Genomic DNA, 50,526 nt, shown 5'->3' with positions numbered 1-50,526 from the left:
TCCCACCTCCCCCCCCACTCCCCCACCTCCCCCACTCCCCCCACCTCCCCCCACCCCCCCCCACCACACACAGAGAACGGCAAATGCAACAAGAAGACGGGAGACACTCAACAGACCTTAGAGACATCACGTGACGCAAACCAGTCGGCCACCAACACAGCGAGGACACTCACAACTGGTGACCAGGTACTTGACAAGATCGCCAAACCTCCCGTGTCGTCATCGTCTGGGCCGAACGTGCCAACGCAGAATCCACAACACAAACGCGTCGACAGGTAGCCCCCGCTGAGCGTGAATTACCATCTTACCGTCTTCTCAACAGGGCCGGTTTCTTCACTAGGGCGATTGGGCGACGCACCACCAATGTCATTCAACCACAGAGTCACGCTAGCCGTCACTGTCAGCCTCTGGATATAGTCCAATCAGCGTCATGTCACGTTCTGTGGAGTACCGCCTCTTTTTGGGCGATTTCACTCCGGCTGAGAATCGCCCGAGTGGTCCGTAGACTTACATTCAAAGATGTGTTTTTTTCGAACGGCGGGCGGCTGCAAAGCATTCTCTATGCTTCCGGGAGGGCTCGCCCTAACGTGCTTACGTCATCATACGTAAGCACGTTTCAGTCAGCAGTATTATTTGTCGCCACCTAGTGGAATGTTTAATAAAATAAAATGAGTGGATTGTATTAATAGAAACAACAACAAGATGTATTGTAAGAGTCACTTTATTTGTCATTAATATTAAATAAGTGAAGTTGTCTTTACATGCTTAAGCTGTTAATGTATCCATTGCATGGGTGGACCTTATCCTTATCAATCATCCACACATTTGCCCCCCCCTGAGAGATTTTGCAGGAGCCACCACTGCTTCTCAATGGGCGACTGAATGTTGCGACATCGATGGCGATATTGTTGGGTGAAGGTACATCGCAGTGAGTGCTACGGCGCGTCAGTCTATTTGTCGGAGAATATTTGAGAGACTGTGGTTTCTTTTTCGCGGACTGTTATAGATTCGGAATCTATTCGTGGATTGCCTTGTGTCTGTGTGTGTGTGTGTCTGTGTGTGTCTGTGTGTCTGTGTGTGTGTGTGTGTGTCTGTGTGTGTGTGTCTGTGTGTTTCTGTGTGTTGGTGTGTGTCTGTGTGTGTGTCTGTGTGTGTGGGTGTCTGTGTGTGTTGTGTGTCTGTGTGTGTGTCTGTGTCTGTGTGTGTGTCTGTGTGTGTGTATTTGGAGGCAGTCGCCCTCCAACAACAACGGAGGGGGAAGGAGCGACGCTCACAACAACGAGCGGAGCGCCGGGTGGCTAAAGCACAACAAGTTGGCCACAGTAGGGGGCACAGGTGGTGCATCAGCCAGTCATCTCGGTCATCTCGGTCAGTCGACCAGTGGCACCTGGGTCTGCCCCGTGACCTCCTGCAGCGGGCTTTCGACACTTCACGTGGCCTCAAGGTGCACTTGGCCTGGCACAAGCATCGTGGTGACGTCACCGCCACTTAGTGGCGAATGGCGGTTGTTGTTGTTGTTGTTGTGTCTGTGTGTGTGTATTTGGAAGGCAGTCGCCCTCCAACAACAACGGAGGGCGGAGAAGCGACGCTCACAACAACGAGCGGAGCGCCGGGTGGCTAAAGCACAGCAAGTTGGTACAGTAGGGGGCACAGGTGGTGCATCAGCCAGTCGTCTCGGTCATCTCGGTCAGTCGACCCGTGGCACCTGCTGGGTCTGCCCCGTGACCTCCTGCCAGCGGGCGTTTGACACTTCACGTGGCAGCCTCAAGGTGCACTTGGCCTGGCACAAGCGTCGTGGTGACGTCACCGCCACTTAGTGGCGAATGGCGGTTGTTGTTGTTGTTACGTTTGTGCACAGTTTTATTTCTTAGCAGGAACGATGTTGGCCACGCCACATCCATTTCGACTCAGTTTGCCCTAAACGGGTCCATAGAGCCGTGCCTTCTCTTGCCCTACCAGGTCGCTGGAGAACACTCGATCCGACAACACAGGAGCTGTGCCCACAGGCCCCCTCCACGCCTCCGCCATCACAGGAGGATCTGCTTTGTCCTTACACCGGCTCAATGCCTTCATAGGAGGTATGCAGTCAACAATGCTTGACTCAGGGAGGAGGACGCCCCTGCCGTGCATAGTCCCATGGGATGTTGGCTACCAACAACAAGGCAACTCCTACGACCAATTGGGAATGGGACGCACGCGTAGGATTGATCGCCCTGTCGCTGGCCGCCTTTGGGGAGGGTGTATCGTGCGAAAGGCCGAAACATTCTAGGAATCAAAGGTTCACTACTGATGATCTGCTCCCCAAATGTCACCAGGCTCGCTGTTCATGAACTCTTGGAAGTGCTTGCACAAAGGATAGTAACATCTCATCCTGTGTTCTTGGAATCTGAACCTACACACCTACTCACTCACCTACTCTCACCTACACACTCACCTACTCACTCACCTACTCACTCACTCACCTACATACTCACACACTCACTCACCCACTCACTCACCTACTCACTCACTCACTCACCTACTCACTCACCTACTCACTCACCTACTCAACTCTTATTGTTGGCTATCAACAACAAGGCAACTCCTACGACTAATTGGGAATGGGACGCAAGCGTAGGATTGATCGCCCTGTCGCTGGCCGCCTTTGGGGAGGGTGTATCGTGTGAAAGGCCGAAACACCCTAGGAACCAAAGGTTCACTGCTGACGATGCGCTCCCCAAATGTCACCAGGCTCACTGTTCGTGAACTCTTGGAAGTGCTTGCACAAAGGATAGTAACATCTCATCCTGTGTTCTTTGGAATCTGCATAGAGACGTCGTTCCGTGCACAAAAATATTTGGAAACGTCGACTTTATTTTGACGACTGTGGGACATTACGTCTCTTGGACATGTTACTGCAACTGGGAACACAATCAGAGGATTAGAGATTCAACAGCAACCGTGACGTGCTTTTATTAGATAGCCTACATTGTAAAACACGTTACCAGACCTATACAAGTTGTATTTCGATTTAAAGCTTTCGTGACTGCAGGGATTCATCTTCTTGGTTCTTTCGGTAAAGTCACGTAGAAGGGCGGCTGCTTGCGTTGTGGCCGAAACGTCGTGAGAATTGTTTTATTATGTTTTATTTTTATTATTTTACTACTTCCCTTCTACGTGACTTTACCGAAAGAACCAAGAAGATATACAAGTTGTGTTGCAGGCAAGGCAATTACTGCTGTGATCATCCGTAAAGAATATAAGTGACGCAATTATACTAGAACACCGCGGTCAGACGTTTCAAAATCAATTCACCAACTCAGAAGATCCCTCTAAAGATATCCAGAAAGTTCTTCATTGCGTCCTCGGCGTCTTCCTTCGGTCGAACACTAAAGCGTTGAACAATAAGGACCAGCATTACAATTAGTGCGTCAATTTAAAATCATCCTCACAGTAGGCCATAGTATTCGCCTTATAGACTCGACTTAGTAACCCGGGAAAGCATCGGTCAAACATGATATCAGTCCATAGGGGGCGACAATTCCTATTAATACAGTAGAGGTTTTTGTTTGGGTGAGATCGCTGCTCTGGCTTCTATAGCGGTGAGCTCCACCCTGGCCACGCCCTCTTTCTAGAACTCTCTGGAAGGTGACGTCATCCCCCCGTTCCCCCACCCTGAGCCCCGTAAGGGAAATTCAACATTTTTTCTCTTTGCTTGATACAGCAGTCGTGCTGTGACGGTTCCACCTGAAGACGGAAGCTTGTGTTGCCTCCGAAACGTCGTGAGTTTTATGTTACTTTTTTATTTTACTTTTATTAATTTTAATTTTATTTTCTACCCACGTGACTTTGCCGAAAAAACCTAAGAGTATGAATCCTTGCAGTCACGAAAGCTTAAAATCTAGAATCAACCTTTCAATACAACAGCACAGAACTGTCGTTGCTAATTTCAATCTGCCAACTCATCTTGCAATAATGCCACGGGCTCTTTGAGCATCCTCTTTGAAGAGCAGATGGCGTGTCGTACTTAGCGGTTAATAGCCAGACAGTCATGTCCAGGACACCATTGGAACCTCATTTGCCAGAAGAAAAAATATGATAATTGTTTTTTTACCCTTTTATCTGGCAACAAAACTGAAAAAAATTTAACCCGTAAAAACAAAGTTTTTCACTCTAAATACTTTATATGCGTGGCGGCTAGAGTCCTCTCGTCCTCTGGCTTGAGATGGCTGTCACCTATGGGTCAGATGATTGCCTGCCACCATTAAGCAATTGGTAATTAAATATTAAAAATTTCCTAAAATGTTGAAAATTTTGGAAAAATTTTTCAAGAAAATAAATTGTCACGCACAACGAGTCTGTGTGCAAAATGTCAGCTCGATTGGATCACAGGAAGTGGGTTAAAAAACGACCGAAAGATTTGCACGGTCGTAAGCAAGCAAGCAAGCAAGTGAACTTAATATAAAGGATTAAAAAGGTGTCAGTTTTGTTGTCAGATAAAAGGGTAAAAAACCAATTATCATATCCAGGACAGTCCGCTAGATTCTAACCCCGAGACCTTTACAACGAGCGGGGGAAAAAAAACACGAGCGCTGGGGCAGGTGCCGTATAAGCACGTTAAGTACGACAACGCTGCACTCGTGTTTCGGGCCGTTGATGAAAGCGCTGGTTTCTCTCACCAAGTGGAGCTTGGAGACAAGAACATGCGACTTTTGGAACCGCCGCAAGATTTCTCAGCGCATGCCACCTGGGATGTGAAACAAAGGCAAGAGCTTAAACATCATCCTCCAATCACGATCGCGTCAAAAGCAACAAGTCGTCGTGGCGACAGCCGTTGACACCAGCAGACTTCTCCAAGCGAGGGAATAAGAAACAGAGGTCGCAAACGGGTTTTGATTCCTTACCCGTACCCGGCCGCACCAGGGTCGTAAACGGCTACCCGTACCCTACCCGATACCCGGCTACCCGTACCCAGCTGGGTACGGGTAGGGTACGGGTATCGGGTACCCAATTGCGACCTCTGGGATGAAGCCACGTTGCAGGCGCGGGTGGGTTGATTCTAGGAACTTGAATTGTGAGAAGAGACAAGACGTTGGGAAATGAGTGACAAACGGTGACTCACCAGTGACTCACGGCCTACCCGTACCCGTACCCGACTGGGTACGGGTAGCCGGGTATCGGGTAGGGTACGGGTATCGGGTACCCGGTTGCGACCTCTGATAATAAATAAACAAGAAGAGAGTTGTTGTGGCCAGCGGTGGAAGAGCGTGGATCAGATGAAACAGTCCGGTAAACCGAGCGCTCAACATGTGTGTAGAAATCAACGGTTGAGGTTCAAGCTGAGAGTAGTCACAACAGATAAGGCACAGTGATCAGGAGCTAACTGTTGTTCAATTCTACAAATAATCATAATCAGCAATGCCGTATTTGGAACTGAACCTCAGAGCGCGCGTGCGATCGCGGTTCATCGTGTCCTTACCGAACGTGCACATCAAATGTGGCGTTTGCATTTCCGTGTCCAGTCTGTGATGCAATTTTACCCGCTCGGAATTCGTCGGCAGAGGTTGACTGGCCCGTGCGACACACGGCGGAACGGCGGCTTGAACACGCCGCTCCGGAAGATTCCACTGCACATCAAGTCCTGAGCTTCTGTCGTCGTAAGATCTCTTCTTACGGCTGTCATCCCTCTTGTCGACTCTGCACAACCGGAATGTGGCCACTATTTAGTATTCGTATTCTTAGGTTTTTTCGGTAAAATCACCGTGTAGGTAAAAACATTAAAAAGTAAAATAAAATAAAATCACGACGTTTCGGAGGCAACACAAGCTTCCGTCTTCAGGTGGAACCGTCACAGCCACGACAGCCGTATCAAGTAAATGAGAGATTGCAAGAGCTACCACTCCGTTTATATAATGGTTGGAGAGGGGGGGGGGGTAAGGGCCAAGTACAGCACACTTTTTATTCATATGGTAAGGCGAGGCTTAATTTTAATGTTTTATCTACGTGACTTTACCGAAAAAACCTAAGAATATGAATCCTTGCAATCACGAAAGCTTCAAATCTAGAATTAACACTATTTAGTCGTCGTATTGGCGAACTACCTACGTACTCATCTTATTGGTTCTTTCGGTAAAGTCACGTAGAAGGGAAGAAATAAAATAATAAAAATAAAACATAACAAAATAAAATAATTATTATATTATTTTATTATATTATTTTATTTTATTATGTTTTATTTTTATTATTTTATTACTTCCCTTCTACGTGATGACTTTACCGAAAGAACCAAGAAGATGAATCCTTGCTGCAGTCACGAAAGAAGCTTTGAATCTAAATTCATTTCGGATGATGTCGCTGACTAATGTTTGCATGTAGAATGTGCGTGCTGAGAGCGGTGATCAGAGAGAGAGACGCACCGACTGTCGTCTTGATGTTGAAATGCTGGAACCGGAACATGAGCGACGCTCAAGGGAGATCGGAGTTTGTCCACCCCCCTTGGCAACTCTCTGGACCCCGACGTGTCATCCACACTCTTGTCACCAGCAGTCACAGCTGCACACACACACACCACCATGTTTCGTCGAGCGGCATTACAAAGCTTCTTGCTGTATTCTTAGGTTTGTTTTCGGTAAAGTCACGTAGGTAAAACATTTAAATTAATAAAAGTAATTTTTATTATATTTTTATTTATCTTTAATTAATTTTAATGTTTTACCTACGTGACTTTACCGAAACAAACCTAAGAATATGAATCATTGCAGTTACGAAAGCTTCAAATCTAGAAATTCTTGCTGTACATTGCGCCGTGTAAAATGTGTATCCCTATCCAGAGTGCATCAATATACAGGGCAGCCCAAACAGTGAGGGCACAAAGAGTGATTATACTTGTTTTTACAAATCACATGGGGTTATTTCATTTATTTTAACAAACGTTCAAACTGACTTCCATAAAACATCGCGATGAATTGTCGTCATTGTTTTAGTAGGCTAAGAGCTCAGACGACACAGAGTTATCAACATGACAAGTGTAGCAGTCACGGAAGCTACAAAATTAAGATTGAACCACTTCTACGGGGAAGTTTTAAGTTTATCTTTTTCTCTCTCTCTCTGATTTTTTGTTTTCTCTCTCTGCCTGTGTCCTCTCTTTGGAATTTTCACACTTAAATTCTAACTTAGCAATCTTTGAAATACGTAATCGACCAGGCTATGCATTCATTGTGTGTTGACCGACTCTCTGTGTTGCATTACATTACATTTCGATATTTTGCTAGGTTATCTAATTTTAGTGTCTTTCTCCTAATTTTCCACTCATTGACTTGCTAATTTTTTTCTCTGCCCCCTCCCTCTCTCTGCCCCCGCCCCCTCTCTCTATTTAAGGCCTCGTCACAGAGACGATCTCTCTCTGTGTGCCGATACGTGTTGTTCTCTCTCTGTGTATCTTGGCGATATCTGTCTGCTTATATGTCTGTCTATAGTTTTCTAGTTAGATTTTTGTTGCTATTTCTTTTATACCTGATGACGATTGCTTGTGTTGCAATCGAAACGTCGTAGTATGCTATTATTTAATATATTACTTTATCGTTATACGTCACTTTACCGAAAGAACCAAAGAATAACTCCTGCAGTCACGAAAGCTCCAAAATTAAGATTGTAGCATTTTAAGTTGAGCGCACAGCCATCATCTACAGACACAACCACATTACCCAATTCGCCTTGAGGCAACAGCAGCTCAGAAGGACCACTGCATCTGCAATAAAGACACACGCGTTTAAAATGTCAAGCCTCGCCATGCCTATACAAGCACAACACACCTTAACGCTGTATGACTCAGCATCATTCAAATGTATGAATCACCGTTTGCATTTTAAATATTCAGCACACTTTATTTACTGTCAAACGTACCTGTCGTCATGCGGTCCACACTGAGGCTTAGGGGCGTAAGCAAACTTGGATAAGTTCACTGAGATTCCCCCCTTTATAGAGCAAACCTATGAATGCACTCAGCACAAGGCACAGCAACAGGATGTTCACAACATACTTCAGGTATATTGAGGGTTTACAATTATAGTGCTGGACGCAAACACAATCTGAAACGTTTTGTTTCCAATAAAATGACAATTATTACAACATTGGCATGTTAAATTTCGATTTAAAGCTTCTTTCGTGACTGCAGGGATTCATCTTCTTGGTTCTTTCGGGAAAGTCATCACGTAGAAGAATGTTTTTAAAATAAAGTTGTATTTCTATTACTTCATTATTTCCCTTCGACGTGACTTTTTCAGTTCTAAATGTTTGCGTACGCGTGTTTCGCTACGTGCATGCCAATTTACACAAAACTACACGAGGCGCAGTACGAGCACCACCGCGGTAACAGCTGTGAGGGCTGTAGAAGTGCGCGATGTTTCACCGCAACATTTCCACTCGTACCTTGAGCCTTTTGTTATCTGGAACGCCGGTCAGACTCACGCTCTTGCTTTTGAGTTCACTCAAGTAGCTCCGCACGTGAGCGCTCGAGGTGCTAGGCGCCAGCGGCGTTGACCTGGCCACATTTCCTTTGCCTAGAAGTTAAAACGGCGCGACACAAGCGCTTAGAGGCGACAACAACAACAACAACAACACAGCACTCACCAGGCTGCACAAGCGCTTAGAGGCGACAACAACAACAACAACACTGCACTCACCAGGCTGCACAAGCGCTTAGAGGCGAGTAGCAACAACAACAACAACAACACTGCACTCACCAGGCTGCACAAGCGCTTAGAGGCGAGTAGCAACAACAACAACAACACAGCACTCACCAGGCTGCACAAGCGCTTAGAGGCGAGTAGCAACAACAACAACAACAACACTGCACTCACCAGGCTGCACCAGCGCTTAGAGGCGAGTAGCAACAACAACAACAACAACACTGCACTCACCAGGCTGCACCAGCGCTTAGAGGCGAGTAGCAACAACAACAACAACACTGCACTCACCAGGCTGCACCAGCGCTTAGAGGCGAGTAGCAACAACAACAACAACAACACTGCACTCACCAGGCTGCACAAGCGCTTAGAGGCGAGTAGCAACAACAACAACAACAACACTGCACTCACCAGGCTGCACAAGCGCTTAGAGGCGAGTAGCAACAACAACAACAACAACACTGCACTCACCAGGCTGCACAAGCGCTTAGAGGCGAGTAGCGACAACAACAACAACAACACTGCACTCACCAGACAGCACAAGCGCTTAGAGGCGAGTAGCAACAACAACAACAACACTGCACTCACCAGGCTGCACAAGCGCTTAGAGGCGAGTAGCGACAACAACAACAACACTGCACTCACCAGGCTGCACAAGCGCTTAGAGGCGAGTAGCAACAACAACAACAACACTGCACTCACCAGGCAGCACCAGCGCTTAGAGGCGAGTAGCAACAACAACAACAACAACACTGCACTCACCAGGCTGCACAAGCGCTTAGAGGCGAGTAGCAACAACAACAACACTGCACTCACCAGGCAGCACAAGCGCTTAGAGGCGAGTAGCAACAACAACAACAACAACACTGCACTCACCAGGCTGCACAAGCGCTTAGAGGCGAGTAGCAACAACAACAACAACAACACTGCACTCACCAGGCTGCACAAGCGCTTAGAGGCGAGTAGCAACAACAACAACAACAACACTGCACTCACCAGGCAGCACCAGCGCTTAGAGGCGAGTAGCAACAACAACAACAACACTGCACTCACCAGGCTGCACAAGCGCTTAGAGGCGAGTAGCAACAACAACAACAACAACACTGCACTCACCAGGCTGCACAAGCGCTTAGAGGCGAGTAGCAACAACAACAACAACAACACTGCACTCACCAGGCAGCACCAGCGCTTAGAGGCGAGTAGCAACAACAACAACAACAACACTGCACTCACCAGGCTGCACAAGCGCTTAGAGGCGAGTAGCAACAACAACAACAACAACACTGCACTCACCAGGCAGCACCAGCGCTTAGAGGCGAGTAGCAACAACAACAACAACAACACTGCACTCACCAGGCTGCACAAGCGCTTAGAGGCGAGTAGCGACAACAACAACAACAACACTGCACTCACCAGGCAGCACCAGCGCTTAGAGGCGAGTAGCAACAACAACAACAACACAGCACTCACCAGGCTGCACAAGCGCTTAGAGGCGACAACAACAACAACAACACTGCACTCACCAGGCAGCACAAGCGCTTAGAGGCGAGTAGCAACAACAACAACAACAACACTGCACTCACCAGGCTGCACAAGCGCTTAGAGGCGAGTAGCAACAACAACAACAACAACACTGCACTCACCAGGCAGCACCAGCGCTTAGAGGCGAGTAGCAACAACAACAACAACACTGCACTCACCAGGCTGCACAAGCGCTTAGAGGCGACAACAACAACAACAACACTGCACTCACCAGGCTGCACAAGCGCTTAGAGGCGAGTAGCAACAACAACAACAACACTGCACTCACCAGGCAGCACCAGCGCTTAGAGGCGAGTAGCAACAACAACAACAACACTGCACTCACCAGGCTGCACAAGCGCTTAGAGGCGACAACAACAACAACAACACTGCACTCACCAGGCTGCACAAGCGCTTAGAGGCGAGTAGCAACAACAACAACAACACTGCACTCACCAGGCTGCACAAGCGCTTAGAGGCGAGTAGCAACAACAACAACAACACTGCACTCACCAGACGCTTTCACATTACCGGTGAGCCGCTCACAGTTGTGTAATAAAGCTCTTTGAGACGACTTCTGGAATCCGTCTTTAATTCACTTTAGGTTACAGCTACTTCTAGAGTTGAAGCTTTCGTGACTACAAGGATTCATATTCTTAGGTTTTTTCGGTAAAGTCACGTGTAGGTAAAAAAACATTATTTTATTTTACTTTTTAATGTTTTTTTACCGACGTGACTTTACCGAAAAAACCTAGGAATAAATTTCGATTTAAAGCTTTCGTGACTGCAGGGATTCATCTTCTTGGTTCTTTCGGTAAAGTCACGTAGAAGGGAAGTAATAATATACTTTAGTTTTCTACGTGGTTGTTGAGTAACTGCAGCTACATATCATTAACATTCCTTTCCTCTGTTACTGCTAATCCCTGCACCCCCCCTTGGTGCTGCTAATCCTGCATAATGCATGGGCATAATATGACTTTGAAACCCCCCCACCCACCTCCTACGCATTTCCCATGAATATGCTAAATTCCTCTTGATATGCACATTCTTTTGTTAAGGCGCTCTTCTTCTTCCACCTCCAACCCAGCTTATATATAAGCTCCTAGCTTGGCAGTGTCTCATTCTTCACCTGAAGACGGCTGCTTGCGTTGTGGCCGAAACGTCGTGAGAATTATTTTATTTTATTATGTTTTATTTTTATTATTTTATTACTTCCCTTCTACGTGGTGACTTTACCGAAAGAACCAAGAAGATGAACCTAGGAATAGGTTACAGCTACTTGACGCTGCTGATAGGCAACGTGTATTGGACAGACGGACCGAGAGAGACTCACGGCCACGTGGCAACTCGGAGCCTCGCTCCCGCGTGGCCCCTTCCTCCGTTGGTTCCCGTTCTGACCACGTGTCGTTTCTCTCCGCCCCTACTTAGCACCCGGGTCACGTGGTACGCTTCTGCCAATCCTCGTTAGCCTCCATGGAATCTTCCAGGCTCCCTCGTCAGCTCCCGGGACCACGCCCCTGACTCGTCTCCCCATTGGCTGAGGCCAAAGCCAGCAGAACCAATCATCTACTTGCAGATGTTACCATCACGTCAGGACCACGCCCCTGACTCGTCTCCCCATTGGCTGAGGCCAAAGCCAGCAGAACCAATCATCTACTTGCAGATGTTACCATCACGTCAGGGCCACGCCCCTAACTCGTCTCCCCATTGGCTGAGGCCAAAGCCAGCAGAACCAATCATCTACTTGCAGCTGCCACCATGACGTCAGGGCCACGCCCCTGACTCGTCTCCCCATTGGCTGAGGCCAAAGCCAGCAGAACCAATCATCTACTTGCAGCTGCCACCATGACGTCAGGGCCACGCCCCTAACTCGTCCACCCATTGGCTGAGGCCAAAGCCAGCAGAACCAATCATCTACTTGCAGCTGTTACCATCACGTCAGGGCCACGCCCCTGACTCGTCTCCCCATTGGCTGAGGCCAAAGCCAGCAGAACCAATCATCTACTTGCAGATATCACCTTCCCATGACGTCAGAGCCACGCCCCTAACTCGTCCACCCATTGGCTGAGGCCAAAGCCAGCAGAACCAATCCTTGCAGCTGTCACCCTTCCATCACGTCAGGGCCACGCCCCTAACTCGTCCACCCATTGGCTGAGGCCAAAGCCAGCAGAACCAATCATCTACTTGCAGCTGTCACCTTCCCATGACGTCAGAGCCACGCCCCTAACTCGTCCACCCATTGGCTGTGGCCAAAGCCAGCAGAACCAATCATCTACTTGCAGCTGTCACCTTCCCATGACGTCAGAGCCACGCCCCTAACTCGTCCACCCATTGGCTGAGGCCAAAGCCAGCAGAACCAACCATCTACTTGCAGCTGTCACCTTCCCATGACGTCAGAGCCACGCCCCTAACTCGTCCACCCATTGGCTGTGGCCAAAGCCAGCAGAACCAATCATCTACTTGCAGCTGTCACCTTCCCATGACGTCAGAGCCACGCCCCTAACTCGTCCCCCCATTGGCTGTGGCCAAAGCCAGCAGAACCAATCATCTACTTGCAGCTGTCACCTTCCCATGACGTCAGAGCCACGCCCCTGACTCATCTCCCCATTGGCTGAGGCCAAAGCCAGCAGAACCAACCATCTACTTGCAGCTGTCACCTTCCCATGACGTCAGAGCCACGCCCCTAACTCGTCCACCCATTGGCTGAGGCCAAAGCCAGCAGAACCAATCATCTACTTGCAGCTGTCACCTTCCCATGACGTCAGAGCCACGCCCCTGACTCGTCTCCCCATTGGCTGTGGCCAAAGCCAGCAGAACCAATCATCTACTTGCAGCTGTCACCTTCCCATGACGTCAGAGCCACGCCCCTAACTCGTCCACCCATTGGCTGAGGCCAAAGCCAGCAGAACCAATCATCTACTTGCAGCTGTCACCTTCCCATGACGTCAGAGCCACGCCCCTAACTCGTCCACCCATTGGCTGAGGCCAAAGCCAGCAGAACCAATCATCTACTTGCAGCTGTCACCTTCCCATGACGTCAGAGCCACGCCCCTGACTCATCTCCCCATTGGCTGAGGCCAAAGCCAGCAGAACCAATCATCTACTTGCAGCTGTCACCTTCCCATGACGTCAGAACCACGCCCCTGACTCGTCCACCCATTGGCTGAGGCCAAAGCCAGCAGAACCAATCATCTACCTGCAGCTGTCACCCTTCCATCACGTCAGGGCCGCGTCCCCAGGCTTCCTCCCATTGGCTGTAGACCAGGACCGGCAGAGCCAATCACCATGACGAGCTGTGAGACGTCAGTGAGCCGGATATATTCTCATATTACAGTTGGAAGGATCCGAGTTCAGATCCTAGTGGGGCGGGTTGGTTCAGCCTACGACATTCTTCAGGGTCAGTAAAATGTGTATCAAGTTGTGGGGAACACAACAGAATCAGACTCCTGTGAATCACTTCTGGATTTGAAGTTTTCGTGACCGCAAGGATTCATACTGTTTTTTGTCGGCAAAATCACGTAGGTGAGAAATTAAATACATTAAATTACTGACGCGGTCATTTTGATGTGACGGTTCCACCTGAAGGCGGATGCTTGTGTTGCCTCCGAAACGTCGTGATTTAATTTATTTCATTTTTTTACCTACGTGAATCAGACTCACCCCACCACAGCGATGTAGAATCAGCACTTACTGGACCACGGCCGTCATCAGGAAATGAGCATCGCCTTAAATGCTCATTTGAGCAGCAAAACAAAGACTATACGAGTTCATCTTCTTGGTTCTTTCGGTAAAGTCACGTAGAAGGGAAGCAATAAAATAATAAAAATAAAACATAATAAAATAAAATAATTCTCACGACGTTTCGGCCACAACGCAAGCAGCCGTCCTCAGGTGAAGAATGAGACATTTCCAAGCTAGGAGCTAATATATACGCTGCGTTGGAGGTGCAAGAGCGCCTTAACAAAAAGAATGTGCATATGAAGAGGAATTTAGCATATTCATGGGAAATGCGTAGGAGGTGGGTGGGGGGGGGGGGGGGTTTCATAGTCATATTATGCCCATGCATTATGCAGGATCAACAGCACCAAGGGGGGTGCAGTAGCATTAACAAAGGAAAAGAATGTTAATAGTATGTAGCTGCAGTTACTAAACAACAACGTAGAAAACTAAAGTATAGTTAGTTATTTATTAGGCCTATGATACGGACAACAAATTGTACCATGAGAGAATTAGCGACGATTGAGTTCGATTGATGAAAATTAGATACAAATGTCCCGTTCTGGCTCACGTTGAAAACGACACCGCACGGACAGAAAGTGCGAGACACAAACCGTGCGGATGAGGCAGCAGAAACTTGACAAAAAGAATGCCGTCGTGAATCGAATCGTGTCAAATCGCATCACTTTACACACGCCATTACCAGCCTGCAAACATCATCAATACGCACACACGGTACGTAATCCGTGTCTGTCCCTCTGCGTGAACATTAAAATAATTTTCTTGGTTCTTTTAGTAAAATCACGTAGAAGGGAAATAATAAAATAATAAAAATAAGACTTCATAAAATTCTCACGATGTTTCGGCCACAACGCAAACAGCCGTCCTCAGGTGAAGAACAGCGCTGTCGGAAAGACAGCGTCCGAAGAACAGCCGAAAGCTTTAAACAGCTTTAAATCGAACATTAAAGTCATTGTGTACATCCCATCTGCCGAAACCTCCATTCTGGGAGTGCAACATTACAGCAAAATGTGTTCAATACAATCAAACGCTGCACCAGTTGTTTCCGTTCAGTGTCTCATCAGCGAAGTCAGATTTGCTTGAATCAATGCTGGCGCATGACCAAAAGTGTATCGGTCCTCGTTTGATGAAACATGATAAGATACGCAACCCAACATAATCACAATCGCGTGTTGTAGTAACAACTTTGTGACCAGTGGCGGCTCCTGCAAAATCTCTCAGGGGGGGCAAATGTGTGGATGATTGATAAGGATAAGCTCCACCCATGCAATGGATAAATTAACAGCTTAAGCATGTAAAGGCAACTTCACTTCTTTAATATTAATGACAAATAAAGTGACTCTTACAATACATCTCCTTGTTTGTTTCTATACTCACTATTATTACAATCCACTCAGTTTCTTTTATTAAAGATTCCACTAGGTGGCGACAAATTATATTGTTGGATGAAACGTGCTTACGTATGATGATGTAAGCACGTTAGGGCGAGCCCTCCCTGAAGCCGTAGAGAATGCTTTGCAGCGCCCCCCGGTCGAAAAAAAACATCTTTGAATGTAAGTCTATGGGAACACTCGGGGCGATTCTCAGCCGGAGTGAAATCGCCCAAAAAGAGGCGGTACTCCACAGAACGTGACATGACGCTGATTGGACTATATCCAGAGGCACAGTGACGGCTAGCGTGACTCTGTGGTTGAATGACATTGGTGGTGCGTCGCCCAATCGCCCTAATGAAGAAACCGCCCCTGTTTGTAAGTATGTTTCATCGTGATGAAGGTACTCACAGCACTCGTGCCCACACATTTGTTTGTTTTTGCAGTTATGAAGACAGCCTCTCTTGGATTCATCCAAGCCAGCAAGTTGCTTCACTGTAAACGTATTTTATAACGACACATTACACATTACGTGACTCATACGATCAAATGTTGAACTTTAATGAACATTACTTTCAGCATATTTTAGGTCGAGTGAAAGAGTTGAGATATGTAAAATACTCTCGTGTGCAGAAGCATGTCTGAAAATGTTCCAAGGAGGGTGGGTGGGTGGGGGGGACAGTCCTGAACTTTTAATTGGGTCCCTAAAGTCGTATACAATATATATTTTTCGATGTAAAGCTTTCGTGACTGCAGGGATTCATCTTCTTGGTTCTTTCGGTAAAGTCACGTAGAAGGGAAATAATAAAATAATGCAAATAAAACATAATAAAATAGAATTCTCACGACGTTTCGGCCACAACGCAAGCAGCCGTCCTCAGGTGAAGAACAGGTCTGTCGGGAATACAGTGTTTCATTCAGACGTTGTCTTTCATTCAGACGCTGTCTTTCCGACAGACCTGTTCTTCACCTGAGGACGGCTGCTTGCGTTGTGGCCGAAACGTCGTGAGAATTCTATTTTATTATGTTTTATTTGCATTATTTTATTATTTCTCTTCTACGTGACTTTACCGAAAGAACCAAGAAGAAAAATACATATAGTTAATGTATTTTCTCTGAGAATAAAATATTAATTTTCGGCGTCTCAAGGAAGAGGGGAGGGGGGGTCAATGGCCACTGTGTCAGTTTGGAACTCGTTAGCACGCAAGAGATTATCTTTGCAGTAAAGTTGTATGTGTACAGGTCAACTCCACAACAAAATAGAATGCACCACACTGAACGTCCCCTGTGTATATTGCTTCACACTTGCCACAGCATGAGTTGGTGTTAAAAATTGCACAATTTAAGGATTATATCAGTGTTGTAAATATGAGATGGTGCATTTAAAATTGATTCCATGGGATCAAATGCATACGGTGGAAATAAACCAATGTATCTAAAATGCATGCAGAAACGAGGCGACACAAACCATTGCCGGCTGCTTGTGCTGCTGCTGCTCCTGCTGCTGAGACAGACGTCTTTGGTTTCTCACAGGTAGCAGCATGCAGGGATTGGGCCTGCAGATGCCTCTCATTCCCATAGAGCCCAGGGGCGCGTGGGCTCGAGTAGGATGGAGTGAAGCTCTGATGGATGTCCATACCAACTGGGAAAAGCATGAAAAGCACATTTTTACCACCGTAGCTTTAATAATTCTAGATTTGAAGCTTTTGTGACTGCAAGGATTCATATTCTTAGGTTTTTTCGGTAAAGTCAAAACATTAAAATTACTAAAAGTAAAATAAAATAAAAATCACGACGTTTCGGAGGCAACACAAGCTTCCGTCTTCAGGTGGAGCCGTCACAGCCACGACAGCCGTATCAAGTAAATGAGAGATTGCAAGAGCTACCACACTTTTTATTAAACCAACCATTATATAAACGGAGTGGTAGCTCTTGCAATCTCTCATCTACTTGATACGGCTGTCGTGGCTGTGACGGTTCCACCTGAAGACGGAAGCTTGTGTTGCCTCCGAAACGTCGTGATTTTTATTTTATTTTACTTTTATTAATTTTAAAGCTTCAATCATCTTCGCCACTTGTTTATTTTTTTCAGCCAAACGCACAAAGAGTGCGAGAAACCTTGCAGTCGTAACGGATCCTGAGCACGAGTTCTCTTGCTACTGCCAACTCTGGAGGAAACTCTCATACCTCCACCTGCACATTTCCCACGCCCACCTATTTCCTTACCCCAGCTGCCTTCCACACCTTCACATCTCCTCCTCACATCCTCAAACTCCAGAGGAGCCAAGATGCCCCTGGCAGGCTTCTCGTCCACATCCGTCAACAAAACATCGCCACAACACTCACATCCCTCCGCTGGCTCTCAACGTAATCCCAGGTCAATTTCAAAACAGTGTAGTGTTGTAATTATTGACGAATAAACTTCGTTACGAGGCGCAGTCCCCAACACACAAGGGGTGTGACGGTACCCGGCCGGGTACGGGTACCCGTTTGCGACCCTGGTGCGGCCGGGTACGGGCAGACCGTGAGTCACTGGTGAGTCACCGTTTGTCACTCATTTCCCAACGTCTTGTCTCTTCTCACAATTCAAGTTCCTAGAATCAACCCACCCGCGCCTGCAACGCGGCTTCATCCCAGAGGTCGCAATCGGGTACCCGATACCCGTACCCTACCCGTACCCGGCTGGGTACGGGTAGGGTACGGGTACGGCCGGGTACGGGTACCCGTTTGCGACCCTGGTGCGGCCGGGTACGGGCAGACCGTGAGTCACTGGTGAGTCACCGTTTGTCACTCATTTCCCAACGTCTTGTCTCTTCTCACAATTCAAGTTCCTAGAATCAACCCACCCGCGCCTGCAACATGGCTTCATCCCAGAGGTCGCAATCAGGTACCCGATACCCGTACCCTACCCGTACCCGGCTGGGTACGGGTAGGGTACGGGTACGGCCGGGTACGGGTACCCGTTTGCGACCCTGGTGCGGCCGGGTACGGGTACGAGGGGTAAAGATTAAAAACCCGTTTGCGACCTCTGCACTGACCTCCAACTGTCTCTCTCCACCCCTCATATCCCCTGGCCCACGTGACACCCCCAGCCAATCCTCAGCCTCTCCCCTGGAACCTTCCAGATGTTGCTATGCAACCCCAGAGCCACGCCCCTGGCTCGCCGGCTGAGGCCGGCAGAGCCTATCAGTTACCCCCCCCCCCCCCCCGGGTGCATCCTCATATTACGCATGTGAATACTGTACGCACATACGTGACGCCATGCAGCAGTCTGTGGACAGCTGCATGCGTCTCTGAAGCTGACTCCTGACCAAGGCTGACTGAGAACGATGACCTGGTGTAGTCTGTGGACAGCTGCATGCGGCTAGAAAACTGACTCCTGACCAAGGCTGACTGAGAACGATGACCTGGTGTAGTCTGTGGACAGCTGCATGCGGCTAGGAAACTGACTCCTGACCAAGGCTGACTGAGAACGATGACCTGGTGTAGTCTGTGGACAGCTGCATGCGGCTAGGAAACTGACTCCTGACCAAGGCTGACTGAGAACTATGAACTGGTGTAGTCTGTGGACAGCTGCATGCGTCTCCGAAACTGACTCCTGACCAAGGCTGACTGAGAACGATGACCTGGTGTAGTCTGTGGAAAGCTGCATGCGGCTCTGAAACTGACTCCTGACCAAGGCTGACTGAGAACGATGTCCTGGTGTAGTCTGTGGACAGCTGCATGGGGCTAGGAAACTGACTCCTGACCAAGGCTGACTGAGAACGATGACCTGGTGTAGTCTGTGGACGAGGTGGCAGCCCTGGGACGTACCGTACGTCGAGCTGAGAAGGTGGATGTCGAGCTCGTCACTTTTTTCCGGCCGAACAACTTCCAGCTTCTTCATCCAACTCCCCGTTCTCAGCAGCATGTCGTCTCTGCGAAGGTCACATGGGTGCGCGCGTAGCTTCCATAACTTGCTATTGCCGTAGGTATCTCAGTGATGAAATGTGTGCGCCGTGTTGCACCCGACGTTCAAGATTTCTGACATTCACAACGAGTAGAACATTCTAGTACCTCTCCGTAACAAAGGCTCACCCTCTCAAGCCTCACCTTACCATATTGATAAAAAGTATGCGGCCATTGCCCCACCACCTTCTCCAAACCATTATATAAACGGAGTGGTAGCTCTTGTAATCTCTCATCTACTTGATGCGGCTGTCGTGGCTGTGACGGTTCCACCTGAAGACGGAAGCTTGTGTTGCCTCCGAAACGTCGTGATTTTTATTTTATTTTACTTTTTTAATGTTTTACCTACACGTGACTTTACCGAAAAAACCTAAGAATACGAGTAGACCAGTTCTACTCGTTGACAAATAAAATAAAAATACCTAAAAATTACTCAATTGGAAGTACACACAGCAACCATTTTAATTAAATTTTTTACCTACGTGACTTTACCGAAAAAACCTAAGAATATGAACCATCCCCCCCCCCCCCCCCCGACTGGCAACCTCATGCCCAAGTGCAGGCCGGCTTCTGAATCTCCTTGTGTCCACAGGGGCAGTTGCCACTGGGGGTGCCCATTTAAATGTGTCTGAGCGTGACGTCAGTCGCTCACTGCGCTCATAGACACCCCGGATGAAAAGGCCCTATCAATAAACGGGCGATTGTTATTAATTTCGCCAGTAACAAGTGCATTTAAAATTTGAATATTTGTTTCTAGGAACAATGTTTCGATTTAAAGCTTTCGTGACTGCAGGGATTCATCTTCTTGGTTCTTTCGGTAAAGTCATCACGTAGAATGGAAGTAATAAAATAATAAAAATAAAACATAATAAAATAATTCTCACGACGTTTCGGCCACAACGCAAGCAGCCGTCCTCAGAGTCTGCGCTGGGACTGCAGGTCGCCTCGACAGACCTGGTCTTCACCTGAGGACGGCTGCTTGCGTTGTGGCCGAAACGTCGTGAGAATTGTATTTAATTATGTTTTATTTTTATTATTTTATTACTTCCCTTCTACGTGACTTTACCGAAAGAACCAAGAAGAGGAACAATGTTGTTGACGTATAGGAACGAGGCGTAATCCCTGCTCGTGTATTGTGTTACATTGACTTGAATATGATGCTAATTATTGTTGTGTTCTATTCCTTTATATTGCCGCATGTTCAGGAGGAGCTAAATGCCAATGTCGAGATCTGATAGCCACGAGAGCTTAAGGAGCGAGTTTGTGTAGTTGTTCTACTTGAAGGCGAGCAGGCCACAGGGGTTTACTTCTGCTCCATAGTTTGGGTTACATGGCCACTCGTCGCACTGATCCAAAGAACACAGGATGAGATGTTACTATCCTTTGTGCAAGCACTTCCAAGAGTTCATGAACAGTGAGCCTGGTGACATTTGGGGAGCGCATCGTCAGTAGTGAACCTTTGGTTCCTAGGGTGTTTCGGCCTTTCACACGATACACCCTCCCCAAAGTCGGCCAGCGACAGGGCGATCAATCCTACGCTTGTGTGATGCCACCGCCACGAAGCCGTTCGGCAGGCACCAAATCCCCGACCTCGCCACCACCAAGCAACGGAGCCGACCCCGCGTCCCCCTCACCTCACCTCACATGAACACACCCGCACTCATTTCCCCCCCCCCCCCCCATAGAGCTCCGAGGGGAGATCGCCTGGCCGACCGGTTTTTATCCGAGAGACCCTTATCGGGATTAATTCTCACGGTTTCCGGCGATCAGGGGATTGGATGACCTCCCCCGTGCTACGTGGCACCGCGGCGCTGCGGCCGGCCTTAATATGGTGTGGTCGCGGCGTGGGGCATTCGGCCACCGCGGTTGAAGCGCATCTCCCCCCACACACACTCCCACGGGTCGACGGGGCGAGCAGGGGAGGCACGGGACAGCATGAATAGGGGGGTCACAGGGGCTGTTGCGCATAGTCATGGAGGGTTGGGATAATTGCGCTTGAGCGCGCAGGCCCCATTGTTAGGGAGGGTAAGGGATTAAGTAGGATTTACGCCTTGCACGCAGCACACTGATTAGCATATCAACAGCGCCCAGAACCGCCGTGCGCGTGCCAGAGGATCGCGAGCCCATTGTTTAGCGCAGCATCCCCTTTGAGGTAGGGAGGATAAATAGAGGGGCGCAGAGGGAAAATAGCTCTCTTCTCTCCAGCGCCAGGCGACAGGACGCTCTCCAGTCCAGCGACCCGATCGTCCGTGAGACGCATCGAGGTGCGCTGCGAGCACGGGATCAACGAACCGCCGTGGGCATCCAGCAGGAAGTAAGTAGGTGAATTAGAATCATAGCAGAAAAATCGGGAATAGGTATAAAGGTATCAGCGTAGGCCAGCCTCGTCGACTCACTGATTTAACATTAAATTACCAGGTATCAGATAATAAATCATTAATAGCGAAGCGTGGTCTCGCGTGATATTGTCGTGCAGTGTGAGCGTGTGGGTGCGCGTGTGTACACTGTGGTTCACCACGTGAGTGAGCTCTGCGTAGAGCGGCGCACGAGTGGGTGTCGCGTGTGTGCAGGTGTGTGCGCTCGTAGTGTGGGTGAAGGGGTCGGTGCGTCCGCAGGTCCCCGATCCGTCTGTCGCCGCCGGGACTCGCGCAGTGTGAGGGCAGCGTCGTTCGCCCCCGACCCCCGTTTAATAGCGCGTGATCCGTGGAGAGACAACGCAGCGTCTGCAGGTGAACGAGGGCGTGCGGCGAGCTATGCCTCTCACACGAGCTCGCGGAGGGACGGACCAGGGAGGGGAGCCGTCGGGCGATGAGCCCAGCGACGGCAGCAGCTGCTCGCAGAGCAGCGAGGGGTCGGCGCACGGCGGAGCCCCTGCCATAGGCACGGAGCAGGGAGGGACTCCGGGGACCAGCGGCCCCAACACTTGCGTCCCATTCCCAATTAGTCGTAGGAGTTGCCTTGTTGTTGATAGCACATTGCCCTGTTGATGTCGTGATGCGGTCGATGGTTCACCGGTGTCTTTGAGGAATGTCAAAGCAAGCAGGTGCGATGTCTGCCTCTCAAATGATCAGGCTCATGAACATTTTGTTCTATTCAACATCAAACACACGCGGCCTTGTCACAACTACTGCGATGTGGAATGTGAGCGCACGTGATGATTTGCCGGTGGACGAGGTTGTTGTCGGAGTTGCCCATCAGCAGCGTGCAGCTGTGGCTGTCCAGAGCTGTGCGCTGGGACTGCAGCTCCGCAAAGTTCTTTAGAACCACTGTGATCATCACCTCAGCCACAGCCTTGTAGTGCCGGTGACCCTGGGGGGACAAACAGCAACCAGCGCTATTCTGAATTGATGATAGGCAAAGCTTAGCAAGCCATGAAATTAAATTGACTATTCTAGATTTGAAGCTTTCGTGACTGCAAGGATTTATAATCTTAGGTTTTTTCGGTAAAGTCACGAAGGAAAAAAATTGTAATTAATAAAAGTAAAATAAAATTGAAATCACGACGTTTCGGAGGCAACACAAGACTCCGTCTTCAGGTGGAAACGGAGGCTTGTGTTGCCTCCGAAACGTCGTGATTTTTATTTTATTTTATTTTTACTTTTATAAATTTAAATTTTTTACCTACGTGACTTTACCGAAAAAACCTAAGAATATGAAATTGACTTTTACTAAGGTGAAGATAAAAGATAATTAGTCGATTTCTTCATTTAAAACCTCGTGAAAAAACACTTAACAAAACACAGAAAAATTGTAGCAACATTTCGATGTAAAGCTTTCGTGACTGCAGCAGGGATTCATCTTCTTGGTTCTTTCAGTAAAGTCATCACGTAGAATGGAAATAATAAAACAATAATAAGTATAACCCGTAAAAACAAAGTTTTTCACTAAAAATCCTTTATATGCGTGGCAGCGAACTTAATATAAAGGATTTAAAAATATATTCGCCTGTGGAGGACGCGGGGATCGATCCCGCGACCTTTGGCATGGGAAGCGAGGGCGCTACCAACTGCGCTACTCCGCCACGGCCTGTGGAGGGGTTACGCTCTGGGCTCCTACACTGTGACGTTCAGCCAAAGCCATGAATGCGTTCTATTTGAATATATGTAAAATACATTTTTTTTGCCTAAAAAGTGTAAAATTTTGGGAATTTTTTTTCACGAACATTAATTGTCTGGCACAACGAGTCTCTGTGGAAAATGTCAGCTCGATTGGATCACGGGAAGTGGGTTAAAAAACGACCAAAAGATTTGCACGGTCCTAAGCAAGCAAGCAAGCACGCAAGCAAGCAAGCAAGCGAACTTAATATAAAGGATTTAAAAATAAAACATAATAAAATACAATTCTCACGACGTTTCGGCCACAACGCTAGCAGCCGTCCTCAGGTGAAGACCAGGTCTGTCTGCTTCAGACGCTATCTTCCCGACAGACCTGTTCTTCACCTGAGGACGGCTGCTTGCGTTGTGGCCGAAACGTCGTGAGAATTATTTAATTGTGTTTCATATTTATTATTTTATTATTTCCATTCTACGTGACTTTACCGAAAGAACCAAGAAGATGTAGCAACATTCTAAAAGTCAACGGCCACTTGCCCCACTGTAGTCAGCAGCAGTGGCGGCTCCTGCAAAATTTCTCAGGGGGGGCAAATGTGTGGATGATTGATAAGGATAAGCTCCACCCATGCAATGGATAAATTAACAGCTTAAGCATGTAAAGGCAACGTCACTTCTTTAATATTAATGACAAATAAAGTGACTCTTACAATACATCTTGTTTGGTTCTATACTCACTATTATTACAATCCACTCAGTTTCTTTTATTAAAGATTCCACTAGGTGGCGACAAATAATATTGTTGACTGAAACGTGCTTACGTATGATGAGGGCTCGGACTCATCTACCTGCACCATGCTGACTTGGTACTTGGGAAGATGCTGAACGGCGTCTTTCATCTGGTTCCCAAATGGAGGGTGTCTGTTCACTATCTGCACAATGCAGGAATACACCACCAGCAAAAACATCATTTGAGTTTTGTTGAAATGTTGTTTACATAATTGGTTTTTTACCCTTCTATCTGGCAACAAAACGGACACCTTTTTTTTGACAAGGAGTAAAAAAAAGGTGTCAGTTTTGTTGCCAGATAGAAGGGTAAAAAAACAATTATCATATTTTTACTGGCAAATGAGGTTCCAATGATGTTGTTTACAAACAAGAAATGCACTCGTTATTGGCTGGTGTTACTATTATTAAGGAAGGCTGACGATTATAATGCGTTATAATTATAATAAAAGTGTTTCCCCCTTTTTTCTGGCAACAAAACTGAAACCTTTTTACGAGGAATCACGTGGTGCATTCACCACAATACTTGTGGTCAGTGGCGGCTCCTGCAAAATCTCCCAGGGGGGGCAAATGTCTGGATGATTGATAAGGATAAGCTCCACCCATGCAATGGATAAATTAACAGCTTAAGCATGTAAAGGCAACTTCACTTCTTTAATATTAATGACAAATAAAGTGACTCTTACAATACATCTTGTTTGTTTCTAAACTCACTATTATTACAATCCACTCAGTTTCTTTTATTAAAGATTCCACTAGGTGGCTTACGTATGATGACGTAAGCACGTTAGGGCGAGCCCTCCCGGAAGCCGTAGAGAATGCTTTGCAGCGCCCCCGTTCGAAAAGAACATCTTTGAATGCAAGTCTATGGGGCCACTCGGGGCGATTCTCAGCCGGAGTGAAATCGCCCAAAAAGAGGCGGTACTCCACAGAACGTGACATTACGCTGATTGGACTATATCCAGAGGCTGACAGTGACGGCTAGCGTGACTCTGTGGTTCAATGACATTGGTGGTGCGTCGCCCAATCGCCCTAATGAAGAAACCGCCCCTGCTTGTGGTCAACATGCAAACAAAAACACACACTCTGATAATATGATGCATTGCCCTTGGAACCGATTGGTCCACCCCAGAGACGGCTTTCTTTTGAGCCTCGCCTCAATTGGTGCCAGACCAGAGGAGGTCTAATGATGTAGATGCTCACCCCGAGCCCTCGTTACTTTGATAGCGCAGAATAGTCTGTGAGCTGTACGCCTTTTGCGCTGTTGACACATTTCGATTTAAAGCTTTCGTGACTGCAGGCATTCATCTTCAGATTCATCTGCAGCTCCTTACTATTCAAATTGCGTTGTGGCCCGAAACGTCGTGAGAATTATTTTATAATGTTTTATTTTTATTATTTTATTATTTCCCTTCTACGTGACGACTTTACCGAAAGAACCAAGACGATGAACCCATGATCTCACCAACTCAATTTCCCGTCCATGAGTGTTTGCAATTTTCTCAAAAGATGTCAATCCAGCGTTGACCAGTGCGCTGGACATTGAGAAGCCTACAGCAGAAACACACCGAGGTTAAGTCGCGTCTAATTGAAGGGTCTTCTGAATAGAATTTCGTGGTTGTCAATCATTGCGTACGTATTGCTTTTATACGTAAAAGGGACGATCATTTACCGATTTTTTCAAGTTGTTTTAAAACGGAAGGTGAATTCTCCCAAAGCTTTGCACGAAAACATTTCGTGAGTTGGACTGCATTCAGCACGGCCTGGAAGTTATTCCGTTTATCCTTTTGTTGCAAAAATTCGGCGAGACCTACAAACGCAAAACGGAGTTACAACAGATATTAATACTTCTAGATTTGAAGCTTTCGTGACTGCAATGATTCATATTCTTAGGTAAAGTCACCGTGTAGGTAAAAAACATAAAATAGTAAAATAAAATAAAAATCACGACGTTTCGGAGGCAACGCAAGCTTCCATCTTCAGGTGGAACCGTCACAGCCACGACAGCCGTATCAAGTACATGAGAGATTGCAAGAGCTACCACTCCGTATATATAATGGTTGGAGAAGATAGATATAAATACTGCCGTGCTTTTAAACGTTAGCTCCGGAAACAAAGTGCATTTGTTTTAATGGTGCAGTTGAAACTGACATTTTGTAAGTCTGATTCCAGTCCTGAAGATTTTCGCAGTGTCCTGTATCAACGCAAAATCTTGCACGAGGACGCATCCCAGCTGAGCTTGAATGAGACTACAAACAAAGCATCATTTCAATTGTGTAGCAAAGCAGAATTCTCCACTTGAACACACTTTTTGTTGCAATATAGACGCAGTTTCGAGTGTTAAAGTGAGTGTCAATACATCTTGAAGGCTCTCCAATTAAAATGTATAATAATCTGCAAATGTGTAGAACGTTAAAACTCTAAGCACGAATTTTTCGATTTAAAGCTTTTTTCGTGACTGCAGGGATTCATCTTCTTGGTTCTTTCGGTAAAGTCATCATGTAGAAGGGAAGTAATAAAATAATAAAAATAAAACATAATAGAATAATTCTCACGACGTTTCGGCCGCTTGCGTTGTAGCCGAAACGTCGTGAGAATTATTTTATTTTATTATGTTTTATTATTTTATTACTTCCCTTCTACGTGACTTTACCGAAAGAACCAAGAAGGTCTAAACACGAAATTGTGTTGCTAGCTATAAAGAAAGTTCATAACCAACTCCAAATGTAAACGCATGTGCTATCTTAACAGGAGCATTGAAACCATAGCTGTACTTACCAGTTGATTTTCATTTCACTGGTTTTTATTTTACCGGGCATTGGAAATCTGAAATGATATAAGCATTCAGACTCACTCATAATGGTTTATACAAATAACTAATACACACCCAATATACAATATACACTAAACATGTGCTCATACCGACTTAAACCCCATTCGTTTATCCATACAATATTTTGAAATACGTAATACATTAACAACTACTATTGTCTCAAATATGTAAATGTTTTCTCACCTGATGTTTCACTATCCGAGAAACCTTTTGTTTAAATTAATTATAATACAAATTTTAGACCGATAAAACATTTGATATGAAACTTTCAACATGATTCCAGTAGTGTAGGTTCTGTATTTTTATTCCAAAGATGTAATGACATTAACACAGGATCTTAAAAAATTAACCCGTAAAAACAAAGTTTTTCACTATAAATCCTTTATATGCGTGGCATCGGTTTTATTTTATTATTCATTTCTGTTTTTTTTTGTAAGAGTTTCATTTTTATCACATTGGTATTTAAATTAAATATGAAAAAAAAATCCCTAAAAAGTGGAAAATTTTTGAAAATTTTTTTCACGAAAATAAATTGTCACGCACAACGAGTCTGTGCGCAAAATGTCAGCTCGATAGGATCACGGGAAGTGGGTTAAAAAACGACCGAAAGATTTGCACGGTCGTAAGCAAGCAAGTGAACTTAATATAAAGGATTTAAAATAAGTATAACCCGTAAAAACAAAGTTTTTCACTATAAATCCTTTATATGCGTGGCGGCTAGAGTCCTCTCGTCCTCTGGCTTGAGATGGCTGCCACCTATGGGCCAGATGATTGTCTGCCAGTATTAAGCAATTGGTAATTAAATATTTAATATGTTTTCCCTAAACAGTGTAAAATTTTGGAAAAAAAATTTCACGAACATTAATTGTCTCGCACAACGAGTCTGTGTGCAAAATGTCAGCTCGATTGGATCACGGGAAGTGGGTTAAAAAACGACCGAAAGATTTGCACGGTCGTAAGCGCGCAAGCAAGCAAGCAAGTGAACTTAATATAAATGATTTTTTAAAATACCTAACATTCTTCAAACTGACCAAATATACCATTTCAAAATTGCAATTTATTGTAATGTAACTTTGCCAACACACATTATGTATAATTGTATATTTACAAATGGCAATTCACCTACATTGGTTTAAACAAAAGTGACTGCTGATGAGACACGAAATGTCAACACCAGTCCAGAGTTTGGTTGCGTGGAACCAAGTCTGCTGAGATGATGCACTCCCACAACTCCACGTGGCGGCTGATAGGAAGTGTCACGTGTCTGCATTATTTCATGTGGATGGACAGATACAGTGAGGGGGGGAAAAGTATTTGATCCCCTGCTGATGTAGTACGTTTGCCCACTGACAAAGAAATGATCAGTCTATAATTTTAACGCTAGGTTTATTTGAACAGTGAGAGACAGAATAACAACAACAAACTCCAGAGAAACGCATGTCAAAAATGTTATAAATTGATTTGAAAAAAGTATTTGATCCCCTGCTGATGTAGTACGTTTGCCCGCTGACAAAGAAATGATGAGTCTGTAATTTTAACGGTAGGTTTATTTGAACAGTGAGAGACAGAATAACAACAACAAAATCCAGATAAACGCATGTCAAAAATGTTATAAATTGATTTGCATTTTAATGAGGGAAATGAGTATTTGACCCCCTCTCAATCAGAAAGATTTCTGGCTCCCAGGTGTCTTTTATACAGGTAAGGGGCTGAGATTAGGAGCACACTCTTAAAGGGAGTGCTCCTAATCTCAGCTTGTTACAGTGAGGAGGGAAAAAAGTCTTTGATCCCCTGATGATTTTGTACGTTTGCCCGCTGACAAAGAAATGATCAGTCTGTAATTTTAATGGTGGGTTTATTTGGAGAGTTTGGAATCTGATTGATTGATTGCTTCTGTGAACAGGTGTCTTTTATACAGGTAACAAGCTGAGATTAGGAGCACTCCCTTTAAGAGTGTGCTCCTAATCTCAGCTCGTTGCCTGTATAAAAGACACCTGGGAGCCAGAAATCTTTCTGATTGAGAGGGGGTCAAATACTTATTTCCCTCATTAAAATGAAAATCACTTTATAACATTTTTGACATGCGTTTTTCGGGATTTTTGTGTTGTTATTCTGTCTCTCACTGTTCAAATAAACCTACCGTTAACATTACAGACTGATCATTTCTTTGTCAGCGGGCAAACGTACTACATCAGCAGGGGATCAAATACTTTTTAAATCCTTTATATTAAGTTCACTTGCGTGCTTGCTTGCTTGCTTAGGACCGTGCAAATCTTTCGGTCGTTTTTTAACCCACTTCCCGTGATCCAATCGAGCTGACATTTTCCACACAGACTCGTTGTGCGTGACAATTTATTTTCGTGAAATTTTTTTCCTAAATTTTACACTTTTTAGGAAAAAATTAATCATATTTAATTGCCAATTGCTTAATGGTGGCAGACAATCATCTGACTCATAGGTGGCAGCCATCTCAAGCCAGAGGACGAGAGGACTCTAGCCGCCACGCATATAAAGGATTTATAGTGAAAAACTTTGTTTTTACGGGTTAAATTTTTCCCTCACTGTATGTGAAAGAGGCATATTGTACGCTTATTATTTTCCCCCATTCTTTACGACGATGCTAATGTTTATTTTGCGATGTGTCACCGATTGTTACCGTATGATGTGCTTTTTGGCCACGTTCAATGTGTTCAGGGCTTTCTTTTCATTGACGCGGAGTGCGATGTCTTTGTACTCTCGACAGCTTGAGATGAGCGTCACCTGTAAAGAAGGTCAAAGATCAAGATGTCATCGTGGCCAACACCGTTGATGCCGCTACACAGAATTGGAAAAGAATTCCACCCTCCATCAGATCCCGCATCTGCACACAATGAGCTCCCAAGTCTGCCCTGACACTAAACGCACATCCATTACAGGGTCAAATCAGTATTTGATGACCACCAAACATGGCAAAACTGTTTTCTTCTTCTTGGTTCTTTCGGTAAAGTCATCACGTAGAAGGGAAGTAATAAAATAATAAAAATAAAACATAATAAAATTATTCTCACAGAGTCAGACTCTGTCGCCTCGACGGACCTGGTTTTCACCTGAGGACGGCTGCTTGCGTTGTGGCCGAAACGTCGTGAGAATAATTTTATTATGTTTTATTTTTATTATTTTATTACTTCCCTTCTACGTGGTGACTTTACCGAAAGAACCAAGAAGATGAATCCCTGCAGTCACGAAAGCAGCTTTACATCGAAACGTGCCAATGAGTTAATGAGTTAAGTCAAGAAAGCTTTAAATCAAAATGGCAAAACTGTTTTCTTCTTCTTGGTTCTTTCGGTAGGAGTGGCAGCAGTGGCAGCAGCGGCAGCAGTGGTAGTAGCAGTGACAGCAGCGGCAGCAGGGGCAGCAGCGGCAGCAGCGGCAGCAGCGGCAGCAGCGGCAGCAGCGGCAGCAGCGGCAGCAGCGGCAGCAGCGGCAGCAGCGGCATCAGCGGCAGCAGCGGCAGCAGCGGCATCAGCGGCATCAGCGGCATCAGCGGCAGCAGCGGCAGCAGCGGCAGCAGCGGCAGCAGCGGCAGCAGCGGGTAGCAGCGGCAGCAGCGGCAGCAGCGGCAGCAGCGGCAGCAGCGGTAGCAGCGGTAGCAGCGGCAGCAGTGCATCAGAGAAGATACGGAGCAGGGTAGCAGCGGAGCGAAGGACTCTGGGAGAGCTGGAGAGAGAGCGGAGGGACACAGAGCGCCGCTGATGGCGGATGGCGTGGCGGGGCGAACGGGTGGCCACGGAGCGGCGATGAGGAGAAGGTGTGGACCTTGAGGAGAAAATAAACGGGACGAGAAAGACAACACGAGTACGAGTTCTACATCTGCTCAATTGTTTGTCTGCTTATTAATTTGTTTTACTGGTAGGAACGAAGTGAACCAGCCTACAATAGATTATATCGTCTGTCCGATGTCCGATTCGGTGTAGCAACATCGCCCCCTACTGCAAACACTTGGCAGGACCCTACAAAAACCTTTAGACTCAGTGAGGCTTTCCTGGCTAAACAAGTGTAACATTCCCTTATAATTCCTTGAGATAGTTTTTTATTAAAACATTTCAATTAAAAATTAACTCACAGCGGCCTAAAGCCTACAGCTAGGCCTAAAGCCTAGAACTAGGCCTCAAACTCTCCCTTCGTATCGTACCCCCGCGTGTGTGAAAGGGAGTTAATGTTTAACAATGTTACATTCCCTGATGTTTTTAAATAGAAACATTTACATTTAAAGCTTTTACATTAACAATTAAAACATTTAAATTAAAAATTAACTCACAGCGGTCTAAAGCCTACAGCTAGGCCTAAAGCCTAGAACTAGGCCTCAATCTCTCCCGTTGTATCGTCCGTTTAGGTGTAGCAACATCGCCCCCTACTGCAAACACTTGGCAGGAACCTTCAAAAACCTTTACACTCAGTGGGGCTTTCCTGGCTAAACAAGTGTAATAATACATTATGTTTATATTCTTTGCTTATTCGTTCCTACCAGCCCACCCCGCAGGGACCTGTTACAAAATAACTCGCGGCCTGTTGTCAAATATCCAAAATAATAGTCTACAGCCGCTTGTCAAATCCGCTGCTGCTGCTGCTACTGCAAGTCGTTGTGGTTGTTTGATTCGCGTCACACACACACACATCCTTGTCAGTTCTAGATTTGAAGCTTTCGTGACTGCAAGGATTCATATTCTTAGGTTTTTTCGGTAAAGTCACTGTGTAGGTAAAAACATCAAAATTAATGAAAATAAAATAAAATAAAACAAAAAATCACGACGTTTCGGAGGCAACACAAGTCTCCGTCATCTGGTGGGACCGTCACAGCCGAATTAGCTGCATCAAGTGAGGCAATGATTCAAGATGTGATCCCTTATAAGCAAGTTGAAGGTGGGGAGGAGAGGGGGGGGGGAGCTCATCAGAATGTGGTAGCCAATGATGAGCCCCCCCCCTCTCCTCCCCCCCTTCAACTTGCTTATAAGGGATTACATCTTGAATAATTGCCTCACTTGATACAGCTAATCCGGCTGTGACGGTCCCACCAGATGACGGAGACTTGTGTTGCCTCCGAAACGTCGTGATTTTTTGTTTTATTTTATTTTATTTTCATTAATTTTGATGTTTTTACCTACACGGTGACTTTACCGAAAAAACCTAAGAATACGAATCATTGTCTGTTAACATGATCACAGTCACGAGCTGTCATGCGTTGTCATGAACCCTTTCTTAAAGTCTTAAAGTCTTAAAGTCACTTTATTGTCAAGTGTGTTACATGCGTGGTGGTCAAGGTTGACACCAAGGTTGACACAAGCTAGGGGAGAGGTACGTACCGGTCTGGACCGGCCCGGATTGACAGGGACGAGAGGTAGTTGGAACGGCTCTGAGGGGAGGGGGCTGGCGAGAGCCAGGGCCCGAGACACCCCCGCCCCTCAGAGAGAGGGGAGATATAAGACGGCTCCCGGAGAGCGGAGGGGTCGATCGGAGGAGAAGCTGAAGGAGGAGAGCCGGAGATCCTGGACCCCCAAACCTCAAGGATGCCGCCCCTCTGGAACTGAGTGGGCTGAGTAGCTGTAGGCTAGGGAAGAGAGTAGCTGAGTAGCTGTAGGCTAGGGAAGAGAGTAGCTGAGTAGCTGTAGGCTAGGGAAGAGAGTAGCTGAGTAGCTGTAGGCTAGGGAAGAGAGTAGCTGAGTAGCTGTAGGATAGGGAAGAGAGTAGCTGAGTAGCTGTAGGCTAGGGACGAGAGTAACAGAGTAGCTGGAGGCTAGGGAAGAGAGTAGCTGAGTAGCTGTAGGCTAGGGAAGAGAGTAGCTGAGTAGCTGTAGGCTAGGGAAGAGAGTAGCTGAGTAGCTGTAGGCTAGGGAAGAGAGTAGCTGAGTAGCTGTAGGCTAGGGAAGAGAGTAGCTGAGTAGCTGTAGGCTAGGGACGAGAGTAACAGAGTAGCTGGAGGCTAGGGAAGAGAGTAGCTGAGTAGCTGTAGGCTAGGGAAGAGAGTAGCTGAGTAGCTGTAGGCTAGGGAAGAGAGTAGCTGAGTAGCTGTAGGCTAGGGAAGAGAGTAGCTGAGTAGCTGTAGGCTAGGGAAGAGAGTAGCTGAGTAGCTGTAGGCTAGGGAAGAGAGTAGCTGAGTAGCTGTAGGCTAGGGAAGAGAGTAGCTGAGTAGCTGTAGGCTAGGGAAGAGAGTAGCTGAGTAGCTGTAGGCTAGGGAAGAGAGTAGCTGAGTAGCTGTAGGCTAGGGAAGAGAGTAGCTGAGTAGCTGTAGGCTAGGGAAGAGAGTAGCTGAGTAGCTGTAGGCTAGGGAAGAGAGTAGCTGAGTAGCTGTAGGCTAGGGAAGAGAGTAGCTGAGTAGCTGTAGGCTAGGGAAGAGAGTAGCTGAGTAGCTGTAGGCTAGGGAAGAGAGTAGCTGAGTAGCTGTAGGCTAGGGAAGAGAGTAGCTGAGTAGCTGTAGGCTAGGGAAGAGAGTAGCTGAGTAGCTGTAGGCTAGGGAAGAGAGTAGCTGAGTAGCTGTAGGCTAGGGAAGAGAGTAGCTGAGTAGCTGTAGGGCTAGGGAAGAGAGTAGCTGAGTAGCTGTAGGCTAGGGAAGAGAGTAGCTGAGTAGCTGTAGGCTAGGACGAGAGTAGCTGAGTAGCTGTAGGCTAGGGAAGAGAGTAGCTGAGTAGCTGTAGGCTAGTGAAGAGAGTAGCTGAGTAGCTGTAGGCTAGGGAGAGAGTAGCTGAGTAGCTGTAGGCTAGGGAAGAGAGTAGCTGAGTAGCTGTAGGCTAGGGAAGAGAGTAGCTGAGTAGCTGTAGGCTAGGAAGAGAGTAGCTGAGTAGCTGTAGGGCTAGGGAGAGAGTAGCTGAGTAGCTGGAGGCTAGGGAAGAGAGTAGCTGAGTAGCTGTAGGCTAGGGAAGAGAGTAGCTGAGTAGCTGTAGGCTAGGGAAGAGAGTAGCTGAGTAGCTGTAGGCTAGGCAGAGAGTAGCTGAGTAGCTGTAGCTAGGGGAGAGAGTAGCTGAGTAGCTGGAGGCTAGGGAAGAAAGTAGCTGAGTAGCTGTAGGCTAGGGAAGAGAGTAGCTGAGTAGCTGTAGGCTAGGGAAGAGAGTAGCTGAGTAGCTGTAGGCTAGGGAAGAGAGTAGCTGAGTAGCTGTAGGCTAGGGAAGAGAGTAGCTGAGTAGCTGTAGGCTAGGGAAGAGAGTAGCTGAGTAGCTGTAGGCTAGGGAAGAGAGTAGCTGAGTAGCTGTAGGCTAGGGAAGAGAGTAGCTGAGTAGCTGTAGGCTAGGGAAGAGAGTAGCTGAGTAGCTGTAGGCTAGGGAAGAGAGTAGCTGAGTAGCTGTAGGCTAGGGGAGAGAGTAGATGAGTAGCTGTAGGCTAGGGAAGAGAGTAGCTGAGTAGCTGTAGGCTAGGGAAGAGAGTAGCTGAGTAGCTGTAGGCTAGGGAAGAGAGTAGCTGAGTAGCTGTAGGCTAGGGAAGAGAGTAGCTGAGTAGCTGTAGGCTAGGGAAGAGAGTAGCTGAGTAGCTGGAGGCTAGGGAAGAGAGTAGCTGAGTAGCTGTAGGCTAGGGACGAGAGTAGCTGAGTAGCTGTAGGCTAGGGAAGAGAGTAGCTGAGTAGCTGTAGGCTAGGGAAGAGAGTAGCTGAGTAGCTGTAGGCTAGGGAAGAGAGTAGCTGAGTAGCTGTAGGCTAGGGAAGAGAGTAGCTGAGTAGCTGTAGGCTAGGGAAGAGAGTAGCTGAGTAGCTGTAGGCTAGGGAAGAGAGTAGCTGAGTAGCTGTAGGCTAGGGAAGAGAGTAGCTGAGTAGCTGTAGGCTAGGGACGAGAGTAGCTGAGTAGCTGGAGGCTAGGGAAGAGAGTAGCTGAGTAGCTGGAGGCTAGGGAAGAGAGTAGCTGAGTAGCTGTAGGCTAGGGAAGAGAGTAGCTGAGTAGCTGGAGGCTAGGGAAGAGAGTAGCTGAGTAGCTGTAGGCTAGGGACGAGAGTAGCTGAGTAGCTGGAGGCTAGGGAAGAGAGTAGCTGAGTAGCTGTAGGCTAGGGAAGAGAGTAGCTGAGTAGCTGTAGGCTAGGGAAGAGAGTAGCTGAGTAGCTGTAGGCTAGGGAAGAGAGTAGCTGAGTAGCTGTAGGCTAGGGGAGAGAGTAGCTGAGTAGCTGGAGGCTAGCGAAGAGAGTAGCTGAGTAGCTGTAGGCTAGGGAAGAGAGTAGCTGAGTAGCTGTAGGCTAGGGAAGAGAGTAGCTGAGTAGCTGTAGGCTAGGGAAGAGAGTAGCTGAGTAGCTGGAGGCTAGGGAAGAGAGTAGCTGAGTAGCTGTAGGCTAGGGAAGAGAGTAGCTGAGTAGCTGTAGGCTAGGGAAGAGAGTAGCTGAGTAGCTGTAGGCTAGGGAAGAGAGTAGCTGAGTAGCTGGAGGCTAGGGAAGAGAGTAGCTGAGTAGCTGTAGGCTAGGGAAGAGAGTAGCTGAGTAGCTGTAGGCTAGGGAAGAGAGTAGCTGAGTAGCTGTAGGCTAGGGAAGAGAGTAGCTGAGTAGCTGTAGGCTAGGGAAGAGAGTAGCTGAGTAGCTGTAGGCTAGGGACGAGAGTAGCTGAGTAGCTGTAGGCTAGGGAAGAGAGTAGCTGAGTAGCTGTAGGCTAGGGACGAGAGTAGCTGAGTAGCTGTAGGCTAGGGACGAGAGTAGCTGAGTAGCTGTAGGCTAGGGAAGAGAGTAGCTGAGTAGCTGTAGGCTAGGGAAGAGAGTAGCTGAGTAGCTGTAGGCTAGGGAAGAGAGTAGCTGAGTAGCTGGAGGCTAGGGAAGAGAGTAGCTGAGTAGCTGTAGGCTAGGGACGAGAGTAGCTGAGTAGCTGTAGGCTAGGGAAGAGAGTAGCTGAGTAGCTGTAGGCTAGGGAAGAGAGTAGCTGAGTAGCTGTAGGCTAGGGAAGAGAGTAGCTGAGTAGCTGTAGGCTAGGGAAGAGAGTAGCTGAGTAGCTGTAGGCTAGGGAAGAGAGTAGCTGAGTAGCTGGAGGCTAGGGAAGAGAGTAGCTGAGTAGCTGTAGGCTAGGGACGAGAGTAGCTGAGTAGCTGTAGGCTAGGGAAGAGAGTAGCTGAGTAGCTGTAGGCTAGGGAAGAGAGTAGCTGAGTAGCTGTAGGCTAGGGAAGAGAGTAGCTGAGTAGCTGTAGGCTAGGGAAGAGAGTAGCTGAGTAGCTGTAGGCTAGGGAAGAGAGTAGCTGAGTAGCTGTAGGCTAGGGACGAGAGTAGCTGAGTAGCTGGAGGCTAGGGAAGAGAGTAGCTGAGTAGCTGTAGGCTAGGGAAGAGAGTGGCTGAGTAGCTGTAGGCTAGGGACGAGAGTAGCTGAGTAGCTGTAGGCTAGGGAAGAGAGTAGCTGAGTAGCTGTAGGCTAGGGAAGAGAGTAGCTGAGTAGCTGTAGGCTAGGGAAGAGAGTAGCTGAGTAGCTGTAGGCTAGGGACGAGAGTAGCTGAGTAGCTGTAGGCTAGGGAAGAGAGTAGCTGATTAGCTGTAGGCTAGGGAAGAGAGTAGCTGAGTAGCTGTAGGCTAGGGACGAGAGTAGCTGAGTAGCTGTAGGCTAGGGAAGAGAGTAGCTGAGTAGCTGGAGGCTAGGGAAGAGAGTAGCTGAGTAGCTGTAGGCTAGGGAAGAGAGTAGCTGAGTAGCTGTAGGCTAGGGAAGAGAGTAGCTGAGTAGCTGGAGGCTAGGGAAGAGAGTAGCTGAGTAGCTGGAGGCTAGGGACGAGAGTAGCTGAGTAGCTGTAGGCTAGGGAAGGGAGTAGCTGAGTAGCTGTAGGCTAGGGAAGAGAGTAGCTGAGTAGCTGTAGGCTAGGGAAGAGAGTAGCTGAGTAGCTGTAGGCTAGGGAAGAGAGTAGCTGAGTAGCTGGAGGCTAGGGAAGAGAGTAGCTGAGTAGCTGTAGGCTAGGGAAGAGAGTAGCTGAGTAGCTGTAGGCTAGGGAAGAGAGTAGCTGAGTAGCTGTAGGCTAGGGAAGAGAGTAGCTGAGTAGCTGTAGGCTAGGGAAGAGAGTAGCTGAGTAGCTGTAGGCTAGGGACGAGAGTAGCTGAGTAGCTGGAGGCTAGGGAAGAGAGTAGCTGAGTAGCTGGAGGCTAGGGAAGAGAGTAGCTGAGTAGCTGTAGGCTAGGGAAGAGAGTAGCTGAGTAGCTGTAGGCTAGGGACGAGAGTAGCTGAGTAGCTGTAGGCTAGGGAAGAGAGTAGCTGAGTAGCTGTAGGCTAGGGAAGAGAGTAGCTGAGTAGCTGTAGGCTAGGGAAGAGAGTAGCTGAGTAGCTGTAGGCTAGGGACGAGAGTAGCTGAGTAGCTGTAGGCTAGGGAAGAGAGTAGCTGATTAGCTGTAGGCTAGGGAAGAGAGTAGCTGAGTAGCTGTAGGCTAGGGACGAGAGTAGCTGAGTAGCTGTAGGCTAGGGAAGAGAGTAGCTGAGTAGCTGGAGGCTAGGGAAGAGAGTAGCTGAGTAGCTGTAGGCTAGGGAAGAGAGTAGCTGAGTAGCTGTAGGCTAGGGAAGAGAGTAGCTGAGTAGCTGGAGGCTAGGGAAGAGAGTAGCTGAGTAGCTGGAGGCTAGGGACGAGAGTAGCTGAGTAGCTGTAGGCTAGGGAAGGGAGTAGTTGAGTAGCTGTAGGCTAGGGAAGAGAGTAGCTGAGTAGCTGTAGGCTAGGGAAGAGAGTAGCTGAGTAGCTGTAGGCTAGGGAAGAGAGTAGCTGAGTAGCTGGAGGCTAGGGAAGAGAGTAGCTGAGTAGCTGTAGGCTAGGGAAGAGAGTAGCTGAGTAGCTGTAGGCTAGGGAAGAGAGTAGCTGAGTAGCTGTAGGCTAGGGACGAGAGTAACAGAGTAGCTGTAGGCTAGGGAAGAGAGTAGCTGAGTAGCTGTAGGCTAGGGAAGAGAGTAGCTGAGTAGCTGGAGGCTAGGGAAGAGAGTAGCTGAGTAGCTGTAGGCTAGGGACGAGAGTAACAGAGTAGCTGTAGGCTAGGGAAGAGAGTAGCTGAGTAGCTGGAGGCTAGGGAAGAGAGTAGCTGAGTAGCTGTAGGCTAGGGAAGAGAGTAGCTGAGTAGCTGTAGGCTAGGGAAGAGAGTAGCTGAGTAGCTGTAGGCTAGGGAAGAGAGTAGCTGAGTAGCTGTAGGCTAGGGAAGAGAGTAGCTGAGTAGCTGTAGGCTAGGGACGAGAGTAGCTGAGTAGCTGGAGGCTAGGGAAGAGAGTAGCTGAGTAGCTGGAGGCTAGGGAAGAGAGTAGCTGAGTAGCTGTAGGCTAGGGAAGAGAGTAGCTGAGTAGCTGTAGGCTAGGGAAGAGAGTAGCTGAGTAGCTGTAGGCTAGGGAAGAGAGTAGCTGAGTAGCTGTAGGCTAGGGAAGAGAGTAGCTGAGTAGCTGTAGGCTAGGGACGAGAGTAGCTGAGTAGCTGTAGGCTAGGGAAGAGAGTAGCTGAGTAGCTGTAGGCTAGGGAAGAGAGTAGCTGAGTAGCTGTAGGCTAGGGAAGAGAGTAGCTGAGTAGCTGTAGGCTAGGGACGAGAGTAGCTGAGTAGCTGTAGGCTAGGGAAGAGAGTAGCTGAGTAGCTGTAGGCTAGGGAAGAGAGTAGCTGAGTAGCTGTAGGCTAGGGACGAGAGTAGCTGAGTAGCTGTAGGCTAGGGAAGAGAGTAGCTGATTAGCTGTAGGCTAGGGAAGAGAGTAGCTGAGTAGCTGTAGGCTAGGGACGAGAGTAGCTGAGTAGCTGTAGGCTAGGGAAGAGAGTAGCTGAGTAGCTGGAGGCTAGGGAAGAGAGTAGCTGAGTAGCTGTAGGCTAGGGAAGAGAGTAGCTGAGTAGCTGTAGGCTAGGGAAGAGAGTAGCTGAGTAGCTGGAGGCTAGGGAAGAGAGTAGCTGAGTAGCTGGAGGCTAGGGACGAGAGTAGCTGAGTAGCTGTAGGCTAGGGAAGGGAGTAGCTGAGTAGCTGTAGGCTAGGGACGAGAGTAGCTGAGTAGCTGTAGGCTAGGGAAGAGAGTAGCTGAGTAGCTGTAGGCTAGGGAAGAGAGTAGCTGAGTAGCTGTAGGCTAGGGAAGAGAGTAGCTGAGTAGCTGGAGGCTAGGGAAGAGAGTAGCTGAGTAGCTGGAGGCTAGGGAAGAGAGTAGCTGAGTAGCTGTAGGCTAGGGAAGAGAGTAGCTGAGTAGCTGTAGGCTAGGGAAGAGAGTAGCTGAGTAGCTGTAGGCTAGGGAAGAGAGTAGCTGAGTAGCTGTAGGCTAGGGAAGAGAGTAGCTTAGTAGCTGTAGGCTAGGACGAGAGTAGCTGAGTAGCTGGAGGCTAGGGAAAGAGAGTAGCTGAGTAGCTGGAGGCTAGGGAAGAGAGTAGCTGAGTAGCTGTAGGCTAGGGAAGAGAGTAGCTGAGTAGCTGTAGGCTAGGGACGAGAGTAGCTGAGTAGCTGTAGGCTAGGGAAGAGAGTAGCTGAGTAGCTGTAGGCTAGGGAAGAGAGTAGCTGAGTAGCTGTAGGCTAGGGAAGAGAGTAGCTGAGTAGCTGTAGGCTAGGGACGAGAGTAGCTGAGTAGCTGTAGGCTAGGGAAGAGAGTAGCTGATTAGCTGTAGGCTAGGGAAGAGATGTAGCTGAGTAGCTGTAGGCTAGGGACGAGAGTAGCTGAGTAGCTGTAGGCTAGGGAAGAGAGTAGCTGAGTAGCTGGAGGCTAGGGAAGAGAGTAGCTGAGTAGCTGTAGGCTAGGGAAGAGAGTAGCTGAGTAGCTGTAGGCTAGGGAAGAGAGTAGCTGAGTAGCTGGAGGCTAGGGAAGAGAGTAGCTGAGTAGCTGGAGGCTAGGGACGAGAGTAGCTGAGTAGCTGTAGGCTAGGGAAGGGAGTAGCTGAGTAGCTGTAGGCTAGGGAAGAGAGTAGCTGAGTAGCTGTAGGCTAGGGAAGAGAGTAGCTGAGTAGCTGTAGGCTAGGGAAGAGAGTAGCTGAGTAGCTGGAGGCTAGGGAAGAGAGTAGCTGAGTAGCTGTAGGCTAGGGAAGAGAGTAGCTGAGTAGCTGTAGGCTAGGGAAGAGAGTAGCTGAGTAGCTGTAGGCTAGGGAAGAGAGTAGCTGAGTAGCTGTAGGCTAGGGACGAGAGTAGCTGAGTAGCTGGAGGCTAGGGAAGAGAGTAGCTGAGTAGCTGGAGGCTAGGGAAGAGAGTAGCTGAGTAGCTGTAGGCTAGGGAAGAGAGTAGCTGAGTAGCTGTAGGCTAGGGAAGAGAGTAGCTGAGTAGCTGTAGGCTAGGGAAGAGAGTAGCTGAGTAGCTGTAGGCTAGGGACGAGAGTAACAGAGTAGCTGTAGGCTAGGGAAGAGAGTAGCTGAGTAGCTGTAGGCTAGGGAAGAGAGTAGCTGAGTAGCTGGAGGCTAGGGAAGAGAGTAGCTGAGTAGCTGTAGGCTAGGGACGAGAGTAACAGAGTAGCTGTAGGCTAGGGAAGAGAGTAGCTGAGTAGCTGGAGGCTAGGGAAGAGAGTAGCTGAGTAGCTGTAGGCTAGGGAAGAGAGTAGCTGAGTAGCTGTAGGCTAGGGAAGAGAGTAGCTGAGTAGCTGTAGGCTAGGGAAGAGAGTAGCTGAGTAGCTGTAGGCTAGGGAAGAGAGTAGCTGAGTAGCTGTAGGCTAGGGACGAGAGTAGCTGAGTAGCTGGAGGCTAGGGAAGAGAGTAGCTGAGTAGCTGGAGGCTAGGGAAGAGAGTAGCTGAGTAGCTGTAGGCTAGGGAAGAGAGTAGCTGAGTAGCTGTAGGCTAGGGAAGAGAGTAGCTGAGTAGCTGTAGGCTAGGGAAGAGAGTAGCTGAGTAGCTGTAGGCTAGGGACGAGAGTAGTTGAGTAGCTGGAGGCTAGGGAAGAGAGTAGCTGAGTAGCTGTAGGCTAGGGACGAGAGTAACAGAGTAGCTGGAGGCTAGGGAAGAGAGTAGCTGAGTAGCTGTAGGCTAGGGACGAGAGTAACAGAGTAGCTGTAGGCTAGGGAAGGAGAGAAATGAGAATAGAGCCGGAGGCTGTACCTGCCTAGGTTGTGTGTGTGGGACTGTCTCCCCAGTGAGTCCTGAGGACTAGTGTCATCGGAATAAAAGCGTGTGGCCTATACGACGTGTCGGTCTCATTCAAGAATACTACACATGCATGACATACAACACAGATGGAATTACAGTCCTCTCTCTTGGTCCCACGGTGCAACCAAGCAATAAAAAAATTAATCACAATTAACAGACATAAATAAACAATCAACAATCGGCGATCAACACAAGATGAATAATCAAAAATGTAATAAACTTAAAATAAACAACAGTCAAGAATTTTTTAAAATGTAAAATATTATTTAAATAAAGTATTTAAAGAAATAAGATATTGAAACCAGTGTGGTAGTGCGATGTAGTGCAATGTGCAGTCCAGAGATCAGGATGTACGAGTGAATGTGTGTGTGGGGGATGGGGTCAGGGGGCAAAGGGGGGGTGGGTGGGCATAGGAGGAGGGGGCTCTCTGCCTCTGCTAAGTAAGGGAGACTGCTCAGTCAGCCGTGTTGACGTGAGTTGATGGTGGCGATGTGGAACAATGAGAAGCCAACTCTGTGACCTGGCTTACCAGGTCTTGGATGGCTTCCGATCCCTGTATAGTGCCAAACAGCTTGATGGTGTCAAATGCCATGTAGTAGGAAGCCATCAATCTACCGACATCTGTGCAACATAAAACCATTTTTGTTGAAATAGCAAAACATTAAAAGAAAGTTTCGATTTAAAGCTTTCGTGACTGCAGGGATTCATCTTCTTGGTTCTTTCGGTAAAGTCACGTAGAAGGGAAGTAATAAAATAATAAAAATAAAACATAATAAAACAATTCTCACGACGTTTCGGCCACAACGCAAGCAGCCGTCCTCAGGTGAAAACCAGGTCCGTCGAGGCGACAGAGTCTGAATGAAACAGCGCACGAGCTTGGAGCATCTATATAAGCTGGGCGCATTGACAAAGGAATTTGCATATCAACAGGAATTTAGCATATTTATGGGAAATGCAGGAATGTGATTAGTACTGCATATGCATGTGCATTATGCAGGATTAACAGCATCAAAGGGAGCTGCAGTTACTGCTGCTGCAGCAGTTGCTGCTGCTGCTGCAGTTTCTGCTGCTGCTGCAGTTGCTGCTGCTGCTGCAGTTGCTGCTGCTGCTGCACTTGCTGCTGCTGCTGCACTTGCTGCTGCTGCTGCACTTGCTGCTGCTGCTGCACTTGCTGCTGCTGCTGCTGCACTTGCTGCTGCTGCTGCAGTTGCTGCCTTATCCATTTTAATATAACACTATGTATTATTCTACCCACCCTAATGTGTATCATACTGCTATATGTTTACTGTACAATTACGACACCATACATTACTCTGCACACTGCACCATGCCAGTGAGTGGAACGCGGTCTGAAAGTCACCGTTAACGTGAACACAATCAGTTAAGATCCGAAATGGTTTATTACGTCCTTCCAATGATTGCTAAGCCAGAATCCATCTTCTCGGTTGAAATTGTCTCTGTGTTTGTATATGTGGATCGCCTCATGAACGAATCTCTCATGATAGCCAGATGGCTTGCAGAGAACCTCTGTCTTGGAGAAGTCAATGTCATGTGAGCCCACTGAATTGTAACAGTGATCTGCCACGGCTGAGGTGTTTGTCCTACCGTGTTTCAGGTCTGCCTTATGTTCACGGATGCGGTCCGAGACATGTCGTTTGGTTTCTCCAATGTAACTGCTACCACAGAGGCAACTTAGTTTGTAGACGCCAGGGTACTGTATGTCTGGAACCACATCTTTTACAGACGGGACCAGATCACGGATTTTATGTACTGTGTTGAATCGGACCTGGATCTTGTGTTTAATCAGGATTTTGGAGATCTTTTTTGTGACCCCAGCAATGTAGGGTAAGGTGATGGTCTTGAAAGGCTCCTCAACAGGATCCTTCTTGATGGTTGGAGTGATGGCTTTGCGGATTGTGTAGTCGGAGTAACCATTAGCCTTAAGAGCTTGGCGTACGTGTTTGAGTTCACTGGAAATGTGTTCATGGTCGGAGATGCATTGGGCTCTATGATATAGAGTCTTGATGAGGGAATTCTTCTGGGATGGATGGTGGTGGGAATCCCGACCATGAACACATTTCCAGTGAACTCAAACACGTACGCCAAGCTCTTAAGGCTAATGGTTACTCCGACTACACAATCCGCAAAGCCATCACTCCAACCATCAAGAAGGATCCTGTTGAGGAGCCTTTCAAGACCATCACCTTACCCTACATTGCTGGGGTCACAAAAAAGATCTCCAAAATCCTGATTAAACACAAGATCCAGGTCCGATTCAACACAGTACATAAAATCCGTGATCTGGTCCCGTCTGTAAAAGATGTGGTTCCAGACATACAGTACCCTGGCGTCTACAAACTAAGTTGCCTCTGTGGTAGCAGTTACATTGGAGAAACCAAACGACATGTCTCGGACCGCATCCGTGAACATAAGGCAGACCTGAAACACGGTAGGACAAACACCTCAGCCGTGGCAGATCACTGTTACAATTCAGTGGGCTCACATGACATTGACTTCTCCAAGACAGAGGTTCTCTGCAAGCCATCTGGCTATCATGAGAGATTCGTTCATGAGGCGATCCACATATACAAACACAGAGACAATTTCAACCGAGAAGATGGATTCTGGCTTAGCAATCATTGGAAGGACGTAATAAACCATTTCGGATCTTAACTGATTGTGTTCACGTTAACGGTGACTTTCAGACCGCGTTCCACTCACTGGCATGGTGCAGTGTGCAGAGTAATGTATGGTGTCGTAATTGTACAGTAAACATATAGCAGTATGATACACATTAGGGTGGGTAGAATAATACATAGTGTTATATTAAAATGGATAGGGCAGCAACTGCAGCAGCAGCAGCAAGTGCAGCAGCAGCAGCAGCAAGTGCAGCAGCAGCAGCAAGTGCAGCAGCAGCAGCAAGTGCAGCAGCAGCAGCAACTGCAGCAGCAGCAGAAACTGCAGCAGCAGCAGCAACTGCTGCAGCAGCAGTAACTGCAGCTCCCTTTGATGCTGTTAATCCTGCATAATGCACATGCATATGCAGTACTAATCACATTCCTGCATTTCCCATAAATATGCTAAATTCCTGTTGATATGCAAATTCCTTTGTCAATGCGCCCAGCTTATATATATGCTCCAAGCCCGTGTGCTGTTTCATTCAGACTCTGTCGCCTCGACGGACCTGGTTTTCACCTGAGGACGGCTGCTTGCGTTGTGGCCGAAACGTCGTGAGAATTGTTTTATTATGTTTTATTTTTATTATTTTATTACTTCCCTTCTACGTGACTTTACCGAAAGAACCAAGAAGATTAAAAGAAAGGCAAAGGAGGTCCCATGATGTGTCAAAAATTAACCCGTAACAATCAAAGTTTTTCACTATAAATCCTTTATATGCGTGGCATCGGCTAGAGTCCTCTCGTCCTCTGGCTTGAGATGGCTGCCACCTATGGGTCAGATGATTGCCTGCCACCATTAAGCAATTGGTAATTAAATATAAAAAAAATCTTAAAAAGTGTAAAATTTTGGAAAAAATTTTTCACGAACATACATTGTCACGCACAACGAGTCTATGTGGAAAATGTCAGCTCGATTGGATCACGGGAAGTGGGTTAAAAAACGACCGAAAGATTTGCACGGTCGTAAGCAAGCAAGCACTCAAGCAAGCAAGCGAACTTAATATAAAGGATTTAAAAATAAACTTAAATTAAATGCCAGGGTACCGGTGGCTATACTTCATGCCTGTAATACAGGGTGGCTCGATCAAACACAAATTCTAGATTTGAAGCTTTCGTGACTGCAAGGATTCATATTCTTAGGTTTTTTCGGTAAAGTCACGTAGGTAAAAAATGTAAAATTAATAAAATAAAATAAAAATCACGACGTTTCGGAGGCAACACAAGCTTCCGTCTTCAGGAGGTACCGTCACAGCCACGACAGCCGTATCAAGTAGATGAGAGATTGCAAGAGATACCACTCTTTTTATTAAACCAACCATTATATATATACGGAGTGGTAGCTCTTGTAATCTCTCATTTACTTGATGCAGCTGTCGTGGCTGTGACGGTTCCACCTGAAGACGGAAGCTTGTGTTGCCTCCGAAACGCCGTGATTTTTATTTTATTTTACTTTTATTCATTTTAATTTTTTACCTACACGGTGACTTTACCGAAAAAACCTAAGAATACAAACACAAATTGTAAAAACTCCCTTCCCAAGGTCGCCAATATCGCCATATGCTTGGCTTGCCAGGGTATGGCAGAAGAGCAAATTCGTGACATCCATATGCACGGATATTGAGTTACTACCCCTGGCACACGTACGTTTTTGTTCCATGCACAGACGCTCATTAACATTATAAAGGACTCTTCTCACCCTGGACACTCACTGTTTGAGCTGTTGCCATCAGGCAGACGATTCAGATCGGTCAAAACAAGGACAAACAGATTCAAACAGAGCTTTTATCCTACAGCGATCAGCACACTCAATAATGCTAATTAATGATTAAGTAATAGCGTTTACAATTGACTGTGTAATAGAGATGTGCAATGACAAAATGTGACCTTATGTGGGTATGTGGGTATACTTGGGCTGTTTTTATATATAGTATAAATTGATTATCTTTCATTTAATTTTATTTTTATTTTCTTGTTTTATTCAATTTAAATTTATGAATGATGCCCTGACTGGTGAGCATTTTAAATTTCGTTGTACTGGTGACAATGACAATAAACGATCTATATTGCATATTGCTATAATTCATGGAGTTGGCGAAACATCCCAATATAGCGGCACAGGGCGTGGGCAGTTGTTGGCAAATGCTCTCACTGCCTCCCCTGCTGGTCTGTGCGTTTCCTCCTGTGACTCCGTTAGGAAGCTGTGCACGTTACAAATTCTACAGCACCTTCTGAGATTTGCACTGATGACTGGACACTATATACGAATAAAATGTGAAATGACATTATGTTTTTTCATCACAAATAGAGAAAATAAACACGTAGTAATAATAATAAGCAGAATGATGAATTACCTGTTGGCTTAATATATCCGTTCTGCATACAAATTAGCTTGTAAGTGGCCAGTGAGTTCAAACTCTCTAAGCATAGTTCTGAAATAAAGAATGCAAAATAAACATTGACGTCGTTGTGGACAATACAACCAATGAACTAAGCAGGTCATCAGCCTTCCCATATTTGTTAAAATCTAAAATATGCTCGACACATTCATAGCTAACAGAGCAGATCCCTGCCTAGTGACGTCTGGCAGGTCACTAATATTGGTTCAAGCCAGCCTGACGGCTTATACATTGAATGTCGAAACAGGTCCAGATTTTTCTTCTTGGCGCTTTCGGTAAAGTCACGTAGAAGGGAAACAATAAAATAAAAAATATATAAAACAATAAAATGCTCACGACGTTTCGATCGCAACACAAGCAATCATCATCAGGTGTGAAAAACACAGCAAAAAAAAAATGGAAAAAACCGGCACTTATTTTTTTTCTAATTTTCTTGCTGTGGTTTTCACACCTGATGATGATTGCTTGTGTTGCAATCGAAACTTCGTGAGCATTGTCTACGATCATTCCTGTAAAATTACAGTTTGATGTGAAATTGCGTTAATATCACTATACCTTGCAGAAGTTTCTTCTCAATATCCTCTTTGCTCAGACCAGCGGCAAATTCTGTATCAGTGATTCACACAGAGTGCATTTATTTGTCAGTATGCTGCCTTTTTATGCATCGCTTGAGATGTACTTAAAATGACTTTAACAGGTGAATATCTTGTCATAAATTTTGATTTAAAGCTTCTTTCCTGACTGCAGGGATTCATCTTCTTGGTTCTTTCGGTAAAGTCACGTAGAAGGGAAGTAACATTTTTTTTATATTATTATATTATATTATTATATTATATTATTATATTATTTTATTATATTATATTATAATATTATATTATTTTATTATATTATTATATTATATTATTAAATTATATTATTATATTATTATATTATATTATTAAATCATATTATTATATTATATTATTTTATATTATTAAATTATATTATTATATTATATTATTAAATTATATTATTATATTATATATTATTACATTATTAATTATATTACTATATTATTTTATTATATTATATTATTAAATTATATTATTATATTATTTTATATTATTAAATTATATTATTATATTATTTTATTATATTATTATATTATATTATTTTATTATATTATTTTATTATATTATATTATTTTATTATATTATATTATTTAATTATATTATTATATTATTTTATTATATTGTATTCTAATTATTTTATTACTTCCCTTCTACGTGACTTTATCTTGTCATAGTCAAAACTATTTAAACACTTGATGTCAATGAACAAACTCTAAATTGTCAGAATGTTTAACATTGACCCCTTACAAATACACTCTAATTATGTCCTTTGTACTTCATAACATTCAAACATGTTATTCCTCACAGCAATCGTGGCTGTGAAGGTTCCACCTGAAGACGGAAGCTTGTGTTGCCTCCGAAACGTCGTGATTTTTATTTTACTTTCATTAATTTTATTTTTATTTTTTACCTACACGGTGACTTTACAAAAAAACCTAAGAGTATACTATCACACACATTAGCGATTCAAGAGGCAACGCTATTTTTTTTTGCATCTGTCACGCGAATATTGTACGTTTTCATTTTGAATTGCAAATGCATTTCTTACTGTAATACTTGGGTTTTTGAGTGCCCGAACGTACAGGAATGTGGATCGGATCCAATCCAATGCCACGTTGACATCTGTGATCGTGTGCAAGACGATCTCTGCATTGAGGTGCTCTGTTAGATTCATGTGCAAACTGCAGGAGACCGAAGGTGTTGACAAATTAACGGTACATAGCAGAGGTGGGACAAAGTCATTGTTATGCAAGTCCAAGTGGAGTCTGAAGTCATCAAATTCATGACTCGAGTCTGACTCGAGTCCAAGTCACATGACTCGAGTCCACACCAGCTCAGAGGTGGGACAAAGTCATTGTTATGCAAGTCCAAGTGGAGTCTGAAGTCATCAAATTCATGACTCGAGTCTGACTCGAGTCCAAGTCACATGACTCGAGTCCACACCAGCTCAGAGGTGGGACAAAGTCATTGTTATGCAAGTCCAAGTCGGAGTCTGAAGTCATCAAATTCATGACTCGAGTCTGACTCGAGTCCAAGTCACATGACTCGAGTCCACACCAGCTCAGAGGTGGGACAAAGTCATTGTTATGCAAGTCCAAGTCGAGTCTGAAGTCATCAAATTCATGACTCGAGTCTGACTCGAGTCCAAGTCACATGACTCGAGTCCACACCAGCTCAGAGGTGGGACAAAGTCATTGTTATGCAAGTCCAAGTCGAGTCTGAAGTCATCAAATTCATGACTCGAGTCTGACTCGAGTCCAAGTCACATGACTCGAGTCCACACCAGCTCAGAGGTGGGACAAAGTCATTGTTATGCAAGTCCAAGTCGAGTCTGAAGTCATCAAATTCATGACTCGAGTCTGACTCGAGTCCAAGTCACATGACTCGAGTCCACACCAGCTCAGAGGTGGGACAAAGTCATTGTTATGCAGTCCAAGTCGAGTCTGAAGTCATCAAATTCATGACTCGAGTCTGACTCGAGTCCAGTCACATGACTCGAGTCCACACCAGCTCAGAGGTGGGACAAAGTCATTGTTATGCAAGTCCAAGTCGAGTCTGAAGTCATCAAATTCATGACTCGAGTCTGACTCGAGTCCAAGTCACATGACTCGAGTCCACACCAGCTCAGAGGTGGGACAAAGTCATTGTTATGCAAGTCCAAGTCGAGTCTGAAGTCATCAAATTCATGACTCGAGTCTGACTCGAGTCCAAGTCACATGACTCGAGTCCACACCAGCTCAGAGGTGGGACAAAGTCATTGTTATGCAAGTCCAAGTCGAGTCTGAAGTCATCAAATTCATGACTCGAGTCTGACTCGAGTCCAAGTCACATGACTCGAGTCCACACCAGCTCAGAGGTGGGACAAAAGTCATTGTTATGCAAGTCCAAGTCGAGTCTGAAGTCATCAAATTCATCGACTCGAGTCTGACTCGAGTCCAAGTCACAGGACTCGAGTCCACACCAGCTCAGAGGGTGGGACAAAGTCATTGTTATGCAAGTCCAAGTCGAGTCTGAAGTCATCAAATTCATGACTCGAGTCTGACTCGAGTCCAAGTCACATGACTCGAGTCCACACCAGCTCAGAGGTGGGACAAAGTCATTGTTATGCAAGTCCAAGTCGAGTCTGAAGTCATCAAATTCATGACTCGAGTCTGACTCGAGTCCAAGTCACATGACTCGAGTCCACACCAGCTCAGAGGTGGGACAAAGTCATTGTTATGCAAGTCCAAGTCGAGTCTGAAGTCATCAAATTCATGACTCGAGTCTGACTCGAGTCCAAGTCACATGACTCGAGTCCACACCAGCTCAGAGGTGGGACAAAGTCATTGTTATGCAAGTCCAAGTCGAGTCTGAAGTCATCAAATTCATGACTCGAGTCTGACTCGAGTCCAAGTCACATGACTCGAGTCCACACCAGCTCAGAGGTGGGACAAAAGTCATTGTTATGCAAGTCCAAGTCGAGTCTGAAGTCATCAAATTCATGACTCGAGTCTGACTCGAGTCCAAGTCACATGACTCGAGTCCACACCAGCTCAGAGGTGGGACAAAGTCATTGTTATGCAAGTCCAAGTCGAGTCTGAAGTCATAAATTCATGACTCGAGTCTGACTCGAGTCCAAGTCACATGACTCGAGTCCACACCAGCTCAGAGGTGGGACAAAGTCATTGTTATGCAAGTCCAAGTCGAGTCTGAAGTCATCAAATTCATGACTCGAGTCTGACTCGAGTCCAAGTCACATGACTCGAGTCCACACCAGCTCAGAGGTGGGACAAAGTCATTGTTATGCAAGTCCAAGTCGAGTCTGAAGTCATCAAATTCATGACTCGAGTCTGACTCGAGTCCAAGTCACATGACTCGAGTCCACACCAGCTCAGAGGTGGGACAAAGTCATTGTTATGCAAGTCCAGTCGAGTCTGAAGTCATCAAATTCATGACTCGAGTCTGACTCGAGTCCAAGTCACATGACCTCGATTCCACACCAGCTCAGAGGTGGGACAAAGTCATTGTTATGCAAGTCCAAGTCGAGTCTGAAGTCATCAAATTCATGACTCGAGTCTGACTCGAGTCCAAGTCACATGACTCGAGTCCACACCAGCTCAGAGGTGGGACAAAGTCATTGTTATGCAAGTCCAAGTCGAGTCTGAAGTCATCAAATTCATGACTCGAGTCTGACTCGAGTCCAAGTCACATGACTCGAGTCCACACCAGCTCAGAGGTGGGACAAAGTCATTGTTATGCAAGTCCAAGTCGAGTCTGAAGTCATCAAATTCATGACTCGAGTCTGACTCGAGTCCAAGTCACATGACTCGAGTCCACACCAGCTCAGAGGTGGGACAAAGTCATTGTTAGTGCAAGTCCAAGTCGAGTCTGAAGTCATCAAATTCATGACTCGAGTCTGACTCGAGTCCCAAGGTCACATGACTCGAGTCCACACCAGCTCAGAGGTGGGACAAAGTCATTGTTATGCAAGTCCAAGTCGAGTCTGA

General features: G+C 46.5%; 1 protein-coding gene across 3 annotated transcripts; it reads right to left on the bottom strand.

Moving 5' to 3' along the window:
* Positions 1–2,880: 2,880 nt before the first annotated feature.
* On the bottom strand, positions 2,881–47,656 carry LOC133345791 (probable ATP-dependent DNA helicase HFM1). 3 transcript variants are annotated; one of them, XM_061556763.1, is made up of 21 exons: positions 47,623–47,639; positions 46,485–46,535; positions 45,885–45,962; positions 41,385–41,476; positions 29,565–29,668; positions 26,854–26,901; positions 26,227–26,324; positions 25,748–25,885; positions 25,541–25,626; positions 24,111–24,221; positions 22,392–22,549; positions 19,106–19,209; positions 16,761–16,934; positions 15,704–15,787; positions 8,407–8,537; positions 7,882–7,967; positions 7,683–7,726; positions 6,396–6,531; positions 5,520–5,676; positions 4,659–4,726; positions 2,881–3,368 (listed from the first exon to the last, which is right to left on the bottom strand). In XM_061556763.1, the coding sequence occupies exons 3-21, from the start codon at positions 45,910–45,912 to the stop codon at positions 3,299–3,301; spliced, it is 1,917 nt and encodes a 638-aa protein (XP_061412747.1). In that variant the 5' UTR covers positions 45,913–45,962; positions 46,485–46,535; positions 47,623–47,639; the 3' UTR covers positions 2,881–3,298. The 3 variants fall into 3 exon arrangements, with proteins under 3 accessions (XP_061412747.1, XP_061412748.1, XP_061412749.1); XM_061556764.1 differs by having other exon boundaries at positions 24,138–24,221; positions 47,623–47,638; XM_061556765.1 differs by lacking the exon at positions 45,885–45,962 and having other exon boundaries at positions 47,623–47,656.
* Between the last annotated feature and the right edge of the window lie 2,870 nt (positions 47,657–50,526).

The sequence above is a fragment of the Lethenteron reissneri genome, chromosome 23 (assembly GCF_015708825.2).
Source record: "Lethenteron reissneri isolate LAM-NWPU_2019-01 chromosome 23, ASM1570882v1, whole genome shotgun sequence".
In the NCBI taxonomy this organism is placed as follows: Eukaryota; Metazoa; Chordata; class Hyperoartia; order Petromyzontiformes; family Petromyzontidae; genus Lethenteron; species Lethenteron reissneri.
This window is presented reverse-complemented; position numbering and strand designations above follow the sequence as displayed.

Bases quoted from the DNA above. Each gene is read 5' to 3' on its own strand.
- LOC133345791 (XM_061556763.1), bottom strand. From the start codon at position 45,912: ATGCAGAACGGATATATTAAGCCAACAG. The intron at 15,788-16,760 runs GTTTGTGTCGCC...ATACGTTTACAG, and splicing joins AGCACAAGCAGCCGGCAATG to TGAAGCAACTTGCTGGCTTG. The intron at 4,727-5,519 runs GTAAAATTGCAT...TTCACATCCCAG, and splicing joins TGCCGACGAATTCCGAGCGG to GTGGCATGCGCTGAGAAATC.